Raw genomic sequence first — 69,865 nt, forward strand, 5'->3', positions numbered from 1 at the left:
TGTGTCCCCAAACTGAGATGGGGACAGGCAAGGGGAAGGGGCTGCAGGGCCAGACCCCAACATGCTGGGGAGGGTGGTGGAGCAGGACTCGGGGGTGAGCCCGTGTGGCCCCAGGACCCCTCTCTGCACTGGGGGCTGTGCTTTTGGTTAAAGCAAAATAATTTGTTGTCCTTACAGGTCTTTTCCCACCTGGAATCTGTGCCAGGCTGAATCCTCTTTGTGGGATGGTTGTGGGGGAATCCACCAAACTCCTGCATAGGCCTGAAGGTATCATGAACCACCAGGACTGAGGTGAAACTTGTCCTTCTGAGGTAAAATGAAGCCACCCAGGGGGTCCCATCCCATCTCTTTGTGTCCCCAGGCAAGAGATGAGAGCACAGCAATGCCCAGGGGTCTGGGTGGCTACAACCACCATATCAGGATTGTCCCCAAGCTCTGTGCAATATCACAGCCCCCACCAGCCCTGGGGAGCAATTTGGTGCTGAGCCCTCTCCCTGAGGCAGGGTCTGTGGCAGGAGGGTGGCCCTGGTGGTGGTGGGGGCCCAGGGGCACGTTGTGAGCACCCAGCCTGGCAGCAGAAGGGGGTTTGTCACTGGTGACGTCGCAAAGCACCATGTCTTTTTTTTTTTCCCCTCCTGTTTCAAAAACAAACAAGCAACAACAAAAAAAAGGAATTTCTTAACTTGTGGTCAACTCAGAAAGGAGAAGCTCCTGCTGAGGGAGAACTGCGGACGGTGCCAGCGAGGAGAGGCGCCTGCTGCTTGAGCAGATCCCTCAGCCGCGTCCCCGCTCCCTGTGGGGACACCATGGTCCCTGGGGACATGGGCCCTGGTCTCCTGCTGCTGTTGACTGCAGCCGGCGTCTGGCACGGTAGGTCCACCAGCCTCCCAAAGCCCTCTGGGGTCACCGTGTCTCTCTGGGGCAGCTTTGGGATGTGGTGAGGGTGTCTTGTGGGTGCTCGGTGCCTCCTTGGGTGGGGTGGGGAGATGGCCCCGGCGGGGCTGGGGAGGGGGAGATGCTGGGTTTGGATGAATGGGTGCTCAGCTCCTGCCTGCGGAGGGTGAAACCAGGCTCCTGACTGCATTTACCAAAATTTCACTGTGGAACACAAAGGTCATTGCTCCTGGAAGCCGGGGAGCCATGGGCTGGCTCGAGGAGCCTCAGTGAGGATAGACAGCAGACAAGGGAGTATGTGTGCTCCATGGTTTGGAAGAGACACCAGCTTGGCCTTTATTGAGGACGCTGGGGCAGCTTCCATCTAGAGCTGGCTGCTGCACCATTGAGGGTAGTTGTGGAAAAAAGAGTGTGCTGCTGGTCCGTGCAGCCCTGGAGCCCAGCTGTGTGACAGCTGACTTGGTATTACCTACAGCACTGCAGTGCGGTATGGAAAGGTGCAAGTAGGGGAGGGAAAGTGGTGGTGGTGGGGAGATGGGAAAGGGAAACTTCCCCCTGTTTGAGTCTGGGGGTGGGCTAGGAGGAAGATGAGGCTCAGCAGAAAGTGTCCTGAGGGAATTCCTCTCTTAAATAACCCTTTGTCCAAACTGGGCCAGAGATGGAAGTACTTGGTTGACAGGTGAGAGTCAGGAACATTGGCTAAATCGGCACCTTCCTGTCAACCCCACACCTGGCTGGAGATGTCTGGGGGTTGCTGTTCTCTGGAGGTGCTGGCACACGTGTAGAGCTGGATGTTAGACCTTATGATGGAAACAGAACTCAGGCAATCAGGAGGGGAAGGTGGATGTGACTGCGTTTTGAGGTTACAGAGATGGCCAAGAGGTGATAACCCATCAACCTCAAAGTCGTGAAGCCTATTTTGAGGTTTGCAACTAAACAGAAATCTGCCCCTATTCTGCAGCCTGTGCTAGTAGTCTGGTGTCTAAGCACTGATAACCTCCCAGATCTTGTGTGGCTCTTTGCTTAATTTTCCTCTTGAGTTTGCTCCCCTCACCATGGTGGGAGAGGAGGGGGTAGCCTGTGAGGAAAGCATTCAGGGCAGAAAAGGCAAGCAGCGTATCCCTCTTGAGCTGCTGCTGTGTTCATATTTTCAGCCCAGGAGCTGTGAATCTCTCTTGCTGTTGCACTCCAAGTCATGTCTTCTACATGCTGTGCAGGCTTTTACTGGGTCTGTTGTGCTGGAAGATGGGCTTTGAAAGCTGTGGCGTTTTGTTACAAATCTGGTTCAGGGAGTCTGGCCCAAATTGTTGATTGTTTCTTGCTTCAGACCCTTTCTCTTCCAGTCCCAGCAGTTCTAGATTGACTCTTGAGGAGTAGTTATATTTAAACATCTTTTAGTGAGGCTGCTTGTCTCACTTGCAGGAGTCTCAACAGCCTGATTTTGGAGGGAAGGACTTTAACATTTTCTTATCGTGCCCTGGTTTGAGCACAGGGCTCTGAATGTTTACATCTTGTATGATTTTAGCTGACTGGACAGAAGTGCTGGTGTGGGAGCAAACTGCTCTCCCACCAGTCACCTCACTAAAGAATTTGAAGTGTGCATCCTCAGACTGGCTTGTAGAAGCAATTTGCTATTTTTTTTAATATCATAGGAACTAGGCATATATAATGTATGTTTGTGAGATCATAATATCTGTCAGGATGCCTCCAGAGGTTCCTTGAAGCACTGGGCAATGCAGGTCACCAGCTGTGACATCCTCATCAGGCCCTGTCTGCCGTGGCAGGGGGTTAGACGCCCTTGTCTGAGAGTACCAAACAAGCACAAAGCGTGCCAAGGCTGTCCAAAACCATAGCCTCAAGCTGGATCCTGACTGACTTCCTTCTCCTGCCTTGTGGATCTCAAGTGCATCTTTTGAACATACCCAGGACTGATGTGGTGCAACCTCTGTGATCTGGGTTCTTGCTCGAGATAAGTCATGGGCTCAGATCCCAGCTGCAGATTAAACAGAGAAAGGATTCAAAACCGGAGCAGCTCATATGTGTTCTTGGCCGGCTTGAGAGATCTTTCTGGGGATTCTTTTGCTTTTTTGTTGTGGGTAAATTTCTGCCTCTGATGTAGAACCCCAAGGCAGAGATCTGTTGAGCACCCCCCCACCCAGATACTGTATATGACTCTGGAGGTGTCCTCAGAGACCGAGCACTTCACCTCCTGCTCCCATCACTGAGGGGAGAGCAAGGGGAGCTAAGGCCTCATGAGTCCCTCCCCAGGTCCTCAGACCTCCAGGATCAAGTCAAGGCCCTAATGATGGGTGTCCGTGGCAGGGTTCCTGAGCCACGGTCTTATCAGCCTCCACTTCTACTTCCTCACCACTTCCACACCCACGGGAGACTAATGTAATGTTTCCCCTGGGATGGGAGAAGCAGGGATGGAGCCTGCAGCTGTAACTGGAGGTCATGGTTACACAACCCGACTGTGGTAAAGCCTTCGGCCAGCAGTTACCGTCAGTGCTGCGGAAGCTGCCGAGGAGCAGCAGAGAGACATCCTCGGGCTTCGTGTGAGATTGCACGCTGGTCAGCAGGGAGCAAGCCTCCCCCCGCAGCCCTTCTTCCCCTTTCTGGAAAAGGCTCCACGGGTCTGACTCATCCCCCAGTGCACACGAAGGAGTGGACGCTGTGGTGGCCTTCACCTGGCAGTGTCCTGCAGTTAGTGTCTGCCCCATCCATCCTTACTCTGCCTGTGTGGTGGCTGTGCCATCGGCACATCACCTTCAGGCCATCACCCCAAACTCCTGTACTGTAAGTATCTTGGGAGTTACTGGAGGCTGATGACAGCAAGGACACTGCATGACACAATTCTTATCCTCCTGCTGTGGTCACACCAAGGACCAGTTACACCATGGTCTGTCCGTGAGCTGGCTGGAATGCAGCACAGAGTCAGATCTCGGCTGCCCCAGCCAACTGCTGGAGCCGTGGATGTGGGGGGACAGCTAAAGCAGGGAGGAGGTGAGGCAAAAGCATCCAGTGACAGAGTAAAAGCAGCAGAAACATGTCAAGCCTCCTAGAAAACAGATTAGCAAAGAGGGAGGAATGTTGTAGCTCAGATATGTGGAAAATGTGGCTTTGCAAAGGAATCTGGGATATGTTTTTCTCCGCTTTGGAAATAAATGAGCTTTTTCCTGTTTCCATAGAAAGAAGTGTCTCACTCGCAAAAAAAAAAAAAGGGGGGGGGGGATGAATGTCAAATATTCCATGTCCATGTCCTCTGTGTCTTCCTGATGGGCCAGCATGTTTGATTTGGGCCTTGTTTGGGTTTTCCCTGGGCAACTACATCACTGTCACATAATGGCAAAGCTCCCCAGGGCCTTGGGGTTGGCCCTTCCCTGCCTGGAGGAAGGCATCAGTCCGTGACTGCTTAAATAATGCTCTTTGAGCACTGGTGGATGGGCTCTGGCATTAAAGCCCTGAGCACAGCTGGTAGGACAGGATATGTCTGCCTTGGATGTTGAGTTTGATGCATCCCAAGACCAGAATCTGCCCTTGTTTCCACTGTCCCCACCCCAGAGGAGCCCTGCCTGCACTGCTGTCCTCTACTAAAGAGAGTAGACTCACAAACTGGGCAGCTCTCTTTGTGCTTGCTATTATTTGAACCCTGGTGTGTGTTCCTTTAAGATGTGCTAGGATGGGTTAGCGACCGTGAAGGAAAGCAGAAGTGGGAGAATAGCCCTGGAAGGGGGCCAGAGGGGGGTGCAGAGCCCCCCGAGCACAGATAGCCCTTTGCAATGTGTTTCCTGTCCTCCCCGAAGGCCTGGCGTGGGGGTGGTGGTACGGCTTCTTCCCCAGCCCTGTGGCACTGATTCATTTCTCACTTCCCCCCCACCCTAAATATAGGTGGTGACTCAAAGAACTCGCTGACATGGCAAAACGGGGAAAAATATTTCCCTCTGACACTTCTGGCTGGAGTGGGAGCCTGGTTCCCCTTTGTTCAGCCAGCGGGGAAGCCATCTTCAAGGCAGAGGTGGCATCAGAAATCCAGCGGGGCTGCAATGCCAGCGTCAGCACGGGCTGGTGAGCAACGTGTGTGACTGTAGCTGTGGGCCTGCGTGAGCCGTTCTGTGCCTCAGTTTCCCACCACCAAACATGAATAATAATGCTGACGCACTCCACCATGTTTTGGTGGAAACTGGGAGGAAAATACGCTCTTTGACTCCATCAATGATAAGTTAGGTGTCTTTCAAAATCCACTGCCCAGCAGCCAAAAAGCAGACTTCTCAAAATGCGTGCACTGAGCTCCTGCTCTGCTGCTCTCCAGGCCTGTTGCAGCTCATCACAGCACTGATGTAACAGAAACAGCCCCATCCACAAGGCTTGGCCTAAACTTCAGCAAATGGTGTTCTCGGCTAACCGAATTCATGTAGCTCTAGCTCTGCCACAAAAGGAAAATGGTTGCAATAATAGGCAAAACCCAACTGGAACAATTTTTAAGTTAGCATTTGGCCTAATCAGCTCCAGATGGGTGTTATTCCTCTCCCAGTGCTCTGAGTGTTCAGTTGTTGAGTTTTCTCCGTTTCCTGAGGTTCGTTACTTGGAGTATCAAGCTGTATTGGAGTGGTGTAATGAGGAATGATGTGAGACAAAATGCCAAGATGCATCCCAAGCCCAGTTTCTTGCTGATGCTGAGCTACTCCATGCTCAGCACTGTGAATTCCAGCAGAGCAAGATCAGTTTTTCATCCTCACCATCTCTTTCCTTTGCAGGCTCAGCATCCCCAGTGATCGACCCTGACCTCCCTGCTCTGGTTGTCAACACCGGTGACCCAGTCACCCTGCGCTGCTCAGGAGAGTCACGAGTTGAATGGAACACCCAAAAACATACGTCCAGCAACCACACCAGCAGCACGCTCAGTATCCCAAAGGCCACGTACATGGACACAGGCACCTATAAGTGTACTTATGTCAACAGCAGCAACCAGGATGTCGCATCCGTGCATCTGTTCGTGCGAGGTAACCGTGCTGCCTTCCTCCCATGTATGCTGGCAGAAAGGCCCCCTTTCAGGGTGCACAGCCATCGTGCAGGCCCCCTCTATGTCTGTGTGTGTTTGGGGGAGCAGTGCAGACTCCTAGCAGGGCAGTGGGGCCCATTGCTGGAGCACTGGGGTAAGGTACTGGGCATCTGTATCTCAAGCACTTCTGTTAATGGCTTGGACCTCTTCCTCCATTTACTTTGTCTTCCCTTCCTGAAAAAGCAGTGATGAAAATCTGGCAATGAAAGTCTATTTGTTGTAAATATAGAGTGAGATCTGGAAAACAGAGAACCGTATTACTAGTACCATCAGTAAGGGAGAGTTGCACGAACCATGTCTTTACAATGTGAGCTGAAACCCAAGTGTTTCTCTACCCCAGAATTTATGTTCTGCTAGCTCCACAATTTGAGTTCATCTCTTCCTTTGTACAGGGATACTGTCCTGGATAGGGAAGCTGAAGGTCTAACAAAACTAATATCAAGACAAAAAGTTTTATTAGGCATAAATATACATCCCAGTCTCTCATCTATGCACATTTGTGTTTCTTGCTCTGCTCTCCTCAAATGCCTTAGCTGGAATTGGGCTCGTCATGTGAGTTTTTGGAGGCTGAGTCAGGCAGGCGTTGAGCAGAGTTGCCCCAACATTGAACTCCCACTGAGCAGCAAAGCTGGAAACTCAGCTTTGCTGGAATGCGTCTCTCAGCTTCAAAGCATACTTTTCTGATCCCATTCTCTGGCTTGCTGTGTCTCCTCCACAGATCCCGATAATGTGTGGTACACCCCGATTTTCCGGATCTCTATGACCAGAGGTGGTAATGCTGAGTTCCCCTGCCTCATCACGGCCCCTGAGTACGGATCCAGAGTGACGCTGATAATGGATGATGCCTCTCCTCTCTCACCTGGAACCAACTATTCTTTCAGTACTGAGAAGGGAATAACACTATACAATGTGCAACGCCATCAGAAGGGTTATTACCGATGCCAAACGGTGATAAACGGAAGAATAAAGAAGTCGTCAAGAATAAGACTGATTGTGGAAGAAGGTAAAGGATTGGGATTGCTGCTGTCCTCCGGGGGACAGCAGTAGCTAAGCTGGTCTCAGTAGATAGTTAAGGAAAAGCTCCTAGCCAGTGGTAGAAAAGACTTTCTGAACCTGCAATCCTTAAAAGGTATTTAATGGAAGTAACATTCCTTCAGCTTTTGGCAAATTGTCTCCTTTAGATGGGTCTCCATGAGGTCAGCAGTATTCAGATTGTTGTATTATCACAGAACAAAGTCCATGCATCTTTCTGAAGCCCTCAGGCCTTGATGCTCAAGATGTAACCACGGCACAAGGATCTCCTTCCCTTCCAACCCACAGTGCTACCTGCTGTGCTCTCCCCAGCCTGCACTGCCTCCCATAGACATGTGCACAAAGGGAGGGAGGAGGGCATGGGTAAAAAAAAATAAAATAAAAAAACGAAGAGGATGGAAAGGAGGTGGTAGCCAAGCCCTGGGGACTCTCCAAAGCACATGGTGTCGCTGGGCTAGCTGTTGTTGAGTCTTTCCCTGCTTGTCTTTTTGTAGCACTGGAGAAGCCTGTATCGGTGACGATGGACCCAATAGACCATGTGCGAATTGTGGGTGAACCTTTTGAAGTCACCTGCAGAGTAATTTCTCCGTCCCACAAGTATGACATCAAATGGGTGACAGCAGCAAAGAATGTAAGTTAAAGTGTGCAACTTTGAGAGGTTATAGGACTTCTCTGGAAGACAGGAGGCATAGGGTGGTAAGGAGAGCCCAAACACAAGCCATCTGCAGCACAGCCTTGAACTGCCCAGCCAAAGTAGCTACTAAAACACACTGTAGGAATCTGCACATCCTTTCCCTCAGCTGATCTCCACTCAGCCCCACCAGGGCTTATAAAGCAGCAAACATTCAAAACAAATGGCTTCCAAGAGAAAAGATAGGGTGAAGAAAGGGAACACACTTCAAAGTCTCTGATTGTCTGCTGTGATGACTTTAAGTAGCTAGAGGATAAGATTTGCTAGATGTCCTTCTGTGTGATGCCTTTATTAAGGAGTTGAAATCAACCTATATGATGTGTTTGGATCACACACTGTAAGGGCAACTTGGAGTCAGAAGGCTCGCAACAGGTGTGACCCTAATTGCTGTGGAATATCTGCCCTGAATACTTGGGTTTAATACGCCTCTTGGTCTCCAGGCAGGTGACTTTCAGTGACAAGAGCTCTATAACAAAGCTTAGTAGCCCAGGACGGAGGGTGGTGGGTATGTTTGTTATAAATATAATTCAGTAACAACCTCTGAGCTTCCAAGTGACTGGTATTTCCTCTCTGCCTGACAGGTCAGGAGTACAAAAATCCCTACCTTTGTAGATGAGAACTACTTCATCAATGCCGTCCTGTCCATTCCAGCGGTGACTTTGGAAGACAGTGGGAAATACACTTGCATAGCTAACAACTCAGCAGGATTCAAGAATGCCTCGACAATGCTTCGCGTAGTAGGTGGGTATTTCCCCAACAAACTAGGAAGGTGTGGACTGAGCCATGCCTAGCTTTAAGCATTTGCTGCTTCTCCCTCCAGCTTGTTTCTTGTTGCCAGAAACACCATTCTCACTTGTGCATGAAGGCTAATGTGAGAACTGTGCAGATGGTAGGAAAGGTGTTTCCTCCTTGTCCTGAGGAGCACGGGGACATTTTTTGGGGTTGATGAACAATCAGAAAGCTCTTCTCAATTCCTGTGTGTCTATAAACAAATCTAAAACAAAAAACTTGCCCTGTGCAAGTTCTCTAAGATTCTCCAGCTCTCCTCAGGTAGGGCATGATATGAGCCATCATGACAAAGGAACAACTTCCTAAAAGTACTTCTTTGAAAACATGAGACATTCATTCTGTGTTAATGCCTCCTTCCCTCCTGCAGTCTGAGGCTGCTCTTTCCAACAATAGTCTATTTATGAAGCTGCTGTAAGCTTGTCTCAAGTCTCTGTGGATATGCCTGCTGATGGTCATGATCTCATCCATCCTGCAGAGAGAGGTTATATACTCCTGACCCCAGTGCAAGCAACCAGCCAAGAAGTTGCTTTGGGAGAAGATTTGAAACTCCAGGTCCAGATTGAGGCTTATCCAAAACTTGTCAGCTGGCACTGGGAGCACAAAAGCCCCTTCAAGAACTCAGAAAGTACCAAATTTGTGGACGAAATGATCTTTGGAAACAACTGGTATGTGCTCTCTCTCTCTTCTACACTGGCCACAGCGTGTTTCCAACAACGCTTTCCATGTGAGACAGGCAGACCCCTTGCTACTGGCTAAGAGAAGACTGGTTTTAAAGAGGGGAACTGTTTTGCCTTTCTGTGTTCTCTTTCCAGCATTGTTAGCAAACCACAGTGAGAAGGTCTGATCAGGTCAAGGAGGACACCACCTCTGTCTAACTTAACAGCTTTCTCTTTAGAAAACTTTGTGGAAGTCACTATTGCATTTGCGGTCTTGTTCAAGTTCGCACTCTCCCCACAAGAAGAAATTGCAGGGGTGGGTACGCAGAACAAAAAACGGAGTTCCCTTGCTGCTCCTCAGAACTGTCCCATGTGCTGTGCTCCAGAGGGTGTATATAACAAGAAGTACTATATGCCCCATGTCAAGAGAAGCCAGATACATCAGTATGAGGATATGACCTAATGGGGGGATGTAGCTTTGCTCTTCCAAAGCCTACAGCCAGCTGAGGCCAGAAGAAGAATGAAGGAAAGAGAATTATCCCATTTAGTGAGGAGTTTTGGTAATTTCCCTTTCATTTCTTTAGAAACCTAAAATAATCCTCTAGAGGAACTTTCACTCTGCGAGCATAATGACTGTAAGGTGAACGCTTACTTGCACTGGGGTCTGAGAGATGTGCTGGGGAGAAAGGAGGAGGCACGTGGGACCATAACTTGATGGGCTAAGAAAGTGAATAACTCATCCTCTCAAAGACAGGAGGACCAGCATCTTCTGGCCTTTCCAAGGCAAAGATGTAGACGTTAAACTCTCCTTTCTCAGCATTCACCCACCATAGCCTTTAAGAATACTGCACTTTGTGACGGCAAAAGGCCTTTCCTCTGAGGAAGAGCTTTTCAGTAGTGCTGTAGGATCAGACACTGTCTGCTTCCCATGGAGAAGCAAGAAAGCAGATTCCCCTCACGGGCTGGGGAAGTGTTGGGAAGCATTCACCCACTCCATGGCACAGCAAACAGCTGCAACACACTGAGCAAAAACTGTCCGAGTGCCTGAGTTTCCTCAGCACCATTTCCTTCATGGTGTTTGTTCTCTCTGTGGGAACAGGTATAACAACACGCTCTTCCTGACCCGCCTGAAGGAAGGAGAGAGAGGTCTCTATACATTTTATGCCATCAGCAATGAGACCGAAGCATCAATTAACTTCAGTATCTCTGTGAAATGTGAGTATTTGGCATTGCCCCTTCCTAAAACCTGCTCGCCTTGAGCAGGGGTTGGGTTCCTGGCCACCTCCAGCCCAGTACCCACAGGAGACAATTTCTGCACCTGGGACCCAGCCCAAACCTGGGCAGAGCACAGGGATTCCTCATGTTTTCTGGTTCCACAGGCAGAAAGTAACTCAGAGCACAGGGAATGCATTCTTCCTCTGCTCATAGCACTTGCTGTTTCTCTGCCTTCCCCCACAGCTCCCCCAAGGGTCTCCAACGTCTGGGTGCCAGCCAATGACTCTGGCAACCTTCACTGCATCGCCATTGGCTACCCTGCCCCACGCATCGAGTGGTACCAGTGCCCCACTTACTCTGATAGGTAAGAAATACTCAAGATATCGGGCACCACGAGACACTGAGGTGTGTGCTTGCCCATGAAATGCTGGAATTTGCTGAGCAGCACCACAGGGGCTTGTCTGCAAGCAGTTTGGCCTGCTCAGTAATAGTAATGTTACTGGATGTTCAGGGAGACGTCTTCAACTGGGATGAGAGTGACATGCCTCACAGAGCTGCAGCCCTACTGCCCAGTGTCTCCTCCCTAGCCTGATACAGGCACCAGGTCACTCAGAGCCACTGCACTGCAGAGAAACTCTCCTTTTCTCCTGCTTGGTGTCTCTGCAGATACAACGAGGACTATAAGCTGCTTCTGAACGACTCCAGTCCCCAGGTGATGAGCATGCTGTCCTTCCAAGAGGTGGAGGTGGAGAGCATCCTCCCGTTCCAGGACCTGGGTGCCAATTTCACCTTCTGCTGTGTGGCCGTTAACAGGGAGGGGAACACCTCTGACATGCTTCACTCGGTCTTCAGTAAGATACCAACTTGCAGCATAGTGGAGTGGGGGACAATTTGGCTTTTGGGGACCTGTCTATATGTATTTCCTTACAGTCTTGTTAGAGAGGTGTGGAATAGATTCCCCAGGCCCTCTGTCCTCACAGGAGGTGGGAGGCTTTGGCATTTGCTACTCCTACACGACTTGTGGGAATTGCTGGCTGGGCAGAGCCTGGTGCCAAAGGCTGAGCCGTGCCATGAGAGCTTTCTAACTGCAGCAGCACAGCCTGCTGTTGCTCAGCCTGCTGGTGTCCAGGAGTCACATTTTTTGTTGGGTCTGTTCTTGCTGCAGAGATTTTGGTCCAGAGACAGCCAGACCAGCACCTCTTCTGCTCCTGGTGCTGTTTGTGTAGAAAGAGGCGTGCAGGAGGGGGGGCTGGTGCACCCTTGGGTTTTGTATCAAGAACTCCCCTTGGTTTCCACCAGCCCTTTTGTGTGTCTCTGAGGCTAGTGCTGCATTTCATTGCCTGTATGGGAAGCCTAAGTGAACAGCTGGGTAAAATGTTCCCAGAGATGGGGCATTAGGGACTGAAACAGGAGTGTTTATTTATCACCCCCCCCCTTTTTTTTTTTTGAATCCTCCAGGAAATGTCATGGCCCCTCCAAACAAGCTCTTCAGTCCCATTCTCTCCACCTGCATCAGCATATCGGTCCTGCTGCTCGTGCTACTCCTCTTCCTCCTCTACAAGTACAACCAGGTCAGACTCCCTTTTGCACAGCGAGGGCTGCGGGGCCGGCCCAGCCTGAGCCCACGCTGCCTCGGCTGGCAGCCACAGGCTGGAAGCATTCAGCTCGGTGGTACCAGGCAAGGCGAGCCAAGCTACCTGCCTCATCCCCACTGCCTCTCACCCCACTATGAGTTTCCTGCGGCAGGGGAAGGCTCATGCCCCAAAACCGGTGCGTTAACGCCTCTCCCACCCTGGTCCCTCAGTCTCATAGCCCAGAAACCAGTGCAGACATTGCCTGGTGCCAGACAAAGGTGCTCACTCTCTGCTGTCAGCTGCAACTGGTTTTGCTGTAGTCACCAGGAATACACAGATTTAATTATCTAGGAAAAAAAAAAAAAAGTGTTTTGCAACTTGCATCTAAGTTTTTCTTCTCCCTGCTTTATAAAAAGCTGTCTTAATGGGGATACAGGCTGATGTTAGAAGGCGTTTGTCTCCAGGAAGACTTGGTCACTATTTTTATATAAGAACTTAATCTGTTTTCTCCACAAGACTCATCTTTAGCATTGGTTTCCTTCTCTGCTGTCTCCATAAATTCCACCAATCAATAGCCACTTCTGCTTCATCAGTGGGTGAAAATCTCCTCTTTTTTGGTTCTCTGGCACTCTCCCTTTGACAGCTCATTAAGGCTGCAAATTTTGCAGCAGAGTTCTGGTGCTGGTTGTCAAAAGACCCAGCAGAGCCCACTACCAAACATGCACCTGCAGTTTCACAGGCCAGTAGTCCGGGAAGAAAGAGGGATGGATGGATGTGTAAGCACAGCTCTGAAGAAACAGCTTTTAGGAAGGCCTTGCAAGCCCAAGAAAAGCAGAATATGTTTATAAATCTTGTATTTTGTATGGTCTTCTCAAGCCAGAACTGACTGTTGCAATGCTAGGGGAATTATAGAGCAGAAAGCAATAATGCTTCCCCTCCAAGAGCAGGCAACAGTGCATATGCCTAGTGCGTGTGGTGTTTCTTACGAGGGACCCCCGTGAGAAGCTGTGCTGCTTGCAGCCTCCCATCAGAAACTCTGCTTCTTGCAGCCTCCCATGTTCAGCTCTTAGGCAAAGAAGCAAGCGTGGGAGAGAAAACAGAACCAGCTGCTTTGCATCAAAACTGCAGGAGATCTGTTTGCCTCAGATTTTGTCCCTCATGCCTGTGCAAACCCAGCTTTGAGCATCTACCCGTGGTTGCATCCTCCTCTGCAGCTATCCAGGGGAAGTGGTGAGGAGAAGCATGTCCGCACACACCTCCCAGTAGCTAGGACATTACATGATTCATCACAGCCATGGTCACTCCACCCACACTTCCCCGTGCCTGAGACCACTGTTGCCCCTCTGGGCTGCAGGCGTGCCTCCTTGTGAGAGCAAAAGCCAAGCACAGTGCTCCCGTGCCAAGCTCTTCCACTGCCTTCCTCTGTATTTGTGCCTCCAGCCTGGGTCCCCAGGCCTCGCAGCGTGAATGACAACACCCAGCACAAGCTGGCAGCTGCTTCTGCCCACAGGCTCTGGCGCTGCTTCTCTCTGCCCTCGCCTGGTTACTTCTGCCGTGAGATTCATGGAAAAGAGAAGAAATTCTTACTTCTATTTCTCCATTTTTTCCCCTGCGAGGGAAGCAGGGCTGGGCCAGCTCCGCTCTTCTGCGGTGCTCAGCAGCCCAGGGTGCTGAGGAAGGAGACGCAGCGGGGACATCTCCCCCTGGGCACTGCTCAGCCACCAGTCTGTGGGCACGCTGGCTTTCCCAGCTCTGCTGTCCCAAGCGAGGGCAACAGGCTGCTTTAAATGAAAAATGCAAGGGGGTCTCCCTTAGACATGGGTGAGGGCTGGGGGGATTTTGTAGGAGCCAAGGGACCAGGCTGTCTAGACTGAACATCGCTCGCTCAGCCCAGGTTCAAAGCAAGAAATATCTGATAGAGTTAAACCTAAGGCTTCCCTCTGTGCCTGGGGTGAGAGCTGCAGGGACTGGGGAACGCTCAGGACTCGAGTAACACTGAGTAACTGGAATCTCTTTTTTACAGAAACCTAAATACCAGGTGCGGTGGAAGATCATTGAGGCCTGTGAAGGGAATAACTACATCTTTATTGATCCCACTCAGCTGCCATACAATGAGAAATGGGAGTTTCCCAGGAATAACCTCCAGTTTGGTAAGAAACCTTTCCTGCTGGCATGAAGCACCCCACAGAGCTTAAATACCCCAAAGGACAAAGCAAAAGCAATCAAGCAGCATCCAGAGCTGCAGCTAGACATTACAGCAACATTGTCAACCTGGCCTTGCTGCTCTCTTCCACACAGAGTGGCAAATGCTAGGGTACCACCTCTCTTCAGCCCTCTATAACTCTGAAAAATGTTGAGAGGATCACGTCCATCCTCGTACAACTGGGGTCATCCCTTAACATGCACAGTTCATGAGCCCATGTTTGCACTTGGCCTCTTTCATACCGTCCCTGCTCGCAGGAGAGTTCCCCTTAGACGTTCACCACCTTCTGACTAAGGATTACTCATCCTGTCTGGGCCCTGCAGGAACCCCCTAACCTGTCAGACCTCCTTCCCAAAACCGAGTGCAGGACAAGTGCTCAATTTCTTTTCAGAAAGCATCTTATAAGCACATTCCTTCTCTCTGCAGGGAAAACTCTTGGAGCCGGAGCCTTTGGAAAAGTGGTAGAGGCCACCGCTTTTGGGCTGGGCAAAGAAGATTCAGTCCTCAAAGTGGCTGTGAAGATGCTAAAATGTAAGTCTGGGCCAACTTGCAAAGGCTGAAATCCCCCAAGTTTTATTGGGCAGGATTTAGTGTGTGTTCATGTGTTGGTGCTCCCAGACTGCAAAACCTGGGTTTCCAGATGTTCGTGTGTAAGTACTGGGTGTTGGAGTCATGCTGCTGCCATTATTTGTAGACATGTGGCCAGAGGTTTGGGCAATGGACACAAATTTCTCTCTGCATGTCTCCTTTTGTTCCATCTCTCTGTTGATACCTTATCTCTTCCTCGCTCCCTCACCCAGCCCTTCTCCTTGTCTTGCAGCATCAGCGGACACAGATGAGCAGGAGGCACTCATGTCTGAGCTGAAGATCATGAGTCACTTGGGGCACCACGAGAACATCGTTAACCTGCTGGGAGCGTGTACCTATGGAGGTAGGATCCCACAAACCTACACCCCAACAAAACCCTCTTGTGGCCTGCTCCTCCGAGGCTGTTACCAGGCTTAGCTGATGATCCTGGTGGTGCTTTCTGATCCTATAACTTTGCAAGGGTCTGTGGGCTGGCCGTTTCCAGACATGTTTATGTGCTGCATGGGTTCTGCTGCCCCTTCAGCTTCTCCCAGGCCCCAGCCACCTCCAGGGATCAGTTTCCAAGGGAAAACAGTCTTCAGGACAGTCACTTCTTAACGAACCCCTTCTTCCTTTCTCCCAGGCCCAATTCTCGTCATCACCGAGTACTGTCGCTACGGAGACCTGCTGAATTTCCTGCGGAGGAAGGCTGAATCCATAATTATCCAGGACTCATCCCTGGACACCTCTTTGGACAGCACTGCTGATTACAAAAACATTGACCTGGAGAAGAAATACATCCGCAGGTAAGAGCAGAGCTCTGGTGGCCTCAGGGCTGAGCAAGACGGGGCCTGGGTGTCTGCTGGGAGAGGTGTGCAGGGGGCTGTGCTGGGGAGAGGTCAAGACCAAAGCTCTGGGAACTTGCAGAAGACCGGGATGCCAAAGCCACTGGGGATGCATGCATTTGGTTCTGGTTCCAAGTTTTTCAGTCTTTCACAGCAATTATTGAATACCCCAGAATTAATCCAGGTTTCCTTTCAGTCTGCTGTCCCGCAGTCTGCAAACAGAACTTGTTGGCTTCCTGCACTGCTGGGCACCTGAATTTTATAGGGCACGAGGCTGAGCACCCCTCAGCACTCTGTGGCAGTCCCTTTGCCAAAGGGGATCAGTACCTGGAGCCCCACACCACGGGGCACCCAGGTCCCCTTTCTGAATCAGTCTCAGCGCTGACTTTCCCTCTGCCCCAAAGCCTCTTGCTGAGCCACTTCCTGCAGGCAGGGATGTGGTTTCTGCACCCAGTGGATGCGGAGAAGGGCAGAAGGCACTGCTGGGAGGCTGCTAACAGCCTGCCTCTGTCTCTGTTGCTCTCTGACTCAGTGACAGTGGCTTTGCGAGCCAGGGTTTGGAAACCTATGTTGAAATGAGGCCCGTATCATCATCATCGTCAGCGTCATCAGATTCTGCGCAAGGCCGGGGTGAGTTAAAGGCCCGTTTCTCTATTTGCATGATTTCGTCAGTCTGGCCATTTGGTCTGGCATAGCTCTTAGGAAACTGGGATACAGCATAGCCTGCGTTATTGACCATGTTTTTAGCGACTCTAAAGCTGCTGTTTGAATTTCAGGGAAAAGCTCAGAGGAGGAAGTTGAAACCAGAGAGGACCTCCGGCCCCTCAATCTCGCCGACCTGCTCCAGTTCTCCAGCCAAGTGGCCCAGGGCATGGCCTTCCTGGCATCAAAGAATGTGAGTACTGAAAGGGCAGCCATGCCCCTGGGGGAAACACCAGTGCAGCCAGCAGGGGCTTGCCATCCTGTCCGCACAGGGCTCACGAGGTTTTTAGATGGGGCAGCCAAACCCAAGCAAGCTGCTGAAAACGGGCCTTTCTCCTCCACCTGCTGGATGCAGACACGCTGGGCTGTGGTGACTGGTGTTTACTTCAGAGCCTGTGCCTCCCATGGGATTCGGGCAGGGCAGTTGTCCAGGGGGAAGCCAGGGCTGTACTAGCTGGTCCCAATATTCCTCCCCAGCTTTTACATGAGGTCGGGAACCTTGATGCAGAGCTCTCTCGCACTGGCAGCTTTCCACTGTGACAGGGAACTGAAAGTGGCCGTTGAGCTATCTGCCAGAGCTGGCTCAGTTAGAGTATCAGAGAGCAACTGTGTGATGGTTTCAGATGGGGACGCCCTGTGAACAGCCTCTGCTTCTGGGTCTGCCCCCACAGGGAAAATGAAGGCCCATGACTTACAGGGCATGAAAGGCCAAAATGTTTTAGCACTGCAAGTGAAGTGGTGGAAAGGAAAGAGCCCTACTCCTTGTCCAGAACACAGGGCCTCTTCCACGTGCCTTACGATCAATACAAGTTGCCCTTGCTTTTGTAAGAGCTGTTTTGGTGGCAGCCCCACACTGCAGGGAAATGAGCTGGTAGTGCTGAGGGCAAAGGGCTGGGTCTCAGCTGTGCTCTCTTGTCCCCAGTGCATCCATCGTGACTTAGCAGCCAGGAACGTGCTCGTATCAGATGGACGAGTAGCCAAGATTTGTGACTTTGGCCTGGCCCGTGACATCATGAATGACTCAAACTACGTTGTCAAAGGCAATGTAAGTAATTGAAATGGGGACAGGAGGAGGTACAAGGGTGGCTGCAACTGGAGTGTGAAGGACAGGCTATGGCACAAGCTGCCAGCTTGCCCCGGTCTGCAGGACTCTGCTTTTCCAGGCCCGGCTGCCCGTGAAGTGGATGGCCCCAGAGAGCATCTTTGACTGCATTTACACAGTGCAGAGCGATGTGTGGTCTTACGGCATCCTTCTCTGGGAGATCTTCTCACTTGGTAAGGAACAGGGAAGCTTGTAAGCCTCCCTCATTTTCCATAGCTTACCCCTAAATTTCTCTGCAGAGAAGTTTTCCAGAAAGAAGGAAAGTTGGCAAAAATCTAGGATATATCAAAGCTATAAAACACTGCGTTCAGTTTCCAGAGGGATGATTTGCTCTAACTCAGAACTCCCTGAGATGGAGCAGCACTGGCTCAGTCAATTCTGCAGGCCACATCTTACCACCCCCATGGCTAGGGTGTTGGAGCCACTGAGCTGAGTGCCACCTCTGTTACTGTCACAGGTAAAAGTCCGTATCCTGGCATGGTGGTGAACAGCAAGTTCTACAGCATGGTGAAGCAGGGATACCAGATGGCGAGGCCTGACTTCGCTCCCTTGGAAATGTGAGTAGATGCATGCAACATCTGAAAGGGTGAAAGGGTGGCTGGAGCTGCTTTATGGGGAGCTCTGTGACAGCACAGGGACCTTGGTCACAGAGCTGCTGCTGCTCCCAGACAAGCCCTGGGTTTGATGTGCCTGTCCTTGAGGTTCCTCCCTGCTCCTGTAGAACAAGACCTGGGGCAGTTGGTCATGATGCTCAGCCCCATATCCCCCATTTCTGGACAGGAAGGTGGCTGAGCTCACATAATCTCTACCTATCTGAATTTGGCAGCTTTTTTCTTTTTTCAGGCAGTTGCTTTTAACTCTAGCCTGGAAGAAGACAAGCCTGAGTAGCTTACAGGAAGGGAAGCAAGTTTACGCTAAAGGAAAAATACTGAGGCATAAAGCCTCTTGCAGATAGATGAGGAGACTGGAAAAGTTTGCTCTCTGCTCCAGTACTCTCCATCCCCTGGAGCACTGCCCATGCACCAACCACGGGTTTTACAGACAGGAAAACAGAACAAAGATAAGGGGCTGCTCAGTATTGTGTGCCTGAAATACAAAGCAAATCACCCTGCTATGCTGCAGTGAATAGCCTGGGGGTGCAGACTCTTCAGCAGCATTGCAACAGTTCTGTTCCTCTTGGGCTGTGCAGGTACACCATCATGCAAGCGTGCTGGAGCCTGGAGCCCACACAAAGACCTACCTTTGACCAAATCTGCTGCTTTATTCAGAAAGAACTGGAAATGCACAAGGAACAGGTGAGAGCCTTTGGGGAGGGACTTTCTCCCTGCAGCAACATAGCTTCTGCACAGATTTCTGTGGTGACATCCTTTATCTGATGGGAGTAGTTTAGTAACAGTGAAAAGAGAGGCATCCAGATTTCTCCAGGGACTGAAACACATTTTTCTTTTTTGCTTTCAAGGACCAAACAAACCTCCCATCCACTGCTGAGGAGGACAGCGGCTGCGACACCTCTGGCTGCTGCGAGGAGTCCTGTGAACAAGAGCAGAGCGGCCAGCCCCTCCTTAAGAGTAACAACTATCAGTTCTGTTAGCTGGTACCACTGCCCAGGGTGGATCCCTGCTCTCCCCGTTCTGCAGAGCGCATGATTCCGCACAGGTGCCTTCTGCTTTGGCTCTCCCCTCTGTGCTTTCTGAAGTATGAGTGTTACTGACTCCCTCGCTGAAAGAACGGTGCTGGGATGATTCAAACCTAAGACTTACCGTGGGGTCTCGAAAGTCCTGTCTGAAGCATGCTTATCCTAATAACTCTACAAGGTACAGAGGTCCCTGTCACCTGCCCCACCACCACCCCTGAAGGGGATTAGGGGGTGTTCTTGTTTTTTAAATACCAGTTGCAGCCTACAAAGACATTTCCAAAAGCCGCTCGCATGACTGTACCTTGCGTCTTATGAGGACATCTTGAAGTAAATCCTGCAGTGGGAACAGCCTCACACCAGAGGCAGCCCTCTTTCAGGGTGGTCCTGCTCTCTTCCCCTTGTCTGACCCTGGATGTTGCAGAGCGTTTAGATACAGGTAAAGCCTCTACTAAGCATTAAGTATGTATTAACCTCTTGCTTTCCTCATACAATCTACCTCTCTGCAGCTCCTGCAGAGATTATATGGGTGAAGTGCAACAAGGAGATGAGCCCAGGGCTCTGTGAACTTTACCTGCCCCAGTCACAGGAGAGAGGGGCAGTTGTTTCTCAGGCAAAATACAGGAGCAACGTGCTCTTCCACAGGAGCACTGAACACAATCTCAATCCAGGAAAGAATGGCAGCTTAAACAGATCTGGAAACAATCATCATATTCTACAAAACCTTTGAATTATTAAATATGTAGCAATTCACTGCCTTTGTCATGATTACAGATGTGCTCTTATATGTTTTCTTGAGTGTATTTTAATAGTAAAGCTGAGGTAATTTTTTTTTTTTTCATAAGCTAGGGCCTAATGCCCTTAAACTTGTTTCTCATCTCACCCTTGTTTGGGGTTACTAATGCCACAGCCACCTGGTCCTGTGTAGCTATCAGAAGTAGCTAATGAACCTTCTTAGCTTCACCTGACTCAGCTGGTGAAGGATCAGCATTACAAATACAAGCACTGACATGGCTCAGGAAAATGACAGCAAGACAAAACTACTGTACAGTACGTGGCCCTCATCAGATCATGAGGTGTGGGCCACTTCTGATTATATTAAATCTGTTTTCATGCTAACACCAAGTGATTCATTCCTCTTTACTAAATAAAATACTAATGTATTTCTACCTGTCAGCATTATAAAGAATAAAATATGTTTAACAGAACAAGTCTTCCTGGGGCTTTAAGGACTGTTCTCAGAGGTAAATGGATCAGAGCAAGTGTGACACATTGGCCCATCCTCTCATACCCTACAGCTCTGTGCCAATTCATCACACTTCTCATTACCAAGTCTCAAAACCACTTAATCTTATGTAATGCCAAAAACAAAAGCATTAAAAGCAAGGTTTTAAAGCACTTTGCTCTGAATGGCCTTTCTGTAATTCAGAAAAATGACGTAGTCACAGAGTGGGGGAGCAATTCCAATCATGATGATGGGATAACTGACAACACTCACCGTAGCTGAGACATGGGACATGCAGCTCAATGCCCAGGGCAGAGGCAGAAGTCTGGCAGAGACTCGACCCTACTGCAGGAGAACCACCTGTAGCACTGGCTCAGAGGCAGCAGGAGCTCCAGCTCAGGCCATCAAACACACCCTGAAGGGAAGTTTCTGTCACCTGCCCCAGAATCTCTCCTCCTAAAGTCACCAGGAGCTGCCCTGTGCAGGAACTGCAGAATGAGAGCAGGTAGCTTTGGGGAGCTGACCAGCTCATGCCCACAGGTCTGCCAGTGCTCCCCTACCCTTATTAATTCAATCTGTACTCTGCTGAACCTGGAGATAGAAAAATGAATTCAGATCACTTTTCAAAACAACTCTGTATGCTGAGATTCATTCCAAGCTACCTAGACCATAGAAACCTTGACAATACTGAGAAGTCCCTTCAAAAGAAACATATCCACAGAAAACCCCAGGAGTTACACAAGGAACATTCAAGCTTCAAATCACAGGGGGGGGATATGTCACCTATGCTTGTGTTTTAAGTGCTAGAAGTGATCGTTCTAACTGCAGAAACTACTTTCTTGCTGCTTAAATAGAGTGAAGTACAGTTCTTACAAGGGGATCATCTTGTTCTGACAGGCTTGCTTTTGACACTAGTGAAAGGGCCAAGGAATTTCTTGAGCTGCCTCTCCTCTCGTAACGCATTGCTTTGAGACTACTGGGCTTTTTGCTACCACCATGGTTGTGCAGACTGGAAGCGTGATTTACACACACAAACACACACCCTGTATTTGTGCCCTCTCCCACTGCAGTCCTCCAGGTGTTGAAGGCAAAAAAACAACTCACTTGGCCACAGTTTCACCCCCAAAATTGGAGATAATTTATTAAATTTTATCACTGACTGAAAAAGTCACTAACATCTCTTATAATAAGTTAATATTCTTAACAGAAAAACCCCAAGCCATAATTACTGCATTTGCTCAGACTTAATACATTTACTTTTACAGTACGGTACTCAATAGGTTCCCCTTCACAGAAGGGAGTTTTCAACCACACCACAAGCCTCTGAATCTTCCCCACTGCTCACTCAGACAAAATAAACTCCTTGGATGGCAATTTAGCAGTCCAACATCCCCCTCCTCTCCAGATTACAGCAAATGTGTTCTTCAGCTTTGTTTCCTGCAACAGCTTCACAGCAGGCAACACACAGCATTAAAACCAGAGCCTAAAAGTGCTCTTTAGACATGCTGTAGGAGCAGAGAAAGCAACCTGGGCAGCAAGAGGCTCCTCTAAACCACAAGGACTGTGTAGACACAGGCAGGGCAAATATGACACTTGACAGAGTGCTGCGATTGCACGCGTGGATTCAACTCACCCAGGGCCTCCTGTAAGGGAGGACTGCAGAGCTCTGCTCACTCTGGTGACCCTGCATTCATTGCTTCTCCTTGATCCCACAAACTGTCTTTGTGATTCAGTTCTAAGAGCAGAATAACAGAAATTCAAGTCCTCAAACAAAACAAAACAAAACAACTAAAAAAATAAAAGTGTCCAGGAAGACAGCATAGAAATCTGAATATCCTTCCTGTTTCTGTAACCATCACCTCATACATCTCCCAAATGAACTCGATTCCCTGGGGCTCACCCGATCAACTCTTACCTTAGCACACAGAACACCCTTCACTCGCTATGTGTTTCAGCTTCTAAATTATTAGTGGTCACGTGAGGGGACAAATAATTCCAGAAACCTGCAGCCAAATCACCATCCTGGATACAGGACAGCCTCCAGAGAGGCTCCCCTTAGAGGGCATCTTAAAGCTGCGTGGTGGCTCCTCCTCCTCAGCTAAGGACTCTTAGCAGCCAACACGAGAGCTCTGCAGGATTTCCAAGCAGGAATCAGTGTCCTAAACTCATGTGTTTTGAACGATTTGAGGAGAATTCTTAGCTGTCCGCCTTTTGTGCCTGCTTCCACACCCCCAGCCCTGCCACCAATATGCACAAAGAAATCAGCAAGCAAGATTCAGAATTAAGAAACCTGTGTGCTTGACCACGCGTACTCCCTGCTACCAGAAACACCTCTTGCTTCTCCACTCACCAGCGGCAGGGAGGACAACATTTCACAGAGCTGAAGAGTGAGTCCACCGCACACCTTGGGAGGGAACTGCAGCCTTCAGCAAGGAGCGTGGCAGACCCACTCACAGCAGCACTTGTGACACGCTGGAAGCACACAGCTCTTTGGTCATTAACAGCAGTCAAAGCCATCAGTATCACACCTCCAACCTGTAAAAATAAATTCTCAAGCCAGACAGCTGCCCAAACCTTGCAGAAGCTGGGCCAGCCCACCCGTCCACACAACCAGAAAGAGAAACCAACAAGCTGTTTTGTTACTCAGCAATGTCTTTATCATCCTCCTGCTTCTCTTCTTCATCCTCTTCCGTTTCTGTTTTAATCTGGGCCACTCCGAGCCGGTAGAGAGCATCCCGAATCACCACCTCCCCCGGCTGGCAGCTCTGCACGATCTCCTGGATCTGCCGATTGACGATTTCCCTGCTGGTGAGGAAGTCCATGAGGCGGTTGTAGAGGTAATAATGCGTGGCATTCTCAAAGGTGATGGGCCTTTGGCGGACGTTGCTAGTTTTGCTGTCGCTGATGGCGGCAATGATGGCGCTGTAAGGCTCCAGCTCCCGGCACAGGGAGATGCAGTGGTGCTGAGACGTCGGATCTTGGTGACTGTTCTGCTCCGAACCGGCGTGAACAATTCGGCGTGCTGCTGACTTGGTGATTGGGTGCTGAACGGAGTGCTCAGCCACAGTCATGTCTACGCTGTAGTGCTGGTCTAACAGCTCAGGGCAGGACACGTACTGGGAGAGAGAGAGAGATGCACACCAGGTAGAACAACCACCACCTTCCCCACAGTTAAGAAGCACAACATAAAACTACTCTTCAGCTCAACTCCGACCAGATCTACAACTTGGGACAGGGGGAGGGCCAAGTCATGCTTCCCCTGAATGCCACAAAGGTGGTTCTATACATTCCCTTCCCCACCCTTTTGCTCTCAGAGATAATCCCAGGGCACTAGCAACTCTCTTCCCCTCCCATTTCTCAAGAAACAGCAGCAGTTTGAGAGGAGGTGCTGGGACAAAATAAGCTACATGCTCCAAAATTCATGAGCTGAACTGCTGCAGTGCATTTCCAGCACAGCCCTCCCCATTAAAGAGTGTGAACCTAACACAGGCAACACAACGCTTTCAGCTCTGCTCAGGAGCTATGCACCGGCAAAGCTACGAGTCATGACGTAGGTGGACACAACTAACCGTTGGAGGATCCATAGGGTCAGAGAAGCAGCCCTGGTTTTTGCCCCACATCTGGGAAGCCAGGTCAGGATAGCAGATGTCTGCACACAGCGCCACCGAAGAGGCCGTATCGACAACATACACTGGAGGCCAATGACGTGAGGAAACCAACAGGTCCACGTGATCCCGTGCGTTTTCTCCTCTCACTATGTACTTTGAGCCACACACAACCTGGAAAGAAAGGGATTAGTGCCACACAGAACAAAAGAAACTAGGAAAAATAAATTCAGCTTCCTATCAGGTATTCCAGACAATGCAGTGACCAGACAACCACTTTTTCTAAAGATATTATTTCCTCATCAAACACATCACTTCATCTTATGCAGAACTTCCCCTCAGCAGCAGCATCAGACCCAGGTTTCAGATCCCTAGTCAATATTGAGATATCTTGCAGGACTGCTCACACTCCAAGCCCCCAAGGCAGCGTGTTTCATCCAGGGCTCAGAGAGACCCACCCCACCATTTCTGTTTCAGTTGATAGTGAATAGCAAGTTAAGAAGGACCACTGTTGACCCCTGCCCTTCTCACCTGATGCGGGCACACTTTGTAGACTTTGCCTCCTGTGTGATGAGCAGAAGCTTGTTTGATGCTTGTCCCGTTCTGGACAAAGCCATAGAGAGCCAGGAGGGAGTAACAGAGCTGTTTCTAGAAAAGACAGGCCCCAGAGAAAGTCAGTACATGACAAACTAACGGACTCTTCAAAAGAGGGAGCAGGCTGCAGGCAGGATCTTCCAAATCTTAACTTGCACATTGTCCAATAACCTCCTAATCCCACAGTCAGCACGAGGTTGACAAGCAATTACCCGATATGGACAAGGTAATTACAGGCCTCCTTTTTTTCCCAGCCTACAGAAGTTCAATTTCTTTCACAATGTGTTAGTAATCCTATGATCTGCAGGCGCTCATTTCTAACTCACTCCTGCCCCAGTACAGTCAGATGAGAAGTTTATTATCTAGCATGACAAGTGTAAACTAAGGGAAGATAGTGACAAACAGTTCCATTCCTAAATAGCGGTGTGTGGGTAAACAAGCCGTTACCTTTGTATCTGAAGCCTCCCAGGGGATGTCACACTGTGTCAAAAAGCTCTGCAGCTCTTCCTCGCTGTAGGAGTTTATCATCTCGAGCCTCAAGTTTTCTTCCTGAAGTAGCCTCACCAAGGCACTCCCATTACCTACAAAGGCAGGAAACAAGTCTAAGCATTTGTTCTCAGGAAGGGAAGTCACCAAAGTAATTTCTTTGGAAGACTGCAGAAGCCACGGCCCATACTTTGCTCTGACCTTTTGCTAGCGAGGTTGCCTCCAAGCAGACTGAGCCCAGCACAACTGGGGGCTCCACGAGCACTTGTTCAGCCTGTTGCTTGTAACCTTTAACGAACTGGTTGGACTGATGTGAGCATAAACAAGTGACAGCAGATCGCAGAGAAGCGTGACTGCTGCTTTTGGACCGAGCAGTTCCACGCTTGCCATTCACAGCTCCTCCCTGGTTCTCTCTCTGTAGCTCCACTCCCACGAAAGCCCACATAGCCCTTCTGCAGCTCAGCTCTCTACAGACAGCTGTAACCCTGGCTGCAAAGCCAACTCAGTCTTGTTAAACGTACAAAGCCAGTTTTCTTCTCACAAATTCCAGAATGCCTAATACCTAAAATGCTAAGGGAACCAGGTGTTGACTGAATTTAGCTCTTGTTCATCTGAGCTTATTCATCTCAGGGCTTCTTGTTACATGCAGTCCATGCCCTGAATATACTGAATGCTGACCACACTGATCAGGACTAACACATCCATCTCCTGGGCTTTTTTCACATCCTGCTGGAGACTTACTCTCCTTCTGAGACTGAGATACCAAGCACTGCCTACAGCTTTTACAACAGCAAGAATCAGTCTAACATGAAACAATACTGACTGGCATTCAAGTTGTGTTTGTTTCCTTGCATTTAGACCATGTTATTGCATTCAGGGTGCAGTGTTCTCATGTCCCCCATATTTCAAATGCATCAGAGCACAGCAGTGTATTCGAGCTTCACTTTGCAGGTCAAAGCTCAAGCTACTAAGTATCCTGGGAACAGGTGGACTGCTCCCAGCAGTCTTCTCTTATCTCTGCAGACATAACTTTTACAGAGTCATACAGCTCTAAACATCACCACATCAAGTAGTTCTTAATAAACAACTCAGTAATTACCTGGCACTGGCTGCGCATTCAAGTTCTTATCCTTCTCAGTATTGACCACCACTGCTCCTCTCATCAGTGGAGGGAAGAAAGGAGCAACAATAGAGGCATCAAACTTTGTGATGGGGATGCTAGAAGGAAAAGCCACCTGCTCAATCACCTCTGTCTCCATTGTGGACCAGAAGTCTTCCACATTCACTTCACTTGATGCCAAGAATTCTGGCCAAGTAAACTAGAAAGAGCAAGAAACACACTGGTCAAACACAAATAACCATAGCTCATTTGAGATATATATATATCTTTTTTATCAGGCTCACTCAAAACACAAGGACCGCCCAGAAGTGTCTGCAACCCAAGTACAACAGGATGACATCAGGCTCCTTTTCTGTCTTGGAGTTCCCCACAATCACTTTTCTTTGCGTGAAAGTCCAAACCAGTTATTTGACATAAAAGCCAGACGTGCTACATACTACTACTAGGGCATTTCTCACCATTAGGGAAAACAGCACCTCAAGGAAACTGCTGTTGGGAGAAAAAAAAAGAAAAAAAAAAAGGAAGAAAGATTCCTTCATATCAAAGGAAGAATGCCAAGTCCTGCAAAATTCATCAAAGATTCCTACTATCAAAGGCTACTGGACCAAAGCTGTGGTCCAGAGACAGAAGATCTTGTTTTCCCCAAACACCTCTAAGAGGAAGTGCAGGCATCACCACTCCAGCCACATCCTCTTGTCAAGCATCAGCAGAAAACTGGTCACAAAGGCTTCGTGTAATTATCATGCATTACAAAGACCAGACTCAGCAGAAGTCGTTATGATCTGCTTTGAACAGGATGCAAAGTTTGTGAAAAGCTTACCTCTATGTTTTTCAATGCCAGGACATTTTCCACATTCCTCTGGGCTATCTCCACCTTGGGGGTTATGCCACAGATTCCACAGATCATGTCGTTGTAATCCCGGACAGTGAGGCACTCAAAGGCCCAGTAGCCATTGCACAGCAGTTCCTGGAGCTGCGCCTGCTCATCAGAGCTCAGGCTTTTTTCTGAAAGGAGAACATGCCACTGTTAACAGCTTTCACTTCCTAAAGGCAGTAGAGAGGTAGCAGAACCTCTCCTATGCAGAATAAAAACAAACCTGTCCTCCAGAGAATTGCTACAGAGAACTGGTCACAGAGGTACTGTTGGGTTTAGGAAGTGATTTAACAGAAACACACCACACCAGGAGAGGCTGGGTTTTCCCTTTTTACAACCTAACAATCATTAGCAGGTCACAAAGTTTGGTGTGTTATGGTTAGAAAAAAAAAAAAAAAAAAAACAAGAGGGAAAACCCACCAGTTTGCTCCTGAACGGAGTTGAGAATATTGACAACAGCCACTCTGGGATCCTCTCCAAGTTTAATGTGGTTTCGGATTGCAAACAGAAGATCCAGGCTCACTAGCAACTTGTTGCCCACATTGAAAAGGCCTGCAGTTAAAACAAGAGAGTCATTGTCTGTCAGGTTCCAGATATTCCTCACAAGAAAAGGAATTCCTTTCTTAATGATATGCAAAACACTTTGATGAGCACAGTTCAGAGGATCAATGAAAACAGCTCAAAACAGCTTATGTGACTATTCCCTTTGCACATTAGCACGAGTAAATTCTTTTCTAGCCTTGTCTTTAAATTAAAAAAGCTGCAAGGAACAACAGCCAATCTATCTCCTTGGCTCCATGCTGCCTTGCAGGAAGCCCACAGTGACTGCTGCTCAGCTCTCACTAGTCAATGCTAACAAATAAAGCACTGCAGAGATGTCTTTGACTATGAACTCAGGGACTGCCTCGCAGAACCCAACATTTAACACTTAGACAGAGGAGACCTACAACAATGAAGCAGCGTATGGTGCTCCTCAGAGTATTCACACGTTTTCCCCACACATATAGGTTTACTTATGGAAACTGCAGAATAATTTAAGTAAAAAATAATTCTAGTTTAATACAGTGGGGTATGCAAGAGACTTTTCTGTGCAATGACAATGTCCTGATACAGTCCCTCTGCTTCTGAAGGGTTTAGTCTGTACTCATGCTGTAAGTTGGTACGCTCACTTTTCCCTACCTGTATAAATATCCATGAAGCTATGGAGGGCCAGACACTGCAGGTTCAAGCACACTTTGACCTGAGCTGTAACCACCTGTAATCTATTCGCTGTCAGCAGCCAGCACTCCTGAGGACCAGCAAGAGAACTGTAACAGACAAGCAAAAGACAGCTCAGAGTTAAGCCAACAGATTTTTCAGTCCAGGAATGCAGTAACTTAAGTTGTTCTAGTTCAGATCAGTTGGTTAGTATGTCAGTCTAAGCCAGTTTACATCAATTCACAATACACAAAAAAAATAAAATTACATTTTTGAATGGATTCCTGGGACAGTCAGGTCACTGTTCACGTTCTTTTAACAGCACTACAGGATCTCCCCAGCTCCACGTATTGAGTGCATAGGATTTGAGAGGTGAAGAAAAGCTACAGCCTCAGCTGACCTGAGAGCAGCATCAGCCCTGCTGCAGTAGAGCAGCAAACAGTGACTAGTTACATGCTCTGCCCAAGTCTGTCCCACCACACAGATACTGAAAGGCCACCTCCCTTACAACAAGGCTGCCAAGGGGGAAGTTCAGACAGGAAAATGCCAGATGTGCCCTGGTGGCAGAAATGTTAACTGTCCACCTGAGAAAATGGGAATTAAATCCAAAGCTAGTTCCTTCCCACTGGCAGCAGCTTAATTAGAGCCTATGCGGGCACATGTGAGAGTCCTGCACTCAGAGCACTGCAGAGCAGAGCAGCAGAGAAGTGAGGATTTACAGTGCACGGTTTGGAAGTGATAAAGTCAGGGACAGGGTACAACATGGCACTCACCTGCAAAAATGGCTACAAATAAAAAGCATTTCTGCTAGAAGATTCTCAGTTAGTACTAGCATGACCAAATCAAACACCCATAACTGGTACCAAGAAAATCTTTTTGGTTCCAGAAAAGAGAAACACAGTAGTAAACTACATGACATTTTGTTTTGGAAACGTTTGAGCTCAGGCTTTAGGCAACAGGAAGATGTTTGGCAGACGCAGTGAGGAAACATCCTATGGGCTTTTACACAAAATTAGGTAAAGTAATCCAGCCTGTACACTAGTAGTCTCTGAGAATCTTTCAGGTTTCCATTTGGGTATAGGTTCCAGAAAGGATTCACTCAAGCCCACGCTAAACCATAAAAAGAATGAAAACATCATAAGCAATAAGATCCACACAGCAAACACTCAGATTGGGAAGAGGGAAAAAGGAAATCACACAACACACATCTCTAATCCCACAATTTTGCCTGTCAGCCTCAAAAACATCAGAATAGAAAACAAAGAGGGGATGACTAATGAAGACTCCATTTCAAAGAAAAAATTACATCTAGACTTAGCAGCTAGTCTTTGATCAAGCTCTCCTGCTGTACGGAAATGGTAACTATGACAAACTAAACAGTACAAGAGAAACAGAAACTGCTCACAGCTATCAAGCTACGCCTTTTCCACAGACACATAGCTTATTCACTGCCAGTTACACCAGCTTCAATATTGGAGCTAAACTAAGTATTATTTCAGGCATTCTTGTAACACAGAGTATCAGCACAAGGGTGAAAGAGTCACAAGTCTAAAACAGAATCTTACTTCTGTCCCCCTTTGAACAATGGGCTGTTACAGAGGAGGCACTGCGCAGATGGAGACTCATAGTAGTTTGACCAGGAGGTCTGCTCTATGGTGACCGTCTCCTCACTCACGTTGGACAGGATGAGCCGCGAGCTGTTCAGTTCGTGGATGAGCGTGAAGACCTCGGCCAGTTCTGATTCATTCTCGGGGATCTGCATTACTTTGCGCAGCAACTGCAGGGTGGATTGGCGCTGGATCTCTTTCTGGGATGGGGTTAAGGGCTCGCTGGTGTTCAGCACATCAGACTGGCCTGGACTGACCTCCTAGAGAGCAAACAAAACATATTCCCAATGAGGCATGTGTGGGGATGAAATATAAAGAAGTCCAGAAAAGTCACAAGAGGTAGGAGAATCACAGTAACCTTTGTACCCAGTAGGCTTGACTTCTACTTTTCTGCTCCATCAGTGATCGCAGGCAGTAGCTTCAAGCCTAAGCTACTTTACCTAAAATTATTCATTACAGCCCAGCCTTTCCAGGAACTCCAATTATGTTGCTAAACCACCCACAGACTTATCACTGTACTGGATTGTTATTGCAGGCATTGAGGATTAGGAAAGGGAGGACAACCATCAACAGGCACACAAACATTTCAATACACTCAGCAACCTATGGAGAAAGGCAGCAATAATTACCTGGCACATTCTCCTGTACACCATGCTCAGACAGTCATGGCAGCCTGCATAACTCTCCAGGAACTAGAACAGACAAGTGTTCAACTAGAACTGGGGGTTGCAATGCATGGAATACACAGATCGATTACAATTGATCAGCCACAGTTCTTTCATACAGGTGCACACACATGGGAGAATTGAACTCAAAGTGACTCAGAAGAACAGAGAGAACACGAACAGGCTCAGCTGTTTGATCACATAAACCCTTCTGCTAACATTTCAACCTGTTTTTAAAAGATCAGTCCAAAAGCAGAGACAACAACAAACTGTGTGATAGGAATGTTAAGCACAACTAAAACAAGAAAATTAAAAAAAAAGAGGAAGAGACAAGCCACATGCCTCTCAGAATGCAAGCTGAGCTAAGCGTACTGCTGTTCCCTACACATCTGCTTACATGAGGATTTCACACAGGCCATTTCAGTTTATTTTTTGCTTTATGTTTTTAATATACAAAGTTATATACTTCAAAGTATTTTTTTTTTTTTTAAATCAAGCAACAGAGTAAAACTACTGCACAGACTACAATGCAGTTGTTTGCCTATATGCTGAGTGTGCATTCCAGCTAAGAACAGGACAGCTTTTTCTTTTTTTTTTTTTTTTTGTTAAATGGCAAGACAATTCTGTACAAGAAAAGCTAAACTTTGAAATTTTGGGGAAAAAAAAAAAATTACCTCAGAAGCAAACAAAACAAAGTCCACAACACACTATTTATATCCAAGTACAAGAGCAGAAGAAATCTTGAACAACATCGTTCTACAACAGAATGAAAATACTACATCCAGAAATAAATTCAGCCTGGAAGTAAGTCGCACTACAAACCCCTAAAAATAGGAAGCTCGAATACAAGATGTACTAACTGAGTTGACATTAGCCACAAACTGGTCACAAAGCAGAGCATGCTTGGGAGTTTTTTGATGAAGTCTGAAGTTCCACAAAGCTGACACAACAAATGTGACTTTAGGGGTGATTTCCCCAGCACGCAGTAACACACTGTAAGCATTTTTAAGCTACAGAGACATCCAGTGGTAGAACTGAGTGTTGTCTGTCTCACTGTGAGCCTTTAACATCACTATTGCAGAAGCTGAACAGTAAAAACATCATCACGAGTATTTTCAGTATGACATTATTGTTAGAAACAGACTTACCATAATGGAAAAAGAAAATTAACATGTTCCCATGGGAACTTGCAAACTAAGATACTTCCCCACCCACTCCACAATGTTGGTTTGAAAGACAAACTACTCTGAAGCTTACCAGGGATTTTGCTGTTTTCTCAGCTCTGTCTTTGGCAAGATTGTAGCCACAGCTTGGACAGATTCGTGGCTTGTGCCTGTTTGTGTACACATAACTACAGGAGGGGTTCTTGCACTTCCCTCTGCCACGTGACGTTGCCAGTCCCAAATCCTGGAATGACACAAAAATGATGCTTGTTAATCGTGACTTTTATATACTAACAAGACTGTACAATAGTCTGCTTGAATATTATATGCTTTTCCCCAGTTTATAACACTTAGAGTAAAGGTTAAATAGCAGGCCCTATCGCTTTGTACATAACGTTTGAACCAGTACCCAAATGTTTTAAGGCAAATCCCAGAGACCACAGACACTCCACACAATAAACTCCTTCAGCAAGCACAGAACCTCCCCACCTAACTCAAGGGGGCGATGCAAATTACGTCAGAGTATGAAGAAAAATCCATTTCTTAACAAGGTCCCAAACATGATTGCAACACGGCACAGACAGCCCAGATTAGGTCGAGATGACATATACAGCACAAATGCTCACGTTAAATACAGGATAATGTTTTTGCAAGTCAGTAAAACAAAAGCCACAGAACAACCTCATCCCAGAGATGACAACCCCACAGCGCAACTCAGACCATCTGACAAATTCTCACCAAAGTTACAGTGCAGCTGTACTTGTAGGAAGGGAACACATCTGGCTTGACCTCCACTACTTTAACCTGCGATGCCCTATTGGGCAAAGTGCTGTGGAGCTGGAGATTGAAAGCAGAAGACAAAAAGAAAAAAAAAGAACACCTATGAGACACCTACTACTGAATACACACATCCTGTAAGCAAATACCTATTAGCATTTTCTTCCCCCCAGGAAATCTGGTAATGTTCATTTAATATCGGGGGACTACAACATGCTGATTCTGCATACTAAGGCTTTAAAATTCTGGTAGAAGTATTCCAGCATCTTAGCAAGCTTTGCTTCCTACTCAATCATCTTTCACAGGGAAAACGGAGTCCCTCAGTAGCCGGTATTACATGTCAGATTCCCAAACCACAACCAGATCCTCAAATATCTTCTGGAAGTAACCAGAAGGTTTTCAAAGCAGCCGGACAAGGGACTGTCCACCAACATCTCTCATCTGAGTTCCTACTCTTGACCATCCAGTATTCAATCTGCTTCAGAGCCATCTCATAAAAACTGTCGGTCACAACTTCCATCATCATAAGGGTGCTACATTCTCATACTCTATTCCTCAGTATTCAGCTCATACCCCTCATTTGGGGAAAATAATCCCAAGGAAAGAATTGTGCATTCGAGAAACAAGCCATAGATACCTTTTGCTCCTCAGCACTTGGTGGCTGCAGAACTGCCTGACCCAATTGTTTCAGCGTACTGGGCTTCAAGCCTGACGTTCTCACAGGGGGATGCTTGTCTTGAAGAAAGAAAAGAACGCAGCAGGTTAGGTAAGAAAAAACAGGTCCTGTTTTCTTCTTCTTTGGTAAATGAAACCAGAGTCACAGATTTTTTTCCTCTGAACTTGAAGTGACACAAGCAGGTGTTTCACATCCCATTTACCTGCCCTTCTGGTTAGAAAGAAGTCATGGGTGCTTGATGTTTTTTTTTTAAACCTAGGATAGCTCACTATCTCCTTTCAGACACATCTTATTATTTGACAAAGACCACTTCAATATAGAGAGGAAAGACAACCACTCCCAAAGCATACCAGAGAACCAGTATTTTTACCAGTATTTGCAAACGCCTGTCTCTTGCTAGCCTGCTCAGTGCTGGCTTCTCTCCCCACGCTGGCTGGTGCGGGCAGAATTGCTCGCATGGGCCTTGCTGCAGCCAGCAAGGAGGGCTTCGGTCTTGGTTTACTCTTTACTTCTTGCCCTTTGTGTGCAGCAGCTGGAGCATCAATTCTAAAAGACAAGAGCTACAATTGGAAAGAAATTCCATGGTTTCCCTCTCACCCTCAATTTTCTCCTCTCTCCTGTGCTTTATTAGTGCAACAATCATAGCTATTGCAGTAGAAAGGAGAAATAATGCTAAAGATACATCTGCCCTGTGACTACCACAACAATTTCATTGTCACTTTTAAAAAAGAATAACTTTGATGGACAAAACCATTTCAAAAGAACAATCTTGAAGTGGCAGAAAGCAGACAGGACACAGAAGGTCTTGCACGAAGCACTGCCAACAGCCTTCAATTTCTTGGATTAGTTCCATCAGTACACATCAGACATCAAACACCTCTGTAACTCACCCCACTGGCTTTTTTGCAGAGGTATTTGGACTCAGCACCTCAGAAGACGGTGGCACTCCCAGCCCTACACTGTCTTTTTCTGCCTGCTCTGTAGAAGAGTCTCCTTGCGGCTGGCTCTCTTGACCAACCCTTCCTCCTGCAGCAGTCCCTCTGTCTTCAGCCAGCACACTGTTTGCAAGAATGTGAGCCTCCGAGACGATCACTTCCTCCCACTCCGTCTCCTGCATCTGCCCTCCAGCAGGCACAGCATTCAGCAGCTGGCTGACTGCTTCAGAGCTTTCCAGGGCAGACTTCGAGGTGCTCTCACAAACAGCTGCCGGTTCTGTGAGCACCGACTGTTGACCTCTTTTGGTTGCTGGAGTTTTCAGAGAAGTGCCTGAATTTGGCTCAGATTTGACTTTTGGTTGCTTTTCCTGGAAACAAGAAGACGAGCACATTTCAGAGGTTTAGGCTTTCATGGGTAAGTAGGTTCTGTTCACATAGCCTGGTTTGCCATGGCCTATTCAATGTTGGATCAAAAGACCAAAATCCTGAGTGTTTAAGCAATGGATTGCACATGAGAGCAGAAATATCTTCTACAACTGGAAAGACCCTGATAACATTTTATCTAACCTCCTGACAGTTTTACATTGAAGAATCAGTATTCCTTAAACTCTCTTAAATATCACCATCTGTGCCAGCATCACAAACTCATCCACCACCCTCTGGAACAAGGGCCCAACTCCTACACTCCCCTTTCCTACCTTCAGCTCTCTGATGCTGTCTGTTCTTCCATGCTAGTGAGGATACAGAACTTGCATCTTTTGGATTAAATTGCAGTGTAGTGCAAAGGGGTGTAGGAGCACTCAGCAAAGCATTAATCTGAGGGAGCCAGGAAATACAGAATTACTCAAGAAGGTTTTTCAGCTTTAAGCGAAGTTTTACCTTCAAGACTAAGGCTACAGGAGCTTTGTACTGAGTTCAGTAAAGGTAAGGTGGAACACTGAGTTGGTAATACACAAATGCTATCAGAGAAGCAGTCAAGAGCTTCTGGCGTGATAAACACACGGATTCTAAGCTTTCTCAAGAGTTTATGCTCAGCAGAATATTCTAGGTTTCTAAAAACAGACATCTTCTAACGTAATCCAATTTTAAGGAACAGGAAGGTATGTATGTACTTAGTTTCAGTCCTACTGATGTTACTACCAGTAAAAAAAAACACTGCTGCATGTTTTTCTCCAAGGCATGACACCATTAGAATAAACGAAACTGTTTATGCAAGCATGTTCCCAGAAGACCAGCATATAACTGTAAGACAGAAGGAAAATCTTCCCCCTAGAATGTTTCAATTCAAAACAGCGTGAGATTTAACAGAGCAGGCATGCCATATTCAGGCAGAAACACCTTTTTGCAGCTAGCCACCCATCTACTTCAGCAGGTTTCCAGCACAAAAGATGTCGTTGCTGTTTGTATCCCAGCACACCGTAAGCTCTGCCATCAGATCAGACTCTACAGTTTGCGTGCTGAGAAAGTTCTTTCCCCTAAATGCTTAATGAATCTAGACACATCGGTACAGGACAAATGCACACACAATCACTGAAATTTTAACAGCGAGAACAAGTTTTCACACTGAGAACATCCTTTAATTTGGGCCTGAGGGGCCATGTTGCAGATAAATTTCATGAACACATCTGTTCAGAGCTCAGTTAATTACCTTTACATTGCCAAGGTTTTAGGAGCAACTACTTGTTGTGCATAGCTAGTGGAGATTCCAGTAACTTAAGTGGATTGGGCATCACGTGGATAAAAACTTTTCAATTCAACAACCATGTCCACAACTACACCAACCTCCTGAAATCTCCTTCCAAAGGTCAGAACATCAAGAATGATCAGACAGCCACGAACCAACAATACCTGACATTTCAACTCCCACTAGACCAGCTATCGTATGGCTCCCAAATGACCACACACCTACCATTGCTCAGATTTATTGTTTCTTTCTGTTGATAAACCCATGTTGAAATTCCACCACAAAAATCTCAATTTGTAGAATAACTTCAAACAGAGGCCTAGAAATATCACAGGCATTCATAAAAGCAGCACTTTTTGTCTGAAGAGAACAAGAAGGAAAAGGGAGTTTACCTTCGGGATCCATTTCCCTCCCAGGAAGTTCCCACATGCTGGGCATTTTGGTGGCTTATGTCTGGTGACATAAGTGAAGGAGCAGCCAGGGTTGGTACAATTCCCATGTCCCCTGCGAGTATAGGTGGTTGTCTGAAACAAGAGTTATCAAGAATTTTTCCAGCTCTGTAGAGAAAACACCCAGCTGTGCTCATCGCTCCCTTGTTCCCCAGTGAGCACTTCACAAACATTATCTAGCAACTCTGCCAGCCCTTTGCTATTATTCATTTTACTGATCAGCCAGCACCCAGCTGTATCAATGACTCAGCACCGCAGTTAACGCTGAATTTAAGCGTTCAGTCTGTACGCAAACCTTCAGTATTACCAGAATTTGGATCAAATTGCAGAGCAGAGATGAACAACGTACACAACCTCCAGGAGAAGCTGACCTTATGCTTTCCATGACGTTAAGAGCTCTCTTATGAATTTAAGTCTTAATAAGACAACATAAGAATGATTCAAACAGCAGTCCACAGAGAGGCAACGTGCAATTAACACATTCATGTCAGTGACAATATTTGAAGACAAACACTCAGGATATGGAGGTATTTTTCATCAGTAAGGTAATTTGTTGTTCTATATACTGGTAAAATACTTCCTGGTGCTTTACCGTAACTACCTATAAACTGCTGCAACAGCAGCAGCACCAGCAGCCACTGCTCCTAAAGACAAATGAACCAGTCTTTGCCAGGACTGCTACACCTACACACAGCATTTTTGTCAGCACAGCACTTCTCAAAATTCTCTACCTGCTGCTCCTGAGGGAGCTGTTGTGCCATAAGTCCCTTGCTAGGACTGGTTTTCCTAGAAACACAAGTGCTACTGTTAAGGAAAAGACAACTTAAGCTAGGTTCTTCTCAGGAACAAAAACCCGATGCATCTCCATCCTTCCTAAGACACCAGGACAAATATTAGGCTAGGTACCCCTATAAATACCTGCAGTGTTCCACCAGCTGGAAGCACAGAGAACACAGAGAACAGGACTTCATGAGACCTTACACACCACAAGGAGCTGCTGTGCTGACTGCACGGTGAAGTCTCACAATGATTACAGGCATACGGGTGGTCAGAGCAGTGAGATTAGAGAAATAACAGCACTGCTCCTCGTGCAACAAGCCACATGAACTTTTCTCCAGGGATTCTCAAAATCTTAGGTTACTGCTCCTCTCCCATCACGTGGGATAGTGACAGCCACCACGTGACTGGGGAGTTCACGTGTTCCTGTCACAAGAGCAGATTCTTGCCCTCGAAGGGATACACACCGGCATTTTATGAAACAGATATGCCTCTGAGTAGAGGCCATACAAGGCTACCCAGACCTTGAAAAAGGCAACAAAGGAAGTGCTGTTAGCCAGAGGGGTTGTGACAGCGTTATGCACTCCCACCTGCTTCTAAGAACTCGTTTAGGGAGAAGGCAGCAGGAATATAACTCAAACAGCATCCTCAGCATACACAAGGCATAAAGGCAGGGACAAGAAATGTATCGACTGATGTGATCGTTTCATATTGGGCTACCTTCAAGAACTGGACCATGATCAAACCCTTCCCTACTCCACTATCTTTAGGACAGCCCTACGGTAACACAAGCATGTCTTGAGATACCACAAGACTGAATTTCTTACCAATTTAATTGATGTTGGGTTCTCCACAACGGAATGAGCTGGTAAAGGTACCATAATGAACTGCGTAGCAGGTGTGGAGGAGGTGCTCTCTTCAGTATCCTAAAATGAAGGGAAATTACATGTAAAATAACAAGACACAAAGCAGCCTGTGTCCCACCCTTTCACGAACGCTGCTGTTGAGCATGTATCTTGAGGACTGGTGAGACCAGAAAGCAGGAAAGTAGAGCGGTTGTTTCAAAAGCCTTACCAGGCCTGCTCTGGAAATCATCAAACTCTTCTCAACTTGAAACTGAAAAGAGCAGACCCAAAACTTCATAGCATAATGTTTAGGTAACAAATCCCTAACACCTCAACTTAAAACTCCCTTCTGTCCGCAGCCAAGAAAACAGCTCTGAGAAGCACAGAGGGAATGTAATTCTTCACCCCAAAATCTCGTTGTCCAACTGTGGAAGCCACCCCAGTTATTGTTAAAAGAAGTAGTTTTTAAAGATTCTAGGAGTCATCTTAAGACATAAGCGATGGCAGCATATAGCAGAGAATCTGGAGGCAGAGATGCAGCAATCACCAAGATAAAAAAGCTGCTGTTTGCCACACTACTGCGCAGCACCTCCTGCAGCCACCAAGAATCTCAATAAAAACAATTAAACAGCAGTTGGACATCTCTCAGGAGAAGCTGACGGGATTCTAAGGGTCCCTAGGGTAACTCACCCTCCCGGTCACCACGGTCACCACAGACACACCATCTGAGACCTGGGGACGGGCCACAGCGATGCTCCCGTTGGAGATGTCCGTGGAGCTGCTAACTAGAGTCTCTTCGATAACGACCCGAGTCGTCTGATAGGGCTGCCCTTCTACTTCCAAAGAAGCCTCATCCAGGAGAACGTCTCCGGCCACTTTATCTGTCACGGGCCCAACGTAGTGAGAGAGAACTTCCGACGCCACCACTTCTTCCACAGCCTCTGCCTGAGCAAAGGAAGCCGTCTCTTCTGACAGTCCTTCGATGGCGATGCACTGCTCGGAAATGCCAAGGTGGCTCGAGTCCACAGAAAGGATGTTCTGCACAGCATCACGGGGGACGTTTGCGATATTGGGGGAAGCTGTCAAGCCTTTGGGCGCTGCCTGACCCTGCGTCACACACAGTTCCAGTGGCTGCCGGCTCCGGTCCTCCTGAAGAGTGGTTTTGGGAATAATTACAACATTTGAGCGAGGACGAATCTTACGGAAACCTGGAATGTCTGGAACTACCGCAGTCTGAGTGGACACCTTGGAGTTCTGTTGGCAAGAACAGAGCATGGAATACATGAAAGAGGGAAAAGGGAGTCAGTTCTCAGTCCTGCCTTTCAGTATTTTAGATCTTAAAGCTCAAATGGCTTCCTGAAGTAGACTGCCACAAGTTCTCCACATGACAGCCCGCAGTCCCTCTCAGCACTGCTTTTATCATCCACTTTACTGCCCATCACCCTGATGACATGACACAAAAACCTCCTGTTCTCATCAGCAGATACGAGACATCTCTGTCCCGAATTTCAAAACACGATCCCTTGATTGAACAGAAGGCAAAAGAAAGAAATCCACTGCCTCACACGCTGCTTCTGCTCAGGCAGTCATAAAACAGAAACCCAAACTGGAATCTGCAGCTAAACGACTCTCCCACGGCCAGTGCTGTGTGAGCAGTTACGTGCCACGGCAGCTCCAGCTGCCGGCCTCTCCCTCTCTTCACACGAGAAAGAAATGCAGGAAAGGAGACTTACCGGGTCCAGACCCTCTTTCTCTAGCTTGGCTTTCTCCAAATAATAGCTTTTATCAGCCACGCTGAGCAACCTCCAGCTCTCACTGATCTTTTTGTTGATTTCGGATTGAGGGAGGTGGGGCAGCTCTTGCTGTACTTTCAAGTAAATGTCATAGTAGTACAGGAGGTAAGCGGATCTGAAACGCAACCAGTGACAAGCATTAATGGCATTCTACAGCAGCCCCTTTGGAAAAAGAACTTCCTAAGATTTACACTGGTCTCAAGGACAAATTATAAGCACGTTATGTTCACTTCTATTTGCAAAGGCATTTTTTAAACCAAGTAAAAACTAAGATTTTGAAGAGAACCTCTGCAGTAAGGAGCAAGAGCCTAAGGGAAATTGTTCTAGAGGACACAGAGCTTGGATCAAGCACTGTTAGCACTCAAAGGCATGCCAGAGTGAGCCCAAAGTGTAAGGCTATGTTTTTTTTGTGTTTTCTATGCTATTAAGTGTTCCACATGTACTACAAAGTTTATTCTTATAAACTGAAGGGAGAAAAATTGCTCCCGCACTCAAGACACAAAACAAACGGAGGCAGAAAGAACTCACCTAGGCTTTTTGGCTTTTTCTCCATGATCACCGGGGTTTTTGTATTTCTTCTTCTTCTTCGAAGGCACGGGCGACGCGTAGGTGTAGGCGCCCTCTATTTCCTCCATCACCACGGTTACCTCGGTGCCATCGTAGGGAGCCTCCATTGCTAGGAGCACACAGCAAGCACACACCTCGCGTTACGGACGTGCAGCTTTATGGAAACTTCTCCCCCTCCCTACAGTCTGCTCCTCTCCACCCCTTGTAAACTAACAGCAGTTCTCGCAGGCCCAGCTTTAACCAGCCAAGAGAACTGCGAGCTGCCTCCTTATTTATTTTGAGGAGAAAAAAACCATTTTAGCGTGACTTTTACACCGTGCTGTGAGCGCACCGAAGGGCTGCAGCGCCTCAGGAAGCCCTGAGGGCACCTTTGGCCATCCAGGGGCGCCTCACCTCGCCCCGCTGCCCCCCGGCAGGCCCCGGGGAGCGCTGAGGGAAGCGGCGGGGCCCCCACAGCGGCCCCTCGGATCCCCCCCCGGGGCCAGGCCGGCGCTCACCGGGCGGCGGCGGTCACATCGCAGCCGGGGGAGCGGGAGGAGGCGGCGGGGCTGCGGGCAGGCGGCGGGGAGGGCCGGGAGGGCCCCGCATGGTGGGGCCGGGAGCGGGGCCTGGGCCCGGGCCGGGAGCGGGGGCGAGGCGAGACCGCACCGGGCCCTCAGCGGCCTCCCGCCGCCACCGGAAGTGCTGCCGGGAACCGCTTCCGGCTGGCGGAGCGGCGGCGGGGCTCAGCCGCCTGCCCGGCGAAGGGCGGAAGTGGTTGGAGAGGGAGGGACGGTGGCCGGGAGGGGACAAGGTTGTTAAGGAAAAGACTGTGAAGTAAAACGCGTTGTGGAAAATGAGGGCTGGGTGTCTGCCACGTGCGGCTGGAAGGGATGAGTGTGCACAAGCAGCACCCCATGGGCTTGTTTGGTGACACCAATCAGGCTGGTGAGGCTGTCCGCAGCCATTCTCCAAGCACCACACATCACGAGCAGCGCCATGTTGCCTTCCCCAATGGCACCGAGCAGGCCGCCCGCAGCCCCTCACGAGCACCATGTGCCCCTCTCTCTCCTGGTTCTCCTCAAGCAGTGCCCAGAGCTGCCCCCTTCTCCTCCTGTAATGGGGAGGCACCAGGGCACAGCGCTGCTCCTTGTTTCCCCGGCCTACCAACACCCTCAGTCCCGCTCCCATTCCCAGCCACGGGGCAAGTGAGGTGGCAACCCAAAATTCAGACCCACCCGAACGGCCCCAAAAGCACAATGCCATGGTGGTGGTTGGTCCAGAGCCAGCCGGTGGTGAAGACTTTCCTGGCACGAAGCGTGATGTCGCCCCGAGTGCAGCCAACCCAAACGCCCAGGGGATCTCCGATTCCCAGCGTTTCTCCAACATTTATCCCTCAGTTCTGAAGAACAAAAGTTGCCATACAAAACACAGTACATGTTTTCCTGCTGTTCACAAGCACTGAAAATTAGCATTTTGCTCTCCGGGGAACAAACAGCCTTATAGGGCTATATACACGTAGCCAATTCTTTGAACCCTCTGGAAAGTGGGGTATCGTGCAGTTATTACTTTAACACGTTTTTTAAATTACACATTTTGGCTTTTTTTCTATTCATGTCTATTTCTGTGTTTTACATCATGAGTTCTAACTTTAGAGAAATGTAAACCACATCTATCTTCTGCCTTCTCAGATCTCAGAGAAGCAGAATAAGGGCTCCTCTTGTCTAGTAAGTCATTAGTAAAACCCACAAAGTAGTGATATGACAGCCAGTATTAAATCTGCAACCAGTTATTTATTCTCCTGAAGTTCTGCAGCCGTTTATGTGGTCTGCTTGTGTTTATGCACAGATAATTGGTGCAAACTGTCTGTTCTGCGTCAAACCCTATGCAGCTTAATCCAGACCATGTACGTTTCCAAAGCTTCGTATTTTATCCAGATCAATATGTTACTCCTAGAATTTTGTTGGAATTATTACCTAGCCAAATGTTTGGAAGAAAAGGCTGGTTGGCTTCACAGGACTAATGAACTGGGAAAAAAAAATAATTTGAGAGAAAAAAAATGGGGGGGGGGGGGGGGGGGGGGGGGGGGGGGGGGGGGGGGGGGGGGGGGGGGGGGGGGGGGGGGGGGGAAGGAAAGCAGCCCTGCTTCCCTCGTTTTTCACAGGAGCTTCTCACTGCATGAACATTGTCCATTGTGTCAGAAACTCAAGCTGTTTCCTTACTTGGGCATTTTGACTCTTCCATGGACACACTGCTTTATCTCAGAAAAGCGATATTGGCAGTGTGTAAATTAATTTAACTATTCTGTAATAGTATTTGGAGGAACAAAGGAAACTGCTGAACAGCAATATCTGTTGTAAGCCCAAGGAGTGTTACAAAGGAGTGCCTGCTGCTTCAGGAGGGAAGCATTGCTTTGCTCTCAGGATGCTCTGAGCACCGTTGCCTTGCAAAAGAAAACACTGGAGATTAAACAGGGCTCTCCCCCTTCGTTTTGCTGATAAAGTACAAGGGCCACTTTGAAGGAGTTCAAAAGACAACTGCTGAACTACAGCAGGTACCAGCATTTGTTTCTGAATTGACTTCAGAGAGACTTGACTTCAGAGTCTGCTTAAATAAATGAGATATCGTAGCAGATTATTATTACTGTCAACCATCCAGACCTCCCTCTTCTGTGAAGCCTTGCAAGGCTCAATCCTGTCTCCTGTTCAATCAACATCATGTCGTTCTGGTACGGTGGGGCCGAGGCGCCTTTTCCCAGTGAGTGGCATGCAAATGGACATCATCTCTGTGTTAGCCCTCAGGCAGAAATGCTTTCCAAGATAGTGACCATGGGGTTATGCAGCCATTTGAGCACAAACACACACTGAACTAGTTCGACCATGGCTCTGCATACATCTGCTGTAGCTCCCATCTCACTGCCACTCATGGTTTTTGTGCTGACCATAACTGCAATGACATGACAGAGCAGCAGGGAGTAATGGAGACAAAGAGTGAGCATCAGTCTGCCTGCAGAAGGTTAAAGGAGCCCATTTTCCCTCATAAATGTTGCAATTAAAATGTTACTATTTTTAAAAAGGCACCAGTGTAAAAACACAAAGGGATTTGTTATATTTCTGATGAATTCTGGTATGTTTGGGAACTGTTTGCAAGAACAAACACCAGGGATCTCAAAAATGTTAACATTTTCAAAGTTTCTAATTATATACACAAGTTTCTGGCTCTTAAATGTGGCTGCCTTTGTTGTATTGAACAGGTAACTCACAGCACAAAATTATCAAACAAGAAAAGAGACCAAAAGTGGTACATTTGGTTTAAATTAGGTAGCAAAAAGTATTTTCTTGTTTTATCTATAATGAAATAACTGTTAAATCGAAAGAGTTATTGTACCAACCTCTCATTTAGTCTTGCAGGATCATAAAAATTTCAATTTCTCAGCTAGGTTGCTATAGCCTCACATAGTGCTCAGGGTTCCTGTATTTTTTAAAGCAGGATCCGCCTCTCTTCTTTGAAATGGCTTTAGTTTCCAAGTCGCCGTTTAACCAAATCTATTCAACCATAGTCAAACTAGCACATATTTTACAATAAGTGAAATGCATTTCTTTCAAAGGGGTTATATAAAACATTTTCAAGACTTCCATTTAAATTTTCCTAAACAATAAAATAGGAACAATGCTTCACATTACTTCTCTATTCTAGTTATTTCAGTAAAATTGTTACCAAGGCTTAGAGGCGCCCTTCATATTTCAAAGTAAAATACGATCTCTGCCCATTTTTCTATCAAATGAGGTATGAAAATATTATATGTTAGGTGATGAAAATAATAAAAGCTATGAGAAGAAGCACAGTTAAAAAGACTAATACTGTCTAGAGGGTTTATGAAGAAACCTAGCTGAGGTTGTGATACATTTGTGTAAGATAATGATCAGTACAAAGAAGGCTCGTCAGACATTCCCATTCCTTCTTTATTAGGAAATAAAGAAGGAAAAGGGGGAGCTTTTGAAATTCAAATGAAAATTGAAATTTTTAATTCCATTCAGATTTGGAAAGTGAAATTGAAGGGTAACCATTCACAACCGTCACGAAGAAATACATCCAGCTTTGCTGCCATTTTGTCACAGAGGAGCACAATACCTCTGCAGGTATCCAAAAACCAGTACAGCTTCATATGGAGTAGGCAGCCATCTAGGAAACTGCGTCAGGATAAACAAATAAAATGACTTCCTGTTTAAGAATAAACTCACCACTATTTAAAAGACTAGGAAAAGTTCCCCAAAGCTGCACATCACCACAAGAGTACTTTTCAGAGAGTGGAATACAGTGCTGGTGACTCTTAGAGGCAGAGTTGTGACTATGACACTGTCTCTATAGGGCCTTGAATATTTCTTTAAATAAACTTTTTTTATTCTACTCATTTCTTTCCCCAGGAACACTGAGAATAGTGTGTCCTTGTCCCTGGTTTTGCTGGCATTCTTCCTGGAGAACCAAAAAAAAAAAAAAAAAAAAAAAAAAAAAAAAAAGATGCCGCCTACCGCTTCAAGAAATGGATTCTTAGTTTTCTGCCACTGTCTTGCATTCACTGCTTGCTCCCAAAACACCCGGTGGAGCCCTGACACCCTGCACATTCACGACAGCATCCAGGCCCCAGCAGAACTGCAGAATTAGCCGTGCAAAAAGCAGAGCAGCTCCGTCCAGAGCAGGACTGCCAGCCAGGACAGGGCAGGCTGTGCAGGCACAGCAGCAATGTGCTCTGACAGCAGCCATGCCCATGCGAGAGGAGGGAGTCGTTATCTTCTGGGTCGTAAATGAGAGTAGGAGACAGAGCCGGCACAGGGCCTGACAGCTCATCCCCCAGAAGGCACATGAATTCTGTCCTTCTTGCAATTTGCAGCTGTGAAGTGTTATTATTTTCCAGTATTCACGCTGTGCTGCTCTCTCTGACAGGACGTATTGCCTTATATTTTTACAATTTAGTTAAGTAGCATGTAACACTTTGCCGAAATTAGTCAAGATAACTGCCTCCATTCTTTACTGAACATGGTAATGAGTTTGATCCATGTTGGTTTTTTGTCTTTTTTTTTCTTTCTTTCTTTTTTTTTTTTTTTTTTCTCTCAGAGCAAAGTGTTTGCCCAGATCCTTTCACAGCTTGTAAAGTACAGAAATGGGTTTCATTGAGTGGTAAATACATTCATTAGGGAGGAGCTGCCACTTACAAAGTCATCACCTTGGGAAATTAGTGTCCTTGGTGCCGAGCCTGTTAAATGTGATAAGCTTGACTTGGCCTATGTGGTCCATGAAGGAAAAGCTACTTGAAGACTTGGCATTTGCGGCTGCAGCTCTAATGTGGCACTTTAGCAGCAAAAGTAGTGAAACTTACCCTACAGCAGTAATTAAATATGTCATGCGAGGCAGGTAAACACTGCTTCTCACTCCCCATTTTAAAGATGAAAAAAAAAGAAACACAAAAAGATGAAGAAGATTATCTAAAGATCAGTATCCCATGGTCCTACTGAAGTTGCTCACTGGTTGACACAGATAGTTGATTCTAACCCTATCTCAGTTTTTTGGGGGGATTGGGAAGGAACCAGTCCCAGATTAACCACCATATAATAATTAAATTTGTAGACTTTTTCCACCTATGTCCTACAGCTTTCAGCAACGCTGCATCTCTGAGAGTTCAGAACAATATGTGACATGTAGGATGTCCTAAAATATTCCTAGCCCACGACTGGTGAACTGGACAGACATCTATTCCTGTCCCTGTGGAACTGCAGCGTTTAGCACTGCTGCCCATAGCCACAGCTGTCACCAGAACAGCAGGACTCCAGGGTGTCCCCGCATCACTTCTTTCTCAAAAACAGACAACAAGAAAAGGGAATCTTTAAATCCTAGTCAAGGTCTTGGCCCATATTTTCTGGCTGAGAATATCTAAACTCTTTTTCTACAGCGCAGACAAAAGGCCCACGTGGCAGGCACACAGCTGTAAATGAGTTGGCACGGGCAGGGATTTGGTAGCTGTGGAGCTGCAGCAGCAGGCTCCTCTGGAAGAGCTGGGTAATTATTCCTCAGGAAAACCAAGGACCAAGCTCCAGTGTGTCACAGCACTGCTGGTCCTCACCACGGCTGGATTCAAGCCGACTGGGAAAGGCTGGCAGAATTTACTGTCACTGCAGCGTGGATGTGCTGTAAAAGGCTGTGCAGTGCCAGCAGTGAAGGCAAACCCCAGCAGCTTCTCTCCTGGCACGGCACAGCTGGTGGCCTGCAATAAAGGGTAAAACTTCCCTGGGTAGGAGAGAGCAGAGCCCTGTGAGAGCTGAGCTGGGATTGCAAACTGAGCTCCCTCAAGACCTGGGAGCCGTGACAAACTCCATTGGTTTCTGGTCCCAAAGCAATGGGGCCCTGTTTGTTTGTTTTTGTTTTTAATCTTGCCTCCTGCAAGATAATGAAATACATATTTTTTAAAGATAGCCACCAGAACAAGGCACTTCTTGCACTCACATCTTGCCCTGGAGAAACAATGGAAGAATGTGAATCCCTTAGTGCTGTGTCACAGAGTACTCAGATACCAGTACAGCCAGTTCGAGATACACAGGGTACATGGGAATCCCTCCAGAGTCGTGTTCATTCTCCTCTGCAGTGTGTATGAAAATGATGAGGGATGCTGACAGCGTGCAGAGCTGCAGGACCTTGAGCAGCATGGCCAGGAAAGAAATCTGTCACCTTCCCCTTCCATGGGAGCTGATGGCTTGCCCCACGCTGGTGGTGTGATGAGTGCTGAAGTGCCACGCACCCAAGAGGAGGGCTGCAATTTTCCTGAGCACAAAAAGCAGCTCTCACTGTCAAATACAAAAGGTGCAATCCTGGACTCGGTGATGTTAATCTGTTTTCAAACAGAGCAGCTGAGAGAGGAAACAAGTACCCCAATGGTTCATGTTTTCACAGTGACATTCAGAACAACTGCTTCTCCTGGTGTTTTGGACAGGATAATGCCACTGCTGAGTGCAATATTGTTAATCTTCTGCTCGCTGTTTCCACTGAAGAGGAGAACATCAAAGCTTTAACATCTGCACCTCCTACCTGGTATCTGCCTGCTGTCTCTCTCCCCTCCCCTCCCCGGTTCCCTGCTCCATTTCGAGCTCAGACACTCGCCTTATCGCATTCAGCAGTTGTCTGTTGATTGCAGGAATTAAAAAAACATCGAGCCGTGGCTCAGCTTGCACGACATTTCTAAATGTCTGCAAGTCCCTGGCAAGCAGAACTCGGTGCCAGGGCCTCTTTTCCTATAGCACCTCACGGTGACTTGGCACGTTCGTCCCTCTGGAGGGCTCCTGAGCAGACCCCTAGCAGCGCAGAGCACATGGAGAGATGCAGTCAAGCTGCCTCCAGCCGTCAAAGCTCCGGTGCCTAAAGAGGTTTTGTAGTCTGTAAAGTAGGACGATATCCAGGAATGAAGTCACACCCCCAAGCTTGTTATAACAAGTGCTGGCTTGTTTATACGGTCTCTTCTGAAAATATACCACGAGGCAGTGCCAGGCAAAGTCATTTCTTTGTCACTCTGGAGGGGCTGCACCTGTTCGTTAATGCCCAAAGGCATCTGTCTCCCATGGATTAGCACAACCATGCAGGGGCAGAAGAAATAAGCTCTGTGTAGCATTGTGCTAGCTCTAACCCTCAAGAAGTCCTGCCCTTTATAAAAGGGCTACAAATATCCAAGAGAGTTTATTAATACAGCACGTTCTGCTAGCCCAATGCCAACAGTTCAGTAGAGATAAGAAATTTTAAATCAAAACAGACCAATAAAAAGAGAGCGTATCCTTGCAATTCTGGATTGCAAACATCGGATCTGCACCGAGTTACAACTACTGAACAACAACGGTATATTAAATTTTATTTAGGAACTACATTTTTAACTTGCTTTTGTAAATCATTTTTAAGTCGTGTGAATGCATAAATGAAGAATTTTTGCTGCAGGATTGGCATTCTGTTTTCTGAGCTGGCACAGCGAAAGGTGTGCACGTGAGGAAGCAGCTAATTGATTTATTTCTCCTAGGACAGAGCGGTACCAGAAATACGAGGGTATGACCAGACATGATAAGAAGACTGTAACAAAGAGGAAATACACGCTGAGAAACAGAAAGCAGCTTCCCACAGCAGGATCTATTCATCTGTGTAGCAGCCCAGCAAGCAACCCGGGGGAACCCATGCCTTGGGCTCTGGGAAACAGAGCTTGAAGAGACAAAGCAGGAGTGAATGCATTGGAGAGAAGGAGGAGATTCTGCCCCATGACAGGACTCCCGTGCAGTTGGTGCCATGCCCATTAGTGTTTGCTAACGAGGAGTGAGCCAGAGCTCAGACCTGTTATGTTCAAAAAGTTTTGTGCAAGAACATAGCAAGCAGAGAGCAGCACTCGTGTGAGCTCACACATCACTAGGCACCAGAGCGAGAATCCTTTAAGAAACCCAACTTTCCTATTTCTGAGATTCACCAAACTGCTTGCTAATACATGTGCTATGAGCTGCAAGTCACACTTCCACAAAGAAATGCTCAAACACCTCCCAAGAGAGACTCCGGCCTCTGGGGGAACATGAAACAATTTGAGACCCTTGAATAAAAGGGTCACAGGTGGGGAAAAAGTATTTTCCTCAAAAGAGAGAGAGAGAAAGAGAAATAAATGTCTCCACCAATAATTGATGCAATACAGCCTGCAGGTCAGTGAAGATGGGACCCGATCAAAAAAGCCATGACAACGAGCTGCTTCATAGCTTCCCAGTCTGGCTGTGATAGATGTTCTGTCCCAGGAGGTCACCTCCACACTGTTCCAAGATTTAATTTTTTGTTTTGATGATTGCTGGGGTATGCACGAGACATTGTAAATTTGCTCTGTGGCAGCGCTGCCCCACGCTTCTCTTCAGGCTGCCCACTGATGCACGGAGACTGTCATCTTCCACGGTGCTTTCAGCAGAGGAAGCCACTTCTTCCAACTGCACGTTTGAGCAGTCATCAGAGAGAGGAATAAAAAATAGCATAAGACAACAATACGAATTAGCTAAAAATTGCACTTTTTTAATTAGCTTCCTTGGAACATAAAATAACAGTGTCAGGGGTTGTTTAGAATTATTCTTGTCCAGACAATTCAGAAATGCTTATGAACAGTGGAGCAAAGCCTGTGGTCATCCTTCAGTAACTATTCATGGTCCACATTGAAAGCAGCAGATGCTGCTGAAAAATTCCAGGCACTGTGGCCATTAATAACCTTCCCACACCTGGATTCACAAATCATTCCTTTTCTGAGAATCTGGAATAAATATTTACCCCTGAGAATTCAAAATTTGTTTTTCTGTAAGTATTTAGCAGCACTTTCCAAGTAAGGTCTGTCTTCTTAGTACACGATTGATGGAAATGTAATTATAATGTGTTCAATTATAATGCTTTTTACTGCAGTAGCACTATTCAGCTAGCATATGCAACATGTTTTACAAGCCTCCGAGTGCTATAGTTGCCTTGTTCCACAGAAGAGGAAAGAAAGGCTCAGCAGTTTATGATCGGTTCATCTAGGATTTGATAAAGCTGGGAGAGAGAACCAGCTGATTTTTTTAAACTTTCTATCCACAATACAAGGAAATGCAATACAATACAGTACAAGGAAGTACAATATAAGAGCTGCTCTTTGAGGGAAAGTGGAAGAAACAGCAATTAGAGCTGCCCTGCACGGGCATACCGGGACAGTGAGAAGCCAGCACTGCCCACATTTTGCTGGTCTGCAGGGAGAGCTGTTTGCTCAAGCACCTCGGCGGAGCTGAGGCTGCAACCTCTTCCACCAGCACCTCTGGATCAAGGAACAGGGCTCCAACTACTGCCTGAAGTTTTTTTCTCTGGGCATGTTTGTACATGAAAAGGGGTAAGGAAGTGAATACTCAAAATGGGGATGGTGAGTGCTGAAAGCCACCAAGCAGCACAATGATTAGTCCTGAGGTTGACTCGGAGGGAGACACCAGCTTCTTTGGGAAAGGCAAACTTGGACACAGTGACTATTCATGGTGTCCCATCAGTTGTGTCACTGCATCCTGGAGCCACGTGTGTGCTCGTGCTATGGTCATACCCAGAGCTCCACACGAGGCAAGGCTCAGAAGGGGCAGAGCTCTGCAGGACCAGTGCCACTCGCAGGGTAAAGTTCACTTCACGGTGTATTTCACCAGGCAGGGTTAGACTGGTGCTGCAAAGTGCTGCTGCTTTCACCCATATAGAAACAGCCGTCGATGAGTCAGAACATGGAAATAGCTCTGCTGTCAGTGAAACAAAGACCCTGGGCTCCTGCCACAGTGTAGAGGCAGCCACTGTGTTTGGAAAAGAGCAGTTCCCAATTATGCATTCCAGTATACATGATTGCTCCAGGAGCCAAACATTTCTGCAGAACCCTTCTGCCTCCTTCAATCCTTTTGTTTGCCTGCAAAACTGCTGGCTATTGAGCACAGAAAGCCCAGAGAAGAGCAGCAAGAGCAAGCAGAGGTACAGCATATGAGCCCTATGAGAAAGAAAAGGAAAAACGGCTTGCTTTAGTCTAGAGATGTTGGAAAAGGTGCATAATACTCTTTAAAAAGATAAAGGTGTGGTAGAGAAGGTAATAAATTCCTAACCTTGTGTACCAGGAGACAAGAGGTAATGGAGTTCAGTAAGGTCTGTTGGTTAGATATTGTGAAGGGCTCAGAGCAGACTGAGCAGGGAGTGCGTGAAATCCCCATTCACAGGAGCCTCAGAAGAGAGGAGGCATCCTGCAATCAGAAATGGTTTAGGCAGAGGAGTTCCAGGTCTCTTCAATTTATTTCCTATGATCTTTTCTTATACTATTCTTACAGCATGCACCTGACTAAATACCCCTGAACGTTTCCCCGCTGTCTGAGAAATCTACAAGAAAAACTTAAATGGCTGCATTTCAGGGAGAGAAGTTCCTACCAGTCTGCTCGGGTTGTGCAGATTAGCTCATGTCCTTTTAATGACATAATTGCAAAGACCAGGACTTCCAAACAAACCACTGGGTATTAAAGACCCAGCTCCCACTGATTTTGCTTAAAGCCAATTGGAATTTCACACAACGAAGGCCTGCAGTGCCAGGCAGATTTTACATAGACCGACAAGCCCTGTGCTCTAGTAAGACGTCTTTGTTGCTGCAGCATTCTTGTGTTCCTACTCTTCTTCAAGCAGCAGACAGATTCAGTCAGTTCTTGCCATGCTAGTTTTGCTACGTTTGCTTTGCTTAATTGGGTACTGCAGGGTTGTCTTGGAGAGTTGAGATCTGCACTTTGAAACCACTCTTTTCTTTTATCTAACCTAGGAAACAGAAATGGGATTTCACATAGCAAAGTTGTCAGTAACAAAACTGGACCAAAAACACTGAACCACTGCGTAAATGCATTAGCTGGGGTCCACTTACTCAGCCATCTGCTGAGTTCATCCCTGGAGATTAGCTCCCAGCAACTGAAGCCCTAAATTATTGTTTCAATAATCACGTCTGAATTCCTGTCTGAAGTCAGCCACTACGGCAGAAAGCAAGTCAAATTTTGCCCTGGCCTCGCTGCCTGGCTTTGCTCTGAAGGTCAGTGCCTGTACCTCCACCAAGCCCCCTGGTTTTCACAGGCAGATCTCTTGTCAATTCCTCTTTTGAAGGTTTTTGTTTCTGGTGCTCCAATCTTGGCTGACAGGAATGCAACCATGCTGTGTGCCGATTGCAGCTGGCAGGTGGATTAGAGCACATTCAGATGGCTGTGAAATGCCTCTGTGAGACAGAAATGGCAGAACAATGGATTATTTCACCATGAAGAGCCCAGAAAGTGATGCAGACAGTCACGTTGAGGAGACAAGCTGAGGAGCATGCAGACATAAAGCACTTTTTCCTTCCAACAGCCCCAAGAGCTCTTCCCAGCTCAAAGTTTTGGGGACTTGCTGCCAGTTCTCTTCCTCCTCAGCCAAGCTATTGATTTCTCCGAGGTGCAGGATGTTCTCAAATTCTTCCAAAATAAGTGGGAGCGACAGTTGCCGAGTAACAAAAACTTGTCACTCCTTTCCTGAAACGCACAATTCCTCACAATTCTGCTTTGTAGAATGGACAGATGAAGCTGCAATTTAGACACTAGTTGGGGGTCAGGATTGCTTGGATCTCAGCCTTGCCCCTGGATAAATCCATCAGATCCAGAGTTCAAGGAGAGGTAGGGATCTGCTGCCCTTGTGGCTCTGGCCTTCAAAAACAGACCTGGGGATGCACTTCATGCCTCACTGAGCTGACTCGTTCACGGGACTTAGGAGCAAAATTCAGCCCTTTCTGATATTTGTGGGCCTGGACAAGGTCCACAGAAGAGTTAATAAGATGATCAGGAATTAAGAAGCTGCCTTAGGGGGAAATGGGACTTGAGCTGGAAGAGGAGAGGTCTGGAGAAGGAAGATAGCATCAAGCTGTATAAAATGAAGAAAGCAGTGGAGAAGCTGAATGTCCAGCTGCTGTTCAGCACCATGCTAGAACGAGAGGGCATTTGCTGAAACTAGCAGGGACAGGCTTTGACAGATAAAAGCAGTGCTCCTTTACAAAGTGGGCAGTGAGCTTCTGGAACAGGCTGCCACGGGAGGCTGAGGAAACAGCCAGAATGGTCAGGGAGGGATCAGACAAATTTGTGAATGGAACGCCTATAAATGGACAACAAATGGTCTGGGCAGGGCTGTTCCCCCTAAGATCTCTACTACAACGGTTGTGGCTGCTGCTAGGAGTATGAGGGAATGGACCACCAAAGTGGCAAAGCTGGCACCCATTCCTAAACATCTGTTATTGCCATGGTCTAAGACAGAATACAGGGTACGATGGATCCAGATTTCCTCTTCTTTCTTTCTTGTCTCTTTTTTAGTAGAGGCCCTGTTCTTCCTGCACCGTGGCAGAGTTCAGTCCCCTTTTGATGTTACTCATCCTGGTCCCAGCCGAGCCAATAATCTACCCCGTGTTTCATAGAGAAAGACATATTAACCTCAACATTTCATCCAGGGGCACATCCTCTCCTTAATAGCTTGAAATCTCGTTCTTTGACCCATCATCCTTCTGCCTTCCACACCGCAGCGAGATGCACCTTGCAGCTGAGCTGCCCTCCCGTCCCGGGGACAAGCAGTGTCTGAGGGCTGGTGGCACATTAGCAGAGTGGCTGACACATTAGCAGAGTGACACGGTGACAACTCCATGCTCACGCACTTCAATAAGCTAGTTAGAAACAAAAGGGTTTCTCCTCTAATGTTCACAGTCCTTGCTGCCACACTGGAGAGGACTGAACTAATGAAGGTCTCCTCCTGTGAGCTCCATGAGGCGTCCGCACTATTCCTCCTATACTCATTACACTGAACAGAACATAGACCAGAAAAAGCATTCTTTGCTGGCTATAAATCATGAGTGACACTAAGGTATTGCCATTAGCAGCAGAAAAATGCTTTCCTCCCACAGCCTCATTCAGCCCCATATTCATGTAACACTTTGGCAAAAGGTGCTGGGGTGTCTGGATAGAAAATTAAATAGAGGTTGTGTTGTCTGAAGATAAATTGGTACCTCCCTTGGTGTGTGTGAGTGACTTTGTCTTTTTCTGATTTGTCTTTTAACTTGCAAAACACTGAGACTAGAGATAACGACGAGCATTAAAAACCTATCCTACTTCCCCTCCCAGGCCCTCCTGAACAAATCCCTCCACTGAAATGAGCTCAACGAGAAGATAAATGTTCTGGCAGTAATATGCAATATTATTTTTGGCACTTGAAGAATCTCAAGCTAGATAAGGGAAAACTGAAAGGAAGACAAAGCTTTGCTTTTTCCAATGCAAGGGACCAAATTCTGCTCACCCATTCGAACCCAGAATCCTTTCCTTTTCTGGATTATTGCAGTCATTTCTGACTTTCACCACATTGGCTGATCCTGAGGCCTTGTTTAAAATCCAGCACATTCAGAGACCTGGTGAAATCACACAATAGCAGAGCTGAAAGACAAAGGCGTACAAAGAAAGCGCCAACTCTACAGCTCCTGTCCAAACAAAAGGCTAATTTGGTTTCAGACCGGGTTAGCCGCAACAACAGTAAGATTAACACCTGATACCAAGGGAAACACTGAGCTGTCTGTGACCTCCTTCAGCAGAAGGGCTCTCCAGCCCCTCTCGTATCAGCATATGTCACAGGAGCTGCTTCTTCCCCCTGTCTGCCCATATTTCCCCACAGACCCCCTGTGAGAGGCTCAGAGCAATGTTTCTGCCGATACACTGGTGGGCACGTTCAATAAAACATGTGCCATTTGACATCGTTCACTTGGGCTTCCGTGGGTAAGGGGAGAGGACACACATTACTGCAGGACAGAAAGGCACCAGGGGACGGATCTGGCCTTTATCCAGTGGGATGGAGCACGGGGTTGTGCAGGAGTGTGCCACGTCTGTGACACCAACACAGCCCCGACAGAACGACCCCGCTTACCCCGCATTGATCTAAACGCCTGCTGTATGTATCGCCTTAAGACAAGGAGAAATAAAAACCCCAAACCTGTGCTCTCTGTACGAGCTTTAGCTTGTTACCGACATATCTGCTCGGGAAATCAGCTGGGAAAGGATTCTCAGAGCAAACTTAAGTGTTTCAGAGGTGAAATTTCCAGCGCTCTGAGCCTCAAGCACAGCCTCTGCTCTGCAAATGTCAGTGTGCTTTGTCAAGCCTGGAAGCCTGATAAGAGACCTGGGGACTCCCGAGAGCTCTCGGAGCAGTCAGTAATAAGGAACAGGTTACCAGTGGTGCCGTTTTTAAATGGCAATGTTGCCGTGTCTCAGCTGCTCTCACGTTCCTCTGGCATGTGAGTGACCATTGCGTGGGATGGTTGGAGGCACCCCGACCTGTGGTGTGGATTCCAAGTTAATCATCTGCTAGCAGCCAGTGACAATTAAGAAATATCCAGAAAGAAATATTTCTATAATTCAAGAACTGTATGATGTCAGGAGAGAGGGTGATCTAGCACGAGAAGCAGGGTGTTTCATGGGGAACTCAGCACCTCTCCTAAAGGCTGTGAAGTGTCCCCAGGCCAGCTCAGCCCAGCAGCATTTCCAGAAGGGTGACAGTGACAGTCAGGAGGCTGAATGAATCTCCTCCTAGAGGAGATTCTTTGGGTCACCCACACTGGCTCCAGACAAGCTTTGAGGAGGCACTCAGCCCTGCGGTGAGGAGCCTGGCTCAGCGGGGACTCACTGATGCGCTTTTGGCTAGGAGCCGGCAGTGGGAAGATCCCTTTGACTCCAAGAATATCTGTAACTGCTAGAGGATCTGCCCTTGACACCAACAGAGCAGGGTCATAGCCTGTCCTCAGCTCTAAATAGTTCGAAAACTTACAGTGCTGCCAGCCTTTGGTTTCATGGAAGTGTCCTTTTGGCAGCAAGGACATCTTTAGCGGGGAGAAAATATTTGGGGAAGCTTCGGCTCCAACAGATTTTTGTTTCATGGAACAGATTCAGTCCTCTCTTCTATCACAAGTCTATAACATACTGTTTATTTGCCCACACCAGCCTTTGGAAAGAAGCTTTGCTCCCTTTCTCTTTCTTTCTCTCCACCTCCCCTTGTTCCCAGTCGGACAGTGGGCAGTAGGGCTGCCTCCCTTCACTAGGGCACTGCGGCTCTCCGTAGGGACACCCATACACAGCTTCAAGCTGACTTCCCTGCCTGCAGTGGGAGTGGAAGGATATATATTCTTCAAATCACAGGGAAAAAACAGCAAGCTCACAGGCAGAAATCCATTAGTAAAACTGCACGAGTGTATAAAATAAAGCAAACAGAACTTTGCCGTTACACTCCAATAAATAGTTTCTCCTTCTCAGTTTTCTCCAGCATAAAAATCCCTCTGTTCTATAAACGCCACTGCCAGTATTTATTTGAGAAGAGCTGGGATCTGTTTATTTATTTATCCATATTTAGTTGAAAGGCCTGGGCTCAAAATTAAACAGCCATTCATAATGTCATTATCTGCCCTGCTCCAGTCAGATACCGTGTGTGGTGTCACAGGACAAAACCTTTGGCAAGGCCCTCCAAGAGCAATTTAGCTCCTCATCCATCTCTGCCTGGCAGCGTGATTGGCTCCCAAGCTTGCATTGCTGAATGTGTTGTTTAACTCTGACATACATCATTGAGTGTTAAATCACTTTCTGGAGCGTTTATTGGTAATAGTTGAATTCTTTCCACTCATTTAAGCTGCTTTTGAAAAAATAAACATTTCCTTGTACCTTGGAGTTCGATGGAAACACAGGGAGAGTTGCTTGGGAGGTTGGGTTGTAGACTGACCAGTTCCTGAGGTGGGGACAGAATTTGCCAGTGTTGTGGAGGAGAATATTTCCTCCAAACATCAGGGTGGAACAGCAACTCCCAGCACCACCCCATGGCACTGCACGTGGGGAAAGTTTATTTGTGTCCCGGTTCTTCCATCATGTCTGTATCTGGCCTGTCAGGAATCAGGCAACTCTCTTAGTGAAACACTGACTTCCTGGCAGGATCTTCAGAGATCCTTGCACAGAAAAATGTGCTGTGATGTGCAGAACCCGGTGCTGGGTCATTTGCCATCTGCATGCCCAAGCAGGGCAGGCTGCAGACCCCGCCTGGCAGCAGTCCCCCTGGAAGGAAGCAGAGAGCACTTTCTTGTGCTTATTTAGGAAAATGGAATGGGGAATGAGACAAAAAAATAAGCAGAGAGATTAAATTCATCTAGCGTGGCAGCAGGAAGCTAAGCTGGAGAACAAGAGCCAGAGGCAGGCCAGGCTGTGAAGGAGACAGGAGAACAGGGTTTGCACACAAGCTCATTGACAGCTCATCTCTCGAGGGCTCCAGATGTGACAGCCCAGCAGCTTGGTGCACTTGGTACTGCGAGTCCTCCTACCTCTTGTCCTTGCTCCACTGAAGACCTAAAATCCAAGTTTTCCTTTGCTTTTTATCTGTAGTGAGGAGGTCTGCTGAGTCCCTATCCTGCATCTGGGAGTTACTTTCCGATCTGATGAGCCCTGACTTTAGAGGCAACACCAGTGACGAGCTGCTGAGATCACAGTAGCAATCAAGCCTCCTTTGATGGCAGAGCTAAAAATACGCTCCCCAGCTGACAGAGCCTCGGGGAGGAGAACACAGAGTTTGGTTTGAAAGAACACATCTTAGTCTCCAAACCGTCTTCTGCAAGAGGACACCACCTCTGCAACAACCATGCAAGTGGATTACTTCTCTCTTCTGAGCAGAAGCACCCATATAAGACCCAGAGCACCTCCAACCCCAGAAAGAGAAAAACCTTAAAACCCTCTGAGCACTTTGGAAGATGCTGTCACCGATGTGTTTTTTTTTTCCTTTCCTATCTGCCCCTCTGCCTGCTCTGCACATGGGCACTCGCTAATGAATATCAGCTTGTGTGTCGTGAGCTGTCACCCAGGGGTGTCCCCAAAGCCTTGCTTCAGCACTTGCAAAAGAAGCTGTGGTAAGTAGCATCACTGCCACCTCCAGGGCTCGCTGGGGACAAGAGCTCCTCCCCTGGGCCGCAGAGAGGATTTGTGCAGGTGCTGTGCATGGATCCTCGATGGCCCAGCTCCATCCTGCACCCTCCGGCTCCCCTGCCACGGCCCTGGCAGCGATGGCCCCAAGCAGCCTGTGTGTCCCGAGGAGAGCAGGTCTCCCTCCCCTCAGAGGCATTAGCTAAAGATGGATCAATACGGCTTGAGGCTGGGAGACGTACAGACAAACAAGCATGCACGATAATGGTTCTCCATCATAATGTGTCGTGTCAGGGGGTAAAAGGTTGAACAGCCCACTTTGGCAAATGGAAGTGGCTAAAAGGGTGTATTTTGCTGGCTAAATGGAAGCTCCCTCTGTGATTTTTCATGCTTCTGCATGCATCGCTTAAACACAGAGAAAGGAAAAAGTCATTTGTTTGGTCAGACAGAAATACACCAGATTTATTGTACTGAGAGATACAGGGGGGATATTTCCACGTGGCTGCAGTAGCTCTAAAGTTTTGGCAGCACAAAAAAAAAAAAGAGGCATTCACCAAGAACGTCTCTGGGCTCTGCCAGCCTCAGTCCCAGGGGTGCACATCCCATCCCTAAACCTCTGTGGGCAGCGGCCCGTTGCCAGCAGACTGCTTGATGCTCCCGTTTAGGGTGTTGGCCCTGAAGATGTACGACCTGCCCCTCACCGAGCCCTCGGTGTGGAGGCTCTCTGGCTTGTCCTGGCAGCGGAAAAAGGTGAGGAAGCCGTTCCTGTAGTTCTTGTTCATCCATCCGTACAGCAGGGGGTTGACAAACGTAGAGCACATGGCCCCCACGTGGAAGACAGTGTACAGGAGTTTGTATTCATGGAAGATAAGAACCAGATCAAGATCAATGGCAAGCTGGAACATGTGGAAGGGGAGCCAGCAGACTGCGAATACCACGACTACCATCACTAGCATTTTGGTGGTTTTCCTCCTCCGGCAGTGGTTTTCATTCCTAGAAGTGGGGCTGACGTGGTTTTTCAGCTTGAACCAGATCCTGGTGTAGGCATAGCAAATAACTGCCAGAGGGAAAACGTACTGCAGGAGGAGCATGGACAGGCTGTAGATGGTGGCGTCTCTGTTGTTGCCAGAAGGCCATTTTTCTGAGCAGACTGCCATTTTGAGGTTGATGGACGGGATTTCCTCATAGCGGTACTCCCTGAAGATGGCCAGAGGACCCGCTAGGACCGCTGCTGCCAGCCACATGATGGCTATGATGGTGAAGCTGAGCCTCTTGGAGATCCTGCTGTCCAGGTGGAAAACGATACACCGATACCTGTCCAGGGCTATCACGGTGAGAGTGAGAGTGGACACGTGGACGCTCAGGGCTTGAGCGTAAGGGACCAGGTGGCAAAGAACAGCTCCGAACTTCCACTCGTCCAGCAGCGTGTACACCAGGGTGAACGGCAGGCAGAGGGTGTCCACCATCAGGTCTGCCAGGGCCAGGTTCGCTATGAAGAAGTTGGTGACAGTCCTCATGGTCTTGTACTTCACGATGATGTAGATGACCAAGGAGTTGCCGATGAAGCCCAGCAGGATGATGAGGGAGTAGGCAGCAATCAGAACCACCTGGACCCCCAGGATCTTGGTGCTGTCCATCATAACGCTGCGGGACCCGGAGAGATCCTGGCTAGGGGTGACAAAGTCCTCGGTGTGCCAGCCCTGCGGCAGCTTCTCCTCTAATGCTGTCTTCTCCATGGCGAGGGTGCTGTTGGCTCCCTCCAGCAGTCCCATGCCTGGCCTGGGCCCTTCAGTCGGGAGAAGGGGGGCTGGAACATAAGCACAGCAGAGGTGAGAGCAGGGGAGGCAGCAGAGCATCACAATAAGAGCTGAGACTCCAAGGGCATCTCCCACACAGCATTTTGCCATGTCACAGCACCAGTGACATCCTTCTGCCTGATGCTTACCCCATATTCTTCCTCACACCGAATGGCCTTTCACCTCTCTGACAACTTCTGTTAGAGCCTACCATCAGATGGACGCCAATTCCTTAAGGAAAATTCAGGGCTCACGTTACTTGTCACGGGTTTCTGGGATTCTGTGTATCTAGATTGAACAGGGGAAAAAAAGCCCAAACGAGACAGGGCCAGACTGGTGGGCCCTGGAAAGATCTCCTGCTCGTGGAGCCCCTCCACATGTCTTCTGCTCCCTCAGGCTGGGCTCTGCAAAACAGAGAGCTGATTCAAACACATCAAAAATTTGGGACCTCCTGGGGCTGACAGAAGAAATCAATGATGGTGTCAGTCATCTTTGATGAGATTTACTTCCCTATAAAAACGCCCTGAGTCCTAATTCCTTAAGAAGCAGGAAAGCAAACCAGACACTCTCAAATTCAGGGTGCTCTCCTCCTCCTCTCCAAAATGCACTCTCTGCGGATTTTGCTCCCTGTTTGGTTCAGTTTCTTATTTCTCACCTCTCCAGCTGACAATACCTGTTGCCCCATTCCCACACGAGCATCCCACACTGCTCCAGCCACCCAAGCCAATGCAGGCAGTGGGTGCTGAGATTTTACAGGGACGTGCAGGAGCCGCAGAGCCGCACAGGGGCAAGCAGCTGGAGCTGTGAACGAGCCTCCTGCAGAGCTGCTGCTGAGTGTCCAGGCACAAACATGCCCCAGAGCAAAAGCCAGCCAGCCTCTCACCATGCCGTGCACAAATGCCTGCACCAACACAGCTTTGGGAGCCAGGAGTGGCTCAGCCTGGAGCCCGTGGCTGGTGTTTGGTGCCGCCGCAGTGGCACAGCGTTGTGGCAGGGCTTTTGCTCAGTCCAAACACAGCAGGAGAGAAGCCAGCTCTGCCACCAGCTCCTTCCAGCCTCCACGTCTCAGAACTGCTGCTGGGGTGCATGGGGAGGGGTGGGCATGGCCCCCTGCACCTTCCCCTCATGTGCACCAAGTGGAAGTCAGAAGCTGCACCGTGCCCAAACGGGGCTGCCCACAAAGCATCATGCTTTCTGTGATGGAAAGGGGCAATTCCCTGCTGCCCCTGAGGAAGGGAAGGAGACACAGGGCTTAAACAAAGCTGGAAACTGGGGGCCTGGTCACCTTCTCAGCCTCCCTGAGGAGTTAACTGCTCTGGGTTTTTCCCAGGGGTGACAGGATTTCATCTGACTGGGTGCTGGTGGGCTTCCCACAGGTCTGTGCCCCGCAAGCCGAATGTTTGAAGACAGCCTGTCCGTGGGAAGGGAGGATGCTTTACCTCACTCTGTGCTGAGCACATCACATTTAAGCTAGTTCTTTAAGCAAATAGCACAAAATAATGGTGGCAAGATGGCAAAGGAGGCGGCAATTACATCGCAAAGAACAATAAATGGCTGCGTGTTCTCTCCTCGTTCCTCCGCACGGGGCTGCGATCCCCTGGGAGCTGCTCCTGGAAGCTGCCTGCAGTAGCCTGGCCCTGCCCATGCCGCCCTTTTCCTGCCCTCGCCGTGCCCCCCAGCTTGCCAGACTTGCCAAACTCCAGCACCAGCTGGCTACTTCATGCCAGCAGCTCCTGGGAGTGAAGCTGTCGGTTCAGACACCGTGGAAACAGAACCCAGAAAGCTGCTGGCAGGGTAGGAAGGAGGCTTTGAGCTGCAGGAGCAAGAGGGCCAAAGGGCTGGTGAAGGAAGCAGAACAAGTGCTGGGCATGCTTTCAGTGGCTGCACTTCCCCTTTTTGCTCTCAGGCTGGATTTCTATGCCTCCCAGCTTGCCCAGCCTCACTTTATCGGTCACTTCTTATCCTCTTTTCTGTGTCTTGCCCGTCCCGTTTATCTCTGGTACCCGTGTCTTGGGTGCTCCCTTCCCTCCATCCCCACCAGTCTGTCAGTTCCCACGTCCACATCTCAGGCTATTTCCTTCCACTGGAGACTGGCAGCTACCCACCATCTGTGAGGAGCCAGGAACACCATGATTAATGGAGCCGTTTCGCTTCCTAACAAAATGGCCTTAATGGAGTTATTATTTGATTTGGTTTGCTTTGTTGTTTCTTTCCCCCCCCCACCTTTTTTTTTATTTTTCCAAAGGGGAACTATTAAAAATCAATTAAGGCATTTTAATTAAGAAGCAAAATGGTAATAATAAGTGTTCCTCCTCCGGGGGCTGCCTGGCGGTCACAGGGATGCTGCCGGAGCGGACCGAGGTCTGTTCCAGCTGGTAATGGACGTGCAGGCTGCTGCCAGGCACACGCTGCCATGCTCGGCGGGCCTGCCAGCCTGGGTGGAAAATCTTTGGAGCTGAGAGCCAACTGCTTGTGGGAGAGCAGAGCAGCAGAGCAAGACCAGGAGGAGGCAGAAATACCACCGAACCCAGAGCTCGCTGGTTTAAATTCCTCTTTCTTGTCCAAGCTGTGGGACTGGGGTCATGAAGGCAGCAGGCACGTGGTGTGGGGGCACGGCGTGGAGGTAAGGACAGAGGTGGCTCAGAGCATGGCCAGGAATCATGATCCTGCCACGGTTATCACTGATCGGAAAGGAGGGAGCAGAAGGAGTCAGGCAGCCTCTGCTCCCTGCTCCAAACCTGGCTGGTGACAGCCGCTATCTCCTTCTCCAACAGTGCTAGAACACGAGGCCTGGGGCTGATGGATGTTTCCACGGCCTGGCTCTGCTCCACGCTGTGCCCTTTCTCCAAATCATTTCAGCTCCACGAAGCCCCCAAATCTCCAGCAGCCCGCTCTGGAGCATGGGCTTGTCTCATCCAGCACCCAGCAGCAGTCAGTGCCCATGGCGAGGAGGCCTGAGACCATCCCTCCTTACCACAACCTCGTCACCCCCCTGCAGCCGTGTCCAGCCCCGTGCCCACAGCACACACACGAGGGAGGAAACCACAATAAATGGAGATGTGGAGAGGCCAACCAGCCTGCCCGAGGCCTCACAGTGAGCCCGCAGCAGGGCTGGGCACGGAGCCCAGGTTTGGTAACTCCGTCCTGTGCTCACCGCCAGAGAGGGCTCGGAGTCCCTGGGGATAACTGGCGTGGCTGAACAATGATTGCAGGAGCTGTGTGAAAAGTGTGAGTGATGGAGGGGAGGGGGTTTCACCTCCTCTGTGTGGTGTGCTGGTTTCAGGGCAAGTGGCGGCTCTGGAAGGATATCCCGAAGCCAAAGAGGGGATAGACATCATCCCCGGCCCTTCCACCTCCAGAGAAGGGGAAGTTGCCCCACTGTGAGGTTCTGGCAGAAAGAAGACCCTCTCACCTGCCTGCCCCTCGTCTGCTGCAGTGTCATCAGTTGTCTCTCCAGAGTGGGCCCGCTGGTGCAGAAACCTTATGGCATCAGACAGGCACTGCCACCCCTGCTGCCAGCAGACCCTGGGGTAGGACTGGCCCTGGGGACAAGGAGATGCACGGGGGCTTCTGTGAAATTCCCTGCCAAATGTCTGTGTGCCCCACAAAAGAGTCACAAAAGACTCTGAAGGGGACGAGGCAAGGAGGATGCTTTAGACACTCAGCTCAGGATGGACAGAAAAAGAGGTGACGAGAGGAGAGGCGTTTGGCAGGGATGCACAATTTCTCCTGGAAGTGCCCCCCACGGAAAGCAGGGGGGGACAGCACGGGGGTCTCTGTGCTGTGGGATGTGCCATGGGAGCAGAGCGGTGTTGGGTGACACTGCAAGGGAGCCCCGCGGCTTGTCAGGGCTGCAGAAGGACAGAGACAGCCTGGCAGGGGGAACCTGGTTAATTTGGGGAGTCTGGTGACTCTGGAAGTCTGGGGAGCATGGGGGAGATGAGACAAGGGATGGGAGGGAGACAACAACCCCACTAATAGAGCAACCAGGGAGCAGACCCCGTATCCTGCTTTGGGACGGGCCAGAAACTCACTTTGCTGGTGAAACGCAGGCTCCAGCAGGACGGTGAGGAGCTCTGATCAACACTCAGCATGCAAGGAGTGCCGAAAGCAAGCCAGCACCGATTCCCCCCTGCAGCCCCCTGCCTCTGGGGGCTGGGACCTCTGGCAGCGAGCCGAGGGCTGGCAGCATGTGTGGCCCCAGCAGCAGCACCCAGGAGCTGCCAGAGGTTTGCAGGGAGCCACGAGGAGGCAGAGTGCAGGGGGGAGGAGGGTTTAAGAGCCAAGCACCTCAGCCCCACACCTGCAGTGCTCTGTAGCTCTACCTGCCTGGTTTTGGCACCCCCCCGGAGCAGCCTGCTGCTCAGCATCCCCCTTCCCACGCTCCCTGCTTCTGCTCCAAAACTGTGTGGGTGTTTCTGGTTCACTTTCTCTCTATCCCAGCCCTCAGGGTTGTCAGTCCCTGGATCCAGTCTCCCAGGGATGCTGTCGCTCGAACCACGCCGCGTGGCCAAGAGCTGGCCCCATCTCAGCCCTCCCCGACCCACCTGCAAAGGCCGGAGCGTCCTCCTCGTTCCTCCCTCGCCTTAGGGTCTCATTGCTGGGACGCCCCTCTTCGTCCTCTCTGGGAGTCAACCTGTGGCAAGGGGGGCGAAAAGCACTTTTCTGCGACTGTCCTCGGAAAGGCAAGGAAGTCAGGAGAGGATCCGGGCTGCTGGAGGGTGCTCCATCGCCGGGGAAATTGTTGGCACCCTGCTCCGAGCAGCCTCCTGCGGGGTGAGTGACAGCCCCCGTCTCCCCGAGCTGGATGCTCTGTGAGCTCCTGAATGAGAGAAAGGCAGGGAGCGTGTGTTTAACAAACAGAAATGGAAAGGGGGAGGGAGCCTGCTGCTGCTGTTTATACAGTGCTCAGCCACTGAGGGGCTTCTTGCATCGAGGAGAGAGGAGCTTTTCCACCACATCCAGCTCCCTCTCCGGGGAGACGTGGTGGGAGCTGGAGGTCTGCAGGCTCCTGGCGGTGCCGCTGACCGGGGTGAGCATCCATCCACCCCATGCTGCAGCTCCCCTGGGCTCTGACCCTGCTTGGGATTGAAATGGTCCTGTCCAGGCTGGGTTCCCCCCATGCAGCAGGGGGGCTGAAGGTCCCACAGCTCAGCAGAGCCACCACCAGCCTCCCCGCAGCCACCCCTGCTCCGTGCTCGTACCGCACCCACAGGAGCGGGCTGCTTCTTGGGGCAAGGCTTTAGTTACTTTTTTGATGCAAATAAAACTCATTTCGAGAAGTTTTAGCCACTTTGGCAACGGCTGGGGCTGTTCCAGAGCCAGATTCAGCATGGAGCTAGGAAGTGGAGTGAGCTTCTATTTGAGGGTGCTCAGCACTGCCCACACACCTGGAGCAAAGGGAGGCAAAAGCAGCAGCAGTGTGTCCAAATCTGAGAAAGCCAAGCTCGCAGGAGCCCAGGCAAGCATCCTGCAGCCAGCACGGGGAAGCAGGAGAAACAAAACTCCCCACCTGGCCAGGCTAGGAGCTGCTCCCAGAGGCTAGGGAGGAGGAGGATGCCTCTCCTCGCCTCCAGCAACCACAGCTGGAAGTTCGTCGGAGTTTTGCTGTTCACCCCCGCAGTGAGCTTTGTTTTCCTTTTCTTTATGAGAACGCAAACCAGGAGGGATTCTAGCCGACTTCCTCCACCACAAGAGTCATGATACAGCAAGGAAAAGCTCTGATGGCTCAGCAGAAAAAGGAGGCTGATCCATTCCTGAAACAAGCCCCTCTGACAGTGGCACTTGGACCCAAAATTCAGACAAGGCTCCCTGTGAGTCCTTGCCTGGGAGCTCTGTGCCTTCTCCCCCTTCCTTTTCCTTGCAGCTTTTGATTGAGCTGCTCTGGATGGCTGAGGGTGGAGGGGAGAGGGCAGCCAAACCGCTTGGATGCCTGAGCTGCTCTGAGGCTGTGGCTGTGGCCCCGCAGTCCGCAGGGAGAGGCACAGCACAGCTAGCATGGTGCACGCAATCCCCCCGCTCCTGGTGGATGGATTTCCTCCTCTCCAGGGTCCTCAGCAGTGTGAAGCTGATTTCTACGTGTGAGTGGGAGACTTTTTTCCTCCTTCCTCTTGTGGCACAAGATTTTTCTTGTCCGTTCCCCAGAGCCCTTTGCTACAGCTCCCTGCTCTTCCCCTTCCCCAGGCTGCTCTGAGGTGCCCAGGGAAAAGCAACGATTGACGGGAGAGAAACTGCACAGCTCCGAGCTGTGAACCTCCATCAGGACCAGGGGGTGAATTCCAGTCATTTTTGGCACTTGGCGTTTGCTGGATGACAGCAAAGACAAAGTCTTAAATCATGGATTAGTGCAAGTCCCCGGCCCTGTCCTCTCCCACGGTCTCAGAGGTCCAGCGGAGGATTTAGCACCAAAACTGCTGCTCCCCAGCATCACCTCTTTAACCAGGATGCAGATAACTTTGTCGGCATGAGAACCCCTGTGTGCTTGGCAGAACAGACAGAAAATGGGCAGGGGGAGCTGCCAGTGCCCCCGGCAATGCACACAACCACGAAATGTCCCGCTGCGAGCCACTTCCCTGCAGCACAGAGCCGTGCAGGAAGGGAAGGTCAAGCACTCAGCAAACCTGGGGATTCACCCAACCTGCAGCTACCGAGCCGAGGCTCAGACCCCTCCGAGCTCCCCGGGAGCCAGGCTCTTCCCACAGCACCGCAGACGTGGGCTGCTTGCCAGCCTGCCTAATCTCACCCAGCTACAACATAATTACTGCCAGCGGCAAGCGCTCGCAGCACAGCCCCAGGGCTTCCCAGCCTCAAACAGCAACCGTGCCCCGAAGCAAGAGGATGGGGAAATAGGAGGATGCTCCCTTGTACTGCCCGGGGCTGCAAAAGGCTCTGTCACCCCAAGCAGAGGTGCCAGGACCACTGTGTGCATCGCTCAGCCTCATACCCTGGGGATTTGCAGACAATCTGGGGATACACAGACACTGGCACAAGTGCCCCAGGAGCCTTGTGTCTGTTCGAGTGAGAATTGTTCAAACAATCTCTGCAGCCCCAAAGCCTTTCCCAGGGGTCGGGTTTTCATTAGGCAAAAGTGAGTCCGCTCGGCCGCTCTTTTGAGAGCTCAACAATGAATTTTGTGCTCCAGGGAGCAAAAAATGATGTCAAAAAGCTGAGAAATGGGGCGGAGGAGAGGGCTGGCTTTTCATCGGCCCATGCTCTGCCGTGCCTCTGAGAGCAGGCAGGCCCTGGGTCTGCACACCTTGCAGCAGCGAGCTGTACTCTGTAGCTCCACTTCTGTCATGAAAGGCACATTATCTGATCACTCCCAGGGAGAAATCGCTAAGAAATCTGTTACCAAGGCTTCCAGATGCTCCAGTTCATCCTGCTTCATCTGGAGCAGCAACACTGACATACTTAAAGCAGCAGCTTTTCATTTTTCGAACACCTGTTTAATTCCACCTGCATGTAACCAAAATATTTCCCCTGCTCCTTCCTGTGGTGTCAAGCCTGTGTTTTGCAGAAGAGCCTCAGAAGCATCAGCACGTTGTGGTAACACGAAATCCACTTTTCCATTCGAGCCCCGGAGTTCACGGATGCAGTGGATTTGGGAGCCCGTGATGCTTTGGGGAGCTAAATCAGCCACAAAGCAGCTCAGAGGTGGGAGGGAGGATAGAAAGCTGTCTGCACCCTCTCTGAATTTAAAAGCAGGTTCTCATTTCGTAACCGCTTTTTGTCCCCATGTGAACATTTCTGGAATTAGTGGAGGAGCAGAGGCAGCACCAGGAACAGGGCTGTGCTGAAATACCTGAATGATCTGACACCAGGATGACAGGCAGCAGAGAGGCAGCGGGAGGCACTGGGCTGGCCAGGGACTGTCACAGCCCTGCCTGCTCCAGGGCAGGAGGGGACAGGGACATTGAGGTGTCTCCACGATGAGGGCAGGGAGCTGGGCAAGAACAGCCCAAAAATAAAGCAATTAGCAGGGCTCGTGTCCCACTGAAGAGAACACACTTCAGCTTCTGGCAGCAGATTAGGACAGGGCTCATTTAATGGGGCTGCCTAGTGCCGGGGAGGGTCTGCCCCATCCAGCCCTTCCCACCCCGAATGTCCCCACGTCCACGCAGACCCCAGTGCCTCCGCGCACCACGGGCACCTTCCCTCAGCTGCCGTTTCTGCAAGTCACTGCGCTCAAAGCTTGGCTAATTTATTAGAGGGATGTTGCTTGTTGTTTGTGTACTGAGCCAGCTAGAAAACAGCTTCTGCAGAAGAGGATAATTGCAGTCAGATAAGCTCTTCGGAGCCGGGATTGCAAAAATATGATACATGGTACACCAGCGGTTGTCCAGATAAACCAGAAGTCTAGCTGAGTTTTGGGGTGGGAGTGTGTTTGCTGGCCTGTCACAGGCTCCCTGAGTGACTTTGGGCAAATCGGGCTGTCTCTCAGCTCCCTGCAAGTACAAGAGGTGATAATAGGGGATTACATGCTCCAGGGGGCTGGGTGCTCAGAGGTGCAGCAGGACAGCTGCGAGATGCTCCTGCTGCCCTTTCCGAGTCGCCCACATCACTTCAGCAGTGATGAGAGCCGTGTGTGCTGCAGCCAGGGTCTTGCCCTCCTGGGATGGATGCTCGTAGTGCCAATAAGTTACAGATCTGCAGCAGCCTGGCACTCCGGAGATGGCAAACCACAATGCACGTGCCGGGCTGTGACAGCAGGAGGGGGCAGAGCCGGGTGCGCTGATGGCAGCCCCAGCGTGAGCTCTCCCTCAGTTCAAAGCTGAAGATGATGCAGGTGTGAAGGCAAAAAAATCAGTGTACAGCATGTTTTCTGTGGGCTTGGTGCTGTCGAACAGCACCAGCGTGGCAGGAGCAGGATCTCTGCCTGGTGCTGCTTCTCTACCTGGTGTGCATCCCCCCTGCTCCTTTGGGGACCACATCGCTGTGACCTGGAGCTGTTCACTCATCATGCTGCTGCACAAGGGACAAGTCCACACCTGGTACAGCACCAAGGGCTTGCCCACGAGGCCTCTTGGCTCCGTGTCCCCCAGAAACGTGACTCGTGAGCCACCTTCTGACACCAAACCCCTCCCCGGAGCAACAGCGGTGTCCCCAGGGCACGAGCGGAGCACGCACACGCTGCGCGGGGACGGTGCAGGAGAGCACAAAGCCTTATAAAGGCAGAGCTCCGGGTTCATCCTCCTTTCAGCTCTTCCAAGCGATGAAAAGGACAGCTCACAACCCTAATTAGCTGGGACACGCTAATACCGCTGAGCTTCCTTGGCCAGCACATTTGGCACAAGGAGCGCGGGACGCTTTCCAAGCAGCCGCTCAGGGGAGCGCGTGCCTGCAATTCATTATTCGACGAGCAGTGTTTCCTCTCTGCCTCCGCTGAAGAGCTCAGACCAGACACGAGAGGGAGATGAGTCTGGAGCTTGCAAATCCACTCGGAAAGCCACTTCATGCTGGAGAGAGAGGAGGCGTACTTCTCCCCAAGCATTAGAGGTATTTAAGGTGCCAGGGGAAACGGAGCTTTGCACAGCACTTCCCAGCACGTGGCACGCAGCTTCCCGGGGGGAAAGCCCTGCTCCTGCAGGGTGACATTACTGTGGGCAGAGGACACGCAGCCTCCAGGGACGCGCTGTTCTGAGGGCCCAAGTGGTGTGTGGTCATCTGCAGAGCCAGCCCTGGGAGCAGGAGAGAAGGGAAGGGTGGTGGGGCCCTGGCACCGTGTTTGGGGTGGGTTATTCCCTATCCTGACAGATGTCCCATGCAAGGCTGTGCCCCGGATTGTTCCCCTGGAGAAGATGCAGATCGCGAAGGGCTTCAGCCCACAGGGCTGCTAGGGACAGAGACAGACAGCGGGGATGGCTGCCTCACTCTGAATTTCTTGGGTTTGTGAAGTGCTAGTTTGGCTTTCACTGGGCAGAGGTAAGAAAATGGAAGGGGAAAGGTGGAGCAAAGTGCCATGGGATGGTTTTAAATCCTGTCTGGGCTCACAGGTGCCTCAGGGCTGAGGCTGCTGAGCTGCAGGTGCTGATGAGCCCACGTTTCTCCAAAATAAGAGTTTTGGAGCACAGCTGCATCTTTCTGGGATAGCAAAGCCCAAGGAAAATGCCACGAGGGATCGTTTATACCCAGAAACTCACACTTTGCCTGAAATGCTGCACTGAGAGATCTTCTTCTTCTTGCAGAGTCTTCTACAGAAAAAATCCTATGGATTTTGAAGACGACTTGATGGTAAACGAGTTCTCTCCATCTCCACTGAATGATGTGAAAATTTTCATATGTGACATCTGGGGGTGCTGTAGCAAACTGGGCTCTGTGGCCACCTTTAATGCAGGCAGTGAATAGAGCAAACAGCCTGGAACCAGCCGGGGAAAAGCAATCCAGGGATGTGATGTGACCGCAGGGCTGGATTTCTCAGCTGCTGTGTGCTGACCGTGGAATATGGATGATAACCCACAAAAAACTCGAGCACCTTGAGCAGCCAAGCCTGTCCAGCCAATTTTGCAGGCTGAGCTCACGACGACCTTTCCCACATCCCCGAGGTCTGAAACCCCAAAACCAAATGCCCACGTGCTTCAGGCCCTGCAGAGGCAGCTCG

At 49.0% G+C, this 69,865-nt stretch overlaps 3 protein-coding genes across 3 annotated transcripts; 1 reads left to right on the plus strand and 2 right to left on the minus strand.

The window, feature by feature from the left end:
- Positions 1-725: 725 nt before the first annotated feature.
- Positions 726-20,319, plus strand: CSF1R (colony stimulating factor 1 receptor). The gene is made up of 21 exons (XM_032197006.1): positions 726-870; positions 5,649-5,894; positions 6,672-6,956; positions 7,480-7,616; positions 8,258-8,417; positions 8,941-9,130; positions 10,221-10,336; positions 10,580-10,700; positions 11,003-11,187; positions 11,795-11,907; positions 13,934-14,060; positions 14,540-14,644; positions 14,934-15,044; positions 15,324-15,486; positions 16,058-16,155; positions 16,302-16,420; positions 17,150-17,272; positions 17,391-17,502; positions 17,787-17,886; positions 18,519-18,624; positions 18,789-20,319. Exons 1-21 carry the CDS (start codon positions 807-809, stop codon positions 18,918-18,920), a joined length of 2,913 nt encoding a protein of 970 aa, XP_032052897.1. The 5' UTR covers positions 726-806; the 3' UTR covers positions 18,921-20,319.
- Positions 20,320-22,825: 2,506 nt separating this feature from the next.
- Positions 22,826-40,545, minus strand: HMGXB3 (HMG-box containing 3). The gene is made up of 20 exons (XM_032196958.1): positions 40,499-40,545; positions 39,963-40,110; positions 39,375-39,549; positions 38,332-38,895; positions 37,624-37,722; positions 35,963-36,094; positions 33,842-34,254; positions 33,322-33,497; positions 32,913-33,010; positions 32,237-32,335; positions 31,593-31,742; positions 29,629-29,930; positions 28,046-28,173; positions 27,287-27,418; positions 26,813-26,997; positions 25,972-26,191; positions 24,834-24,967; positions 24,324-24,440; positions 23,757-23,966; positions 22,826-23,303 (listed from the first exon to the last, which is right to left on the minus strand). Exons 2-20 carry the CDS (start codon positions 40,106-40,108, stop codon positions 22,827-22,829), a joined length of 3,957 nt encoding a protein of 1,318 aa, XP_032052849.1. The 5' UTR covers positions 40,109-40,110; positions 40,499-40,545; the 3' UTR covers position 22,826.
- A 17,535-nt stretch (positions 40,546-58,080) lies between these two features.
- Positions 58,081-59,244, minus strand: LOC116494672 (neuropeptide Y receptor type 2-like). Its single transcript, XM_032196648.1, has one exon. It carries the CDS (start codon positions 59,242-59,244, stop codon positions 58,081-58,083), a length of 1,164 nt encoding a protein of 387 aa, XP_032052539.1.
- Between the last annotated feature and the right edge of the window lie 10,621 nt (positions 59,245-69,865).

This window comes from Aythya fuligula, chromosome 14 (assembly GCF_009819795.1).
Source record: "Aythya fuligula isolate bAytFul2 chromosome 14, bAytFul2.pri, whole genome shotgun sequence".
NCBI classification, from domain to species: Eukaryota; Metazoa; Chordata; class Aves; order Anseriformes; family Anatidae; genus Aythya; species Aythya fuligula.

Coding starts and splice junctions, on each gene's coding strand:
- LOC116494672 (XM_032196648.1), bottom strand. CDS start 59,244: ATGGGACTGCTGGAGGGAGCCAACAGCACCCTCGCCATGGAGAAGACA.
- HMGXB3 (XM_032196958.1), bottom strand. CDS start 40,108: ATGGAGGCTCCCTACGATGGCACCGAGGTAACCGTGGTGATGGAGGAA. Junction 31,743..32,236: donor ACAGCTGCACTGTAACTTTG/GTGAGAATTTGT, acceptor GTGTCATTCCAG/GATTTGGGACTGGCAACGTC. Junction 28,174..29,628: donor TTGTTCAAAGGGGGACAGAA/GTAAGATTCTGT, acceptor TGTCTGTTACAG/TTCTCTTGCTGGTCCTCAGG.
- CSF1R (XM_032197006.1), top strand. CDS start 807: ATGGTCCCTGGGGACATGGGCCCTGGTCTCCTGCTGCTGTTGACTGCA. Junction 14,645..14,933: donor GGCTGTGAAGATGCTAAAAT/GTAAGTCTGGGC, acceptor CTTGTCTTGCAG/CATCAGCGGACACAGATGAG. Junction 17,273..17,390: donor ACTACGTTGTCAAAGGCAAT/GTAAGTAATTGA, acceptor CTGCTTTTCCAG/GCCCGGCTGCCCGTGAAGTG.